A 72,089-nucleotide genomic window follows, 5' to 3' on the forward strand; every position below is an offset into this window, starting at 1 on the left:
CGGCTACTACGTTTGCCTTCCCGGGATGGTAACGAAGCTCGCAATCGTAATCGTTCAAAGTTTCAATCCACCGTCGTTGTCTCATGTTTAGTTGCTTTTGATCGAAGATGTGTTGAAGGCTATTGTGATCGGTGAAGATAGTACTCTTGGTTCCATAAAGATAGTGTCTCCACATTTTAAGTGCAAAGACAACGGCTCCGAGTTCGAGATCATGAGTCGTGTAATTCCGTTCATGAATTTTTAGTTGTCGAGAGGCATAAGCAATGACATTCTTCCGTTGCATCAATACACACCCAAAACCATGTTTCGAGGCATCGCAATATACAACAAAATCATCATTGCCTTCGGGAAGTGACAAGATAGGAGCGGTGGTTAGCTTTGTCTTCAAGATTTGAAACGCGGATTCTTGCTCGGTCGCCCAAATGAATTTCTTTCCCTTGTGAGTTAAAGCGGTTAGAGGACGAGCAACCAAAGAAAAATCCTTGATGAATCTACAGTAGTATCCGGCGAGACCCAAGAATTGACGGATGTGAGTAGGAGTAGTAGGAGTCTCCCATTTACTAATGGCTTCGATTTTTGTTGGATCGACTTTAATACCTTGGTCACTTACAACATGACCAAGAAATTGAACTTCCTTTAACCAAAATTCACACTTGGAGAATTTGGCATAGAGTTGTTCTTGTCTTAAAATTCAAGCACAAGTCGAAGGTGTTCCTCGTGTTCTTCTTCGCTTTTCGAATAGACTAAAATATCATAGATGAAAACGATAACGAATTTGTCAAGATACGGTTTGCACACGCGGTTCATAAGATCCATGAACACCGCCGGTGCGTTAGTGAGACCAAATGGCATTACAAGAAATTCATAACTACCATAACGAGTTCGGAAAGCAGTTTTGGAGACATCTTCCCCCTTAACCCTCAATTGATGATAACCCGAGCGGAGATCGATTTTTGAATATACACAAGACCCTTGTAATTGATCAAAGAGGTCATCGATGCGAGGAAGAGGATATCGATTCTTTACCGTTAATTTGTTTAGTTCACGATAGTCAATGCACATTCGTAGGGATCCATCTTTCTTTTTAACAAACAAAATCGGAGCGCCCCAAGGTGAATGGCTAGGTTGGATAAAACCACGATCAAGTAGTTCTTGGATTTGACTTTGCAATTCTTGCATTTCGGATGGAGCGAGTCTATATGGTGCACGTGCTACGGGTGCGGCTCCCGGAATAAGATCGATTTGGAATTCAACCGGTCGATGAGGTGGAAGACCCGGCAATTCATCGGGAAATACATCGGAATAGTCACTAACAATTGGCACATCATCGATGTGCTTCTCATCGGACTCGACTTTCTTAATGTGAGCAAGGATCGCAAAACAACCCTTACGGAGTAGTTTTCTAACTTTAATACACGAAACGAGGTTGAGTCCGGTGCAACTCTTATCGCCATAGACGATCAAAGGTTCACCATTCTCGATAGGGATTCGGATTGCGTTAAGATCACAAAGGTTGTGAGATTTCGTTTTAGCTTGCCAATTCATACCGATTATTACATCGAAGCTCCCTAGTTCCATGGGTATCAAGTCAATTCCAAACTCATTACCCAAAATGTTTAACGTACAACCCCGGTAATATGTGTCGGCACTCAATAGTTTTCCGTTGGCCACTTCAATGGTATAAGTGGTATCTAGTGGACGTGGTGGAGTATTAAAAGAATGAGTCAAAGTCTTGGATACAAAACTCTTATCGGCACCCGAATCGAATAAACAAGTAACATAAGTGTTGTTGAGAAGAAACGTACCCGTGACCAATTCATTATCATCTCGGGCTTCCTCGGTGTTGATGTTGAAAGCTCGGCCGCGCGTATTGGTGTTATCTTTCCTCTTCGGGCATGCATTTCTATAATGGCCCGTTTGGCCACATTCATAACAAGTGCCCGTTTTTGGTGCATTGGGCCCCTTTCGAGCGATGGGGGCAACACTTTTACACTCATTGGCCTTATGACCAACTCCTTGGCACCGGTGGCAAATTAACTTGCCACATTCACCAAAGTGATGTTTGTTGCATTTGTTGCAAAGAGGTAGGTTCCCGGCATAACCCTTCTTGCCGTCGGAGGTGTAAGGCTTCTTTGCAAAGTTGTTGTTGCTTGATTGGGAGGGTTCCCACTTTTTTTTGTTGCCGCTCGATTTATCCTCGGCCTTAGGTGCCGGAACTACAATTTCGTCAACCGTTTCTATCAATTTGCGGGCCATGTTCAAAGCTTCTTGATGATTAGTGGGTTTGGATGACATTACTCCGTGTTTGATACTCTTTGGAAGGCCATCCATGTAAAGTTCAACCCTTAAAGCTTCGGGGTTCACAAGATTTGGGCACATCAAGGCTAGTTCGGAAAATCGTTGATTATAAGCCTTGAGATCGTTTCCGATCGCCTTTAAAGTTCTTAGCTCTTGTTCGAGCCTTCGGGTTTCTTCACGAGGGAAATATTCGACAATCATCTTTTCCCTCAAGTCGGCCCAAGAGAGGGCGTGAGCTTCATCAGTACCCACCGATTGTACATAAGTATTCCACCATGTAAGAGCGACACCGGCGAAGGTGTGAGTGGAGTATTTGACCTTGTCTTGGTCCCGACAACCGCTTATGCTAAAGACGGCTTTCGTTTGCTCAAACCATCGAGTGAGCACGACCGGTCCCCCGGTTCCATCAAAAGTGTGAGGTTTGCACCCCATGAAGGATTTGTAGGAGCACCCTTCGTTTGAGTTACCGGCTCCATTGTTGTTGTTGTTGTTGTTGTTGTTGTTGTGATTGTTGTTATTGTTATTGTTGTTGGAAGAGTGATCGGCCATGGCCGCATCCACGGCGGTGGCTATCATTCGTTGTAGAGCTTGTTCGGGAGTTTCGGGAGGAGCGCGTCGACGAGCCATTGTTCCTTCAAGACACAAGAATATCGTTGGTTAGTATTCTCAATAATACCAACCGTGATATGGAATAAGGATAAAGATAAAATTTCCTTAACCCGCCTTAAATTCTTTATGTCATAATGTCGGAACGTCCATGTGAACCACCGTAATATAATCCCGGAAATTATATTACCCTGATTCACATGTGCATTTAACATTACTTCATAAAGTCAAGGTGGCGTGTCAATCAAATTTAACAACGTGATATCAAGATCGGGTAAGAGTTAGATATGATAGGAGAGTTCGAGTATAATGCACAAATAGTCAAGTAGTTCCTACTTCAGTCTATATGCCGGTTGTAGTCTAGATTCACTAATGTACCCTATGACTCGGGGTCGACACCACTGAACTCTAAATCCCTACAACCAACGCTCTGATACCATCTGTAGCGACCCGACCAAATCATGTTTGACGGCGCCGACTACTTAGGTCCCGTTACGTGGTCATAAGTCTTTATCATGACGTTTGACCAAAATATGTCGCATCCATTTCATAAGTAAAAGGATGTTTCAAGTTTACAAATGTAGTTCAAAGACTAGTTACATTACAATGTTTAACGTACGAATGAAACCTATGCGACACAATTTAAAGTAGTCAAAAGATGCTCCAACTATGCATGTATACTCGACATCCAAGCAAGTATCAAAAAGAGTGCGGAAGCATGTATCAAGTAGCTTTCAAGGACCTGAGAAAAACATAGAAATCCGTCAACGAAAACGTTGGTGAAATCATAGGTTTGAGTAAGTAAGTACAAGTGAACCACAAGATTTGCAACAATGATATAATAGTAATACATTCCAAAAGTTTGTTTCACGAGCACCCAATTATCAATGCTTAACATTCCTTCCATAGAACCCCATCACAATAGTGTTAGAACATACACTGTTTCTCGAAAATACATTTCATTCGTAAACGGTAGCGAACCGTTTGAATGAGGGTTTGTCAAACCCATATGGCCATATAACATAAGTTCTCGCTTACACCCGGCAAGTGTAACTAATGATAATCGAATTGAGGATTTTTGTTCAAACTCGTATGTAGAATGTTTGTTTTCCTGTACTTGTGTTTACTTAATAAAAAGAAACGTTTATGTTTTCTCATCCCAAATGTAAGTGCAAAAGAGTAAAAGTGGGACTATGATCTCACCTTGAGTGCACGTATGAAAAGTACTTCACAAAGTAACGTGTGCGAAGGATAGTGCTAGTCTTGACCTAAACAAATGGGTCGTATCAATAACGGTAAACACGATAGGTCAAAGATGTTCAATTAGTCCTACGGCTCGTTACGACTCGATTATGTAGCATGTGAAATCAAATTGTCAAGTTTCATGCAAGATACAAGTATATAAACAAGTTAGGAAGGTTGCATAATCATTTGGTTAAGTTTGACAAAAAGTCAAACTTTGGTCGGTCAAAGTCAACGAAAAAGTCAACATGTTCGGGTCGGGTCCCGAACTACTTTTCTGAGGTTTTTAATCATGTATGAGCATGTTAGAACAAGTTACGTGTGAATCGGAGGTGCGTAGCATAGCAGACATTATTCAAAAATTGACAAAGTTGGACAGACCACTTTGGCGCGCCGCGCGGGTATATGGCGCGCCGCGCCATTACCTGTATAGAGAAATCTGGCAGTTTTAAGTTTTATGCACGAACCTAACTTCAAACAATCACCATTTATGACCCGCAAACAACTAAAACATGTATCTTATATCATCGGAAAGGTATTTTGACAAGGAAAACAACTAAACACATTTCAACAATCACATTTACTTTTACAACAACCAAAATCACATTCAAAGCTCCTCATTAAATGCATTCAAGTTCGTAAATGAAATTTGATGATTCGGCAACCAATTTACATGAATGATATGCCGTTTCGAAGGTGATCAAGCATACAATACAACCTAACACTTACAAATAACATTTCATGTCATTCAAAGCATTAAATGTTCACATTAAATTTCATCAAACCCTAACCAACAACATTAAAATCACTAATCATGTTCATGAAGTTTTCTAAAACAACCTACACATCAAATTGGAGCTAGTGATACTAGGAACACATTTAATACATGCATTTATCACTTTTAACAACATTCAAACAACCAAATCACCAAATCAAACACACCATAGTTCATATTCAAACTAGTTACTTCAAATAACGAAATCGAACATATAAATCATATATTCATGTTAGACTTGAGCCATAGACACTAATTAACAACTTTATAAGTTAAAAACATCAAGAACACAAAATCTAGTGATTTTAGAAAGTTACCCAAACTTGATGAAATCGGTATGGAATCGAAGAGGAAGATGAGAGGATTCCGAATATGCAATTTGTTTAGATGGATGCTTGCTCGATTTGATTTGGATGATGAATCCTTGAAGTGGTGTTTGAGAGATTTGGTGAAAGTGTTAGAGAAAAAGGAAAAAAGAAAAAGAATTAATGGATGGATGAGAGTGAAGGGTTGACTAGTTGACCTAGTCACTTCTTTGCTCTCTTGGCAACAATGGTCCCTCTAGTTCGGTTGCGGGTGCGTGAATTACCTAAACGAGATATTTTAAAACGCGTATTAACGAGGGATGTCATACTCATATAACGGACTTTAAATAGTTAAACGGAAAAGTAAACGGAAAAAGGCGGGATGTTACACCTTTACCTCCTAAAATATTATACACTTGTTCAAATGTGTTTAATGTTCAAAGTAAATGCACCACAGTTTTTATAGTGGGTGAGGTTGTCAACCTAACAGATCCGTCCATCTAAATTGTGCTTACACCGATGGTATTAAAAGTATTCAAGCTAGAGGCTTTTTGAACAAACTCAATATACATATATATAGTTCTCATGTCAATACAAAAGTATTTGAAAATGTAAGTATAACAGCGTGTATTCTCATCCCTGAAAACATGTAAAAAGCGGGACTGTAGACTCACCTTTGAATAAAGCTCGGATTGAAAAGTGAACAATTAACTTGTACAATTTATAGCCGAGTAATGCAACCTAAGTATACGTATTTAGGTTGGTCAATACATATATCTTAAATAAGTGTGGTTTCATAGTGTACGTTGTCTTATTGCTCGACTCGACGCGTTTCAAAGTAAAAGTCAACTATATCATGCAAGTCAAACAAAGTCAACCGAAGTCAAACAGAAAGTCAAACTTGGTCAATGTGGTCAACTAAAGTCAACATCAGTAGGTTCATGTCAAATATTGGTCAACATGTCAAACCTAAGTCAAACAATACGTTTTAGGTCATGAATGATCATTTTCACAATTTCAGTTTATCGTTATGCACAAAGTCCATGAACATGTAGCATACTTAGCACATTATCTCATAGTACAAAATTCAAGTAAAAATAAAAAACTCCAGATCATAAATATACTTAAAATAGATTCCAAAAAGTCCAGCCAGGGACTCATACGAAAATTAAAGTTCAGGAATCAGAAGGGATACATTTGGGGTTTGCCAAGTCAGTTTCTGACCGCACACTAATTTCATTTTGGCTATAACCGGAGTTAGGAACATGCAATTGATACAAGACCAGTGTCCATAGTTCAAAGACAAATCAAAGTAACACATATAAAAAATCTAGCAACTTTTGTTTAGCCAATTTGTACAGTTTATTCGTGCAAGTTGAACATTCAGTTTTCAGCTCAAATCAGAATTCACATAAAGTATGGCTCTATTGTGCCCAATGCATAAGGTTTCAAAGATTGACATAAACTAACAATAAGTCACATATCATGTTAAGTTTCATTTTTCAGAAGAATACATGCTCATGAAGTATGCACAATCCACAGAGTACAAAACCGTGAGCAAGTTACAGATTCGATTCTCATTTAGTTAGTCACATTCGCACGCGATTATCCTAAGATCTAGATACAATTAGCCTATGATATCCACACGAAAGATGAAGTAATTTTTGTCTACTTTTCAAATACGCAAAGATTTAATCATAGAAGTTAACACATTTTATCATACAAGGTTATTTTCATGCAAGTGCTGTATAAAACTACTTTTACACTAATTCAAGCATATCTCGGGCTATACATAAGCACACGACATGATATCCTAGTCTAAATTGAGTGTTTTTAAATTATGTCTAAATTGAGTGTTTTTAAATTATCTTTCCAGTGGTATAAGTTTCACATGCCAATTCGTTGCCTAACAATTCCAGATTTCTGATCAAGCAACAAAAACACAACGATAATTCAAATTGACATAACTTAATCATACGGAAACGAAATCAAGCGAATCCAAAGTCTAAACTCAATAGTTTTTCGCAAGGAATCTGATTATAACATAATAATTAACATTTTAAAAACTTATTTTTCTGGTCAAGCAAATACAAATTCGTTTTTAAACCCTAACGCATCAAACAATCAATATAACGATTACAATTAACACGTACGCGTATAGACTTGAGCAATTGACAACATAACTATGGAACTTTAATAAAAATCCAATTTTTAAGATTAGGGTTCATGTGATTATACCTTAGATCAAGAAATTAAATATACCAACGCGTAGAGGACGATGTGAATTGCACTTTTCGTGTTGAAGGTTTGATCCAAAAATCAATTTTTGATGGTGATAGTATAGTAGTGATGGCGACGGTTGTGAGAGAGGAGGAGGGAAAGAAAAGTCGACTGGATTAGCTAGGTTTAGGTTTATGGCAGTGTTTTATTAACTAGCAATTTAAATTAGGGCCCTAACACACTACACTAATGCCAAATAAGCCCAAAATAGAAATTAAAGGGGTGTGATGGGAGTGGTGAGCCGAATGGGCCCATGGGGTGTCTCCCGGCCTCGTGTTTTGCAATTCCGTGTATTCGTGGTCCGTTTTAAGTGTCGTTTAGTCGTACCGAAGGCCCGGAACGCTAAACCGATCGTTAAACGCAACCAATCGTTTAATTTATTAAAAACCTAATAAATTAAATATTTTAAAAAGTTAATAATTAATAAAATTAATTATTAAAATAAACTCGAGCGTTTCATTGCTCAAAAAGTAGTTATCAAAATCGTATCGTTTTAATCGTATTTCATTATCCGAAATATTTATTTGAATTAATATCAACCCATATTAATTATTGTAACCCTCCAAAGATCAAGTATGCATTTATTACACATAAACGTAAAGTAATCGTCGTTAAATAAACTAACGGGAGGTTTAACGGAAGTAACGGAAAAATCAGGGTTGTTACATTACCCACCTGTTATTGAAAATTTCGTCCCAAAATTTTAGTAATCGTCCGTTGAAGCAGTTTCCTCGGGAAACAATTGCGGATACTTCAGCCTCATCTGATCTTCACGCTCCCACATGAACTCTGGTCCTCTTCTCGCGTTCCACCGAACTTTAACGATAGGAATTCTGCTTTGCTTCAACTGTTTGACCTCACGACCCAAGATTTCAACATGTTCCTCAATGAAATGAAGTTTGTCGTCGATACGTAGTTCCTCTAAAGGAATAATCAAATTATCATCGGCTGGGCACTTCTTTAGATTGGATACATGGAAAACGTCATGAATACCGCTGAGTGCTTGTGGTAGTTCCAATCTGTAAGCCTCCGGTCCAACTCCTTCAGTTATCTCGAATGGTCCAACATATCTAGGACTCAGTTTACCTCATTTTCCAAATCGTACGACACCCTTCCAAGGTGATACCTTAAGCATGACTTTGTCACCAACTTGGAACTCTATATCCTTCCGTCTAACATTGACGTAACTCTTTTGACGACTCTGAGATGTTCTCAATCATTCCTAAATCCGTAGGACTTTCTCAGTTGTCTCCTGAATAATCTCAGGGCCTGTCAACTGACTATCCCCCACTCGCTCCAACATACGGGAGATCTACACTTCCTTCCGTACAATGCTTCAAAGGGTGCAACCTTAATGCTCGCATGGTAGCTGTTGTTGTATGAGAACTCAGCTAGTGGTAAGTACTTATCCCATCCATTTCTGAAATCAATGACACATGTTCGCAACATGTCCTCAAAAGTTTGGATAGTTCGTTCGCTCTGGCCATCTGTCTGGGGATGATATGCTGTACTCATATCTAAACGGGTCCCCATTGCTTTCTGTAATGATTGCCAAAACCTGGAAGTGAATCTTCTATCTCGATCGGATATAATAGATATAGACACTCCATGCCTAGAGACGACTTCCTTAATGTAGATCTGAGCCAACCTCTCCATTTTATCAGTTTCCCTTATCGGTAAGAAGTGTGCAGACTTAGTGAGACGATCCACGATAACCCAAGTAGTATCATAACCTCCCGCCGTTCTTGGTAGTTTCGTAATGAAGTCCATGGAAATACCTTCCCACTTCCACTGGGGAATCTCTGGTTGAGTTAATAATCCTGATGACTTCTAATGTTCAGCCTTGACCTTAGTGCAAGTCAAGCACTTTTTGACATAGGTAGCAATGTCAGCTTTCAAATTTGGCCACCAATAAAATGCCTTCAAATCTTGGTACATTTTATCTGATCCCAGATGAATTGAGTACCTTGACTTGTGTGCTTCCTCCAACACTAGTTCTCTCAATCCACCAAACTTTGGTACCCAAATTCGGTTAGCAAGGTACCGTGTTCCGTCCTCTTTGATGTCAAATTTCTTATCCATTCCTCTGAGAAATTCAACATCGACACTTTCTTGTTTCATGGCTTCTTGTTGTGCTTCACGGATTTGTGATGTGAGATTCGTACGGGCAACTATGTTAAGAGCTTTAACCCTAAGAGGTTTCTCTCGCTCCTTTCTGCTTAAGGAATCGGCCACAACATTCGCCTTGCCCGGATGGTATTGAAGTTCGAAGTTATAATCGTTAAGTAATTCCATCCAACGTTGTTGTCTCATGTTGAGCTGTTTCTGATCGAATATGTGCTGTAAACTCTTATGATCAGTGAAGATAGTGAACTTGGTTCCAAACATGTAGTGTCTCCACATTTTAAGTGCAAAGACAATAGCTCCTAACTCAAGGTCGTGCGCAGTGTAGTTCTGCTCGTGAATCTTTAACTGACGCGATCCATAAGCAATGACCTTGTTTCGTTGCATAAGCACGCAACCCATTCCTTGAAGTGAGGCATCACAATAAACAACAAAATCTTCATTTCCCTCGGGTAGAGACAATACTGGTGCAGTTGTTAACTTCTCCTTTAACAACTGAAATGCAGTCTCTTGCGGTTCTGACCACTCAAACTTCTTACCCTTATGAGTCAACGCGGTCAATGGTCGGGCAATCTTAGAGAATCCTTCAATGAATCTTCGGTAGTAACCGGCTAGACCCAAAAATTGCCTAATCTGCGTTGGCGTCTTTAGAGTTTCCCAATTCTTAACCAACTCAATTCTTGTTGGATCGACCTGTATTCCATTGGCCCCTACAACATGGCCAAGAAATTGTACTTCTGGTAACCAAAAGTCATACTTGGAGAACTTTGCATACAACTGCTCTTCTCTAAGCATAGTCAATATCGAACGTAGATGCCGCTCGTGCTCTTCTCTATTTTTGGAGTACACCAATATATCATCAATAAACATAATGACGAATTTATCTAGGTATGGCTTACACACACGGTTCATGAGATCCATAAACACTACTGGTGCATTCGTCAAACCAAACGGCATCATTGTAAACTCCTAATGTCCATAACGTGTTCTAAACGCTGTCTTCAGGACATTAGCTTCCTTGACTCTCAATTGGTGATACCCGAATCTCAAATCAATCTTCGAATAACAACTAGATCCCTGTAGCTGATCAAATAAGTCATCAATCCTCGGTAGCGGATACCGATTCTTGATTGTCAACTTGTTCAATTCTCTATAGTCGATTCACAATCTCATCGACCCATCCTTCTTCTTAACAAACAAGACTGGAGCTCCAGCTCGGAAATTCATGGCTATGTGACCTACCTTCTAGTACCTGTCACAAATTAGGGCATTACAACTCCGATGTTCTTCACCATGGGAAGCTCTTGTAGTTCTAAAAGTGCAAGTCCGTATATTGTACGCGTAACGGGTGCAGCTGCTGGCACCAAATCAATCCGAAATTCGACTTCACGGTGGGGTGAACGTGTTACCTCAGGGCAATCCCTAATATTTGGAAAATATTCGGGTCTCTTAAATGTCGGCTCATCTTTACTCACATGTGCCAGAATTGCGAGACATTCTCATCTCATGTACTTCTGGACCTTCGAGTAATTAGTGTAACATGACGGTGTACTGATCTCTTCTCCGTACACTATTATCGTCGGTGAAAGGAATTCGAATAGCCTTCTGGTCGTAGCTGCCTTGGTTATATCGCCAGATAACCAGTTTGTTTCAACCACGAGGTTAAAACTTCTCAGTTTAATAGTTCTATAGAGTACACGTTGTCTAAGAAAGGTACAGGGTTATAAACATTGGACCAAACTTCTCTAGCGTAAGGCTTTTCTTAGCACATGTGTTGACAGCATATATAATCATTATGGTTGATGAGTGAGAACGTGACGAATTTCATGGAAAACGAAAATGATCAAGGTGTAATGGTGACTCAAACAAAATCTGGTATTCAATCGGAAAGGGTTGGTACAAACTTCCAAATGTATGTGTCTCGCGGGAGAATAGATGAAGTGTAGTTCGCGTTGATGTGTTCAAAATTGGTTGGTAATGTTTATAGGTATAACGAAAATGATTGCCGCTTACAAAAAGTACGTTGGAAAAGAATGAGAAGGAATACGGTAAAAGTAGTATTACTAGTAGTAATGAGTGATGGTGTTAGCGATAAATAGCGATGGGTTGTGATAAGCAGTGATGATAGTAGTGACGTATAAGTTGTTAGGTAGCATGCTCGCATCATAAGTATATACAAATGTATTCTAATGCACCCAATAAGACATAATAGTCATTAGTCGGTAGACTCATGTTTGGAAACAAAATCATGAACGGAGGGTGGCTGAATGATTAGTAAGTTGGATGTCGGGTAGAAAACATCTACTACGTATTGTGTGGGCGGTTATCAGGAATTCCTCCTCTAAAGGCGTATCAGAAATGAGTTGTGATGTACATTAGCGAGTAGTAAAACGCGGAGGTATTGGTAGTGTCGAGTATTACTTAGTAGTGGTAAGCATTAATGAGTAATATTGAGTAGTAGCAAGTAGCAAGGGGTAGCAGTAAGTAGTATTTAGCAACGACAAACAGTGAGAAGTAGTGATCAGTTGTGACTAGCAGTGAGAGGCGGCATTGAGTAGTAGTTAGTAGCGTTAAACAGTACTGAGTAGTGGTATGAGATGACGAGTGTGTTCAATTAGTGTCCTTGTAGTGACAAGTAGTGATCGGTGGTGGCAGACAGTGTCGAGCAGTGATGAGTTGTGTCAAGATTACAAGTTATAATACAATTAATTTGCACAGTGTAAGTTTCTACTCACATTTAAGATTACACGGTTTGTTTTCTAAACTTTGTTTACCCAAGTAACCTACTTGACTCGGCCCCAATTCCTTATTTTGCGATGTCGGAACTTCCATATGAGTTACCGTAATGTAATCCCGGTCATTACATTACGTTATCTCACATTTCCATTCGACATCACTCCATAAGTTCAAGATGGCGTAGTCAACTTAATTTAGTTAAACCCCGCGTCGCGGGTACGTATGTGATTCGTAGTATAGCGTTTAGTTCATGTCCATATCATATGGGTATAGGGTGTATATGTACGTGATACAATGTGTAGTCCTATATGTCGCATGGTGTCACAAACAGTGCAAGTATGATGCATAAAAGTCGTCCAAAACACACGGCTATAGACTAGACTTCACTAATGCGCCCTACAGCTAGACACACTAATGTATCCTAGTTACCTATAGCTAAAGCTCTGATACCAACTTTAACACCCCGTCAAAATCCCTTTGACGGAACGTTAACTCTGGTCCCAGTGCTTGGCTTGACTTCTACGTAACGGCAACAATTTACAGCGGAAGCAATTAATACCTGAGAATAAAACACGCAAAACGGATCAACAATAATGTTGAGTGAATCTACAAGTTTTAGGTAAACAATGCAGTATGTTTAATATTCAATATTGAGAAAACGTTTATTAGTGAAAGTCCACCAAGGTTTAATGTTATAGTTGTAGACAACATCGTTTCCTGTTTCAAAAGTTTGTTGACACTAACATGTCAAGTTTTATCTCATTTGTACGTAGACCACAGTTTTAAATAACGTTGTATAGTATCTGAAAAGCAGTTATCAGAAAAATAGTTTAGTTTCCTTGACCACGAGATTTTAACGTTTGCATAATCTGAGCACCTGAATACTAGCAATGACCCAAGTATAGAAGCCACTATACCCGCCTTTACCTCCTAAAATATTATACACTTGTTCAAATGTGTTTAATGTTCAAAGTAAATGCACCACAGTTTTTATAGTGGGTGAGGTTGTCAACCTAACGGATCCGTCCATCTAAATTGTGCTTACACCGATGGTATTAAAAGTATTCAAGCTAGAGGCTTTTTGAACAAACTCAATATACATATATATAGTTCTCATGTCAATATAAAAGTATTTTAAAATGTAAGTATAACAGCGTGTATTCTCATCCCTGAAAACATGTAAAAAGCGGGACTGTAGACTCACCTTTGAATAAAGCTCGGATTGAAAAGTGAACAATTAACTTGTACAATTTATAGCCGAGTAATGCAACCTAAGTATACGTATTTAGGTTGGTCAATACATATATCTTAAATAAGTGTGGTTTCATAGTGTACGTTGTCTTATTGCTCGACTCGACGCGTTTCAAAGTAAAAGTCAACTATATCATGCAAGTCAAACAAAGTCAACCGAAGTCAAACAGAAAGTCAAACTTGGTCAATGTGGTCAACTAAAGTCAACATCAGTAGGTTCATGTCAAATATTGGTCAAAATGTCAAACCTAAGTCAAACAATACGTTTTAGGTCATGAATGATCATTTTCACAATTTCAGTTTATCGTTATGCACAAAGTTCATGAACACGTAGCATACTTAGCACATTATATCATAGTACAAAATTCAAGTAAATATAAAAAACTCCAGATCATAAATATACTTAAAATAGATTCCAAAAAGTCTGGTCAGGGACTCATACGACAATTAAAAGTCAGGAATCAGAAGGGATACATTTGGGGTTTGCCAAGTCAGTTTCTGACCGCACACTGATTTCATTTTGGCTATAACCGGAGTTAGGAACATGTAATTGATACAAGACCAGTGGCCATAGTTCAAAGACAAATCAAAGTAACACATATCAAAAATCTAGCAACTTTTGTTTAGCCAATTTGTACAGTTTATTCGTGCAAGTTGAACATTCAGTTTTCAGCTCAAATCAGAATTCACATAAAGTATGGCTCTATTGTGCCCAATGCATAAGGTTTCAGAGATTGACATAAACTAACAATAAGTCACATATCATGTTAAGTTTCATTTTTTAGAAGCATACACGCTCATGCAATATACACAATCCACAGAGTACAAAACCGTGAGCAAGTTACAGATTCGATTCTCATTTAGTTAGTTACATTCGCACGCGATTATCCGAAGATCTAGATACAATTAGCCTATGATATCCAACATGAAAGATGAAGTACTTTTTGTCTACTTTTTAAATGTGCAAAGATTTAATCACAGAAGTTAACACATTTTATAATACAAGGTTATTTTCATGCAAGTGCTGTATAAAACTACTTTTACACTAATTCAAGCATATCTCGGGCTATACATAAGCAAACGACATGATATCCTAGTCTAAATTGAGTGTTTTTAAATTATCTTTCCAGTGGTATAAGTTTTTAAATATTTAAAAAGTTAATAATTAATAAAATTAATTATTAAAATAAACCCGAGCGTTTCGTTGCTCAAAAAGCAGTTATCAAAATCGTATCATTTTTATCGTATTTCATTATCCGAAATATTTATTTGAATTAATATCAACCCATATTAATTATTGTAACCCTTCAAAGATCAAGTATGCATTTATTACACATAAACACATAAACGTCAAGTAATCGTCGTTAAATAAACTAACGGGAGGTTTAACGGAAGTAACGGAAAAATCAGGGTTGTTACATTAAGCGCCGTTGTTGGTGTTGTCGTCTTTACTGTTTTTTTAAAATCTGTCCGGTTCGAACGTAGTTAGTTTCGTTTTGTTGATAAATTTATTTCGAGTCTAACGGTGCTGGCGAAAAAATATAACTCGCGACGAGCAGGAAGATACGGGCTGTCGTTGTTTTTAGCCTTTTTTAAAAAGTGTCTGTTTCAAACGTACTTTTTATCGTTTTGTTTATAAAATTATTTCGAGTATGACGCTCATGTCGAAAAAATTTAACTCGCGGCGAGCGGAAAGATACAGGCTGTCGTTTTGTTTAGCATTTTTTGAGAAGTGTCCGTTTCGCATATAGTTAGTCCCGTTGGGTTCGTAAGATTTTTTCGAGTTGAACGGTGGTCTCGGAAAAATTTAACTCGCACCGAGCGAGAAGATATGACCCGTTATAAATTTGGGTGTAATAATTTCCTTTTATTTTAATAAAATTATATATTTACACTTTTACCCATGAGAAAGTGTAAACTTGAGGACTGTTGTGTAAATATAGCCGAAGTTGAGGGACCGGTTGTAATGTGAACGTAAACTCAAAACTACAATCGGTTGTAACTAAAGCTACAAATGTTCCCACCACAATCAGTATGTAAGGGTTAATAATATAATAATTATAAAAAGAAACCCTAATTTCCACAAAAATAACATTAACAAAAAATAAGTTTCAATCTACCATTTTCCTAAAAAATATAACATTAACAAAAAAAACACCAGTTATATACATTTCAGAAGTACTTTTAGAAGAATGGCATTGTTATTCTCATTAATGGCTTTCTCTATAAGAAACCTAAAACAAATACAATAGGAGTTAAAATTGAGAGCTATATACATTTATTTGATAGGTAAATATAAAAATACCTTTCCTGTGTATCCAGCTTTTGCTTTGCAGTTTTTAAAAGCTCAAGACCTTCTATATTTTCCTGTATAACAAACACCGTACTGTAACGAATATATAAGAATAAGATAAGACATACATTCTATCACGATATACTATACTAATTTCAGTTGATTTTGAAATCAAAAGTCAAGTAGCAACAATTTGATGTGTTTATATTTAGAGAGTAAACTAACCTGAATGTTAGAACCAAAGCATTAATTATTATCAGCTATGGCAACACAATCAACGTAGAGTGCATAAATTTTAAGGAAAAAAAAGGTCAACATTTGTTGTAAAGCCCGTATCACCTACGATGCTACCGAATGCACATCAAATGAATCGGATGATCATAATCTCATTGAGAATAATGTCCCTAAAAACCATAAAACCATATATAATAGAAATTAGTAAAAAATCCTAATTTATGTATATACAAACAATAACATATTAGTTTGTGTTTATTAAGATTAGTAAAAATAGGGTCAAAACTTTATGGTGAAATACATTTTCCAAATTCAAATCTAAGCATTATCAGACCAAGGTAACTTTTCATCTCTTATTGATTATTCAATATTTGACTCGAGAAAGATTCATTTAAAGCTAATGAAAAATCACTATCAACAACAGAGTTAAATATGTAAAATCCATACCATAACGGAATAATAAACATACACAAAACTCAAACAATTGAAAGGATGTTATACAAAACCTAAACATTTTTTTTAAATCATAAGTGTATCACGGAGACAAATCTATGAAATTGATCCCTAAACTATAAACAAAACCTTAAACTTACAAATTAGAAATCCATAGGCCTTCAATCCATGTATAAAACCTTCAAACCTGATTCTTAGAGCTCGATTAACATGCATATACATCAATCAGTTCAAACGAATGTGAATAATTGAAAAGGATACATCGTTTTGCATCGTTTTGTAACTGACGAATTTTTTAGTTTCAATTTTAGGGATTTGGGTATCAAATTTTTGAAATCAGCGATTGAAATTGATGTATTTCAGGATTAATAATTAGATTTGATCATTTAACGATCGGTGTTATTTTTATCATTGAAATTGTGAATTAAAGGATTAATCAGTGACGAAGTAATATGGGTCGTATGAAACTGCGAATGAAAATCCTTCTATCTATTAGAGTTGTAATTTAGTAGTGTACACGTGACTTAATTAGAAAATTAGTAAGTTAATCCAGGATTAAGGAGAAAAAAAATAAATAGTGAGGCTTAATGGCTGAATGTCACGTGGATTTAGTTTACTGTTTTGTTTTAGTAAGGGCCTGTTTACTTATCTTTTTATTAAGTCATTTATGGATATAGATGACTATATGGATATATCTAGCAATATGGAGTAAGATAGAGATAATATATTAGCGTTTACTTTTTGTGTTGAATAAACGACTGAATAATAATAAATGACTATTTTACCCTTTCATAAACAATTATTTATTTATTTCCAACTACTTTATCTTCATACTAAATAAATAAATGTTTTGCCATTTGACCCATTAATAAAATATCTTTTTGACCATTGTTTACTCCATTCATATGGAGTATATTTATAAGCTAAACAATAAAGTAAAATTAAAACACTCCACCAACATTTTATTCGTTGCCCAGAAAACTTTATTACTTTGCAACCCATCGTCAACAGCGTCTTCAATTTCATTATATGGAAGGTTTCAGTTTCAACCAACTAATCCATCAAAGGTATGTTTTGCACCAAATAATCACACTACAATTAAAAAAATCGTTAACAAACTATCATCGAACATCAAATTTGATTTTCAAACATCGATGGAGATCTGTGGTTATGGGCGTCATCGCCAGAGTGGTTGGAGGTGACTTTCGAGATCTATAATTTTCGAACATATATGGAGTTTTGTGGTTGTTTAGATCTACGATGAGAGTTTGAATAAGATTAAATTGTTATTTTCTTTCTTGAGGATATAGATGCAGCTATCTGTTAGTTTAGAAAGGAGATAAAAAAGGGTAGAAAATGATGAGGGTATGGAAGGAAATAATATGCTGTATCTGGAGGACATCACTTTTGTGAATGAGCCATACTACTCTCCAGGCAGTTAGAATTAATGAAAAAGGTGCAAGTAAACACTCATCTATTTGACCGAATAAGTTCCTTTGGTCACCTAAGCCCATTAAGTCACAAGTAAACAGGCCCTAAGATAGATAGAATAGATAGAAGATAGATTGAAGATTGATTGGCCCGGCTAAAATATGGCACTTGATCAAACAACCCCCTAAACTATGCAAGTTATACCAGATATACCCTACTATCATTACCCTTATTTTCCACCCGCAATTGCCCTACAATTCAACCACCACCATGAACAATATCAGCACCGGAATACTATCGCCATCACATTCCTCATTATTGTTACATTCATCAACCCTATTTTACTTTAATCGCTACCGACAATTTCTAATTTCATCCTTTACCTCATCTTCTGGAACCAAAAAAATTTCATCTAATTGGAATACAATCTTCTGTAGAAATAATTCAATGCGTGCGTCACCCGCTTCCTCCGCTCCAAGTTCCGGTGTATCGCCGACGGTTGTCGGAGAATCGTCGGAGAATAAAAAGCCGCCGAAGCAATATCCGTGGCTGATTGTTGGTCTTGGAAACCCTGGGAAGTTGTATAATCGCACAAGGCACAATGTTCGTTCTCTCTTTTATATACATAAATATAATTTTAGTTACTCACTCTATTATTTTGGATTGAATTAGGGTTAGGTTTTTATTGCATCAGTTTCATGTTAATCAGTTGATCCAAAAGAGAGTGTATGGTTAAGCTTATTGAATTAGGTGTTTATTGACTTTTTGAATAAGGTGTTTATTGCATTAGGTATTTTATTGCTGGCTAATGGACTTATTGAATCTTAGAATGCCGTTTAGCTTAGTTTTATCGGGTTTGTGAGCTTTTAAGCTTCAGAAGACTCATTAGATCAAGTTGATGAGCTCATAAGCCGTTATAAAGGAGCTTAATGTTCATAAGCTAGAATGCTAGATTAGGTAATATGGAGTTTATATGCATATACTTATTGAATGACAGCATGTTACAACTTAGATGTTAGAGTATTTTGTATGTAAAGTAAGAGTGCATATGGAAGTAATCGTAAAATATTCTTTTCGTAACGCTTGGTTGGGCCAGCATATGAGCAGGCCGCTAGGTGAGCTTAATTTACTACTCACTTGTGGCTAGATATGGTTGTAGGAAAATGATAATTAACCTTTTTGGAAACTTAAATGCGGAATTGTTATTACTAACCGAGTTGTAATCGTATGAAAGGTGTGAACCACTGTGACTATGTATACTTGGCTACTTGCAGGTGGGGTTTGAGATGTTGGATGCATTAGCAGAAGCCGAGGGTATCTCCATGAGCAGTGTCTCGTTCAAAGCTTTTTTAGGGAAAGGTTTGTTGGTTATCATATAGATTTTTAATCATATGGTGTACGTTGTTTTCATCAAACTTATTTATGGGTTATAAAAGTTTCTGCGTTGAAATGGCTCAAAGTTTGCGCATCGATATTATTCATTTTAATATCAGATTTAACTAATCTGGCGGAGTTGGTTTTTCTTTATCATTAGGGTCTATTGGAAACACACCATTGTTGCTTGCTAAGCCACAAACTTTCATGAATGTTAGCGGTGAGTCTGTAAGTAAGCTATTGGGATAGTACAGTTATTCCTTTTTTTGCTATGTTAGTGTTATATGCAATAACTTGACCTTTTGATTTCTTGTAAGGTTGGAGCGATTGTTTCTTTCTATAAGATTCCACCAAAGCAAGTACTTGTGGTAAAGTCTGTCTTTAATTTTATTTTTAAGTTTATCCTCTTTTTAATGTCTAAATACTTTTGATTCGTGATGTCGCTGCAGATTTATGATGACCTGGATTTGCCTTTCGGAAAGTTGCGGTTATTGCCGAAAGGTGGACATGGTGGACACAACGGGTAACTGCCACACCACTATCAATCGCTCTTTTCAACTGTTTTATTTTTATGTATTGTTTCTTGAGTTTAGGACCTGTTTCATGGTTAGATATATTTTAAATTTTGTTCTATGGACCAAGGTTGTAAAAGACGTGAGTCGGGGACGCACCGGTCATGCCTAAAAAACGACGCGTTGGACGCAACGGGCGTTGACTAACGTTGACTTTTTAAAATAGCTTTATTAAATATATATATATTTATTTATTAAATATATATTTATATATAATATTATATAGATCGAATCTTAAAATATAAATTATATTTACAATAAACATGGACAATTAACAATTATTAACAATATTACAAAAAAATAAAAAAAATTGACCGACTTTGACCGACTTTTCCGAATTTGACCGAATTTTTCCGACTTTGACCGACTTTTTACATTTGACCGACTTTTTAGCAACGACGCATCGGCCATGCCTTAAAAACGAAGCGTCGGCCGACGCGTCGGTCAAGTCGGCCGACTTTTGCAACACTGCTATGGACCCATTCACATAACTATTGAACCAAAGTTGACCCATTTAGTAATTGATTCTGATTGTTTTAATGCTCTTGAAGGATGAAGAGTGTGATTAATCACCTTAAAGGGTCCCGTGACTTCCCTCGTTTAAGAATAGGTTGGTTAACCACCTCTTAAATACACTAACTATTTCGTAAGTTTTATGTAGTAATGAGTTGCCCCACCTATGTAGGCATTGGGAGGCCTCCAGGCAAGATGGAAGCTGCTAGCTACGTTCTTAAACGATTTAGCAAACAGGAAAGTGAAGAGGTATGTCGCATAACACTTGCTTCTAGCAAACGAATGAGCTAGAGGTGACAATTTTAACCCATTTGCTTATGAATGGGTCGGTTTGGGTGTGTTTTATCTCTTATGGCCCAAATGCGTAAAAAAATTAGCTTAACGTGATTCAGGTCAAATTATTTGAATACCGAAGTGTAATGCAAATGCCTAACTCCTTAAGTTATTATATTTAGAAAACCCATACCCTGCCTATGGCGGGATTGAGTATTGTTATTATTATTGTATTAAAAGAAAAAAAAGTTAAATTGTTATAGATTCATAGCTACAATTAAATTTTTTAGACAAAATAGTGCTTTGTGTAGACCAATTTAACAAAAATTTAACAAAAATTTACTTATTTAGACAGGACCCGTTACCTAACCCACCCATATTGCCACCTAATATTAAGGGAATGAGTGAATGATGGATCTTGTCATTCTGTATTTTGTAGCTGGATTTCACGTTTCAAACTGGCGTCGAAGCGGTTCGAATGCTTTTACTTCAAGGTTTTGATAAGACTGCTACATTTGTGAATAGTAAGAAACCCTTGAAAGTATAACCGTAGAATATCATTGGGTCATGAACTTCTTTTCCAAGAGATATGTGACATAAATAAGCAAAGGTTAACTATTCTTCTAGCAATTGTCAGCCGTCGATTTTGAGGTGACTATGATTCGTTTTTGAGATGCAGTACATGAGTACGTGGAAAATATTCGTTAAAAGCTATAGACTAGCCACTTGTTTATTGTTTAAAGTAATTTAACTGAAGTATTATTATTATGTAATAGATATGGTACTAACACATGAAATATTGAATTCTTATTAGATGGGTTTAATATTGATATGATCCATTTTAACAATGTGGTATTGTGGTGTGTTTATAAGTGTATTGGGCATGTGCGTTTACGTTTTAGTGAGAAAAAGGTAAAACTCCGTGATTATTAATGTGTTGTGATTGGAATAGTTTATACTTGACATTGAATTCCTAATTTTGCAGATTATGAAAGATGATTATGCTTGCAGACTTGAACAGACATAACTAATAAGTTTTAGCTTTATTACTTTGATAGTTTGATGGTCTGTTAAGGTAACATTTGTTGAGAATAATGTATACAACTGAGACGCACAATGTCACAAAACTAGAAAAATACCGGCCCGCGCGATGTGGCGAGACCTTTCGTATTGCATATTCATATTTAACGTAGCGTTATGTATTTACAGAATAAAAAACGCGTTGTTACGGGTATGTTTGAAAACACGTGGTTAGTACTTAGTATACCTAATAGACTCCGTGTTTTTAACGCCGAAAAAATCGCATTAAAAGGGAAAAGAACCATCGATATGATGTGGTCAGTTTAGGTTGTTTATTATACGTGTACATATATGTATGAAAAATATCCTGAAATATTTAGCTTTTTTAAAAAATAGTCCGTTTCAAGCGTAGCTAGTCGCGTTGTGTTCGTAAAATTATTTCGAGTTGAACAGTGCAGTCGGAAAAATTTAACTCGTGGCGAGATGGAAGATACGACCCGTTGAAATTTCAGGTGGATTTTGGTTAATTGTTTTTTGTAAAATAGTGATTTTACACTTTTTACCCCTGAATAGTTTAGACATTTAACATATTTGGGGGGCTGTTTTCTAAATTTGTTGTATGGTGTCGTTTTTTAAAACGACCAATATGTGTTGAGACGACCAATATGTGAGTGTGGTTTAGTATATATAGAAATAACCTAGGCGCATGATAATTGCATGTTAGGAAGCGACAACGTTGACAAGTTTAGGCCACTTGCAATGGGTCCGTTACCCGACCCGTTAACAGCCCAGGTCATGACCACCATCAGCAAACCTTTAAAGGCTCCGCCAGTAGGACCTGCAACGAGGCTAGCGGGTGGGAATGTGGGCCCCACGTGATTTTTTTTCCAACGGCTAGTTCCAACTTTAATTTTCTTTTAATACATTTATTTATTCTATATATATTAACCACTTTACACAAACAAAATCACACACTTAATATCAAACACTCAATATCATACACTCTCAATCTTCCATTCAATCAATTCAAACAAATGTCACAGCCAAACAACAACGATTTCTTCAGCCATATGTTAAACAATCAAATCCCATCACCGAATCATTCATCATCGAACCAAGCTAGCAATTCGTCTCCAAGCCAAACTAGTTTTTTTCAACAACAACAATTTGTTCCATCACAACCACTACCATTTCAACAACAATTACAATTTGTTCAACCACCCACCACTACCATTTCAACAACAATTACAATAACAAAACATGAATACATATTATTCACAATAACAATTTTCTATTAACCAACAACAATTCTTTTCACAATCACAACAACAACAACTTCCATACATACAACAACATTTAACACAACTGACTTTTGAAAGCATACCCGAAACACAACCCGAGACCGAAAAACAAAAAGCTAAAAGAAAGGGAAAAGGTAAATTAGCCGAAGGAAGTGAAAAGCCGAAAAGTCACATTATGCATTGGACTCCCGAAGAAGAAGAAATTTTGGCTGAACGTTGGCTCGATGTGACGGAAAATCCGAAAATAGGAACCTCACAATCGGCCGATTCTTTTTGGAATACGGTTGTAGCCAGCTATAATCAACTCGCTGATCGCAAAAGGAACAACGATCAAATAACCGGGAAATGGGCGAAAATGTCAAGAGATATCAAAGTTTTTTATTGGTATTTACAATCAATTATAAAGAAATTGGCAAAGTGGAACTAATGACTCGGATGTCATTGAAGCGGCACGTGAAGAATATCGGAGGCGTCAAGCTGTTCCTTTTACGCATTACAAAGCATGGCAAGTAGTTCGTAATTGTCCGAAGTTTTGTGCCCCAGAAGGCGTAATGACATCTTGGAGGTATCCACAACCGGAGCCACCGATCACTTTGGTGGACGATGAACCTTTAAGGGTTGATCCAAACCCCGATCACGCTTCTTTATTCGGGGACGACCCAGTCCGGCGTCCAAATGGTCGACTAGCTGGTAGAAAAAGCCGAGAGAATTCGGGTTCGTCCGACGCTGCCTCATCTTGTTCATCTTAAGAAGTTTGTTCTCAAATCATGCTCGCCCAACAAGAAATTGTTTAACTCAAAAACAAAAACGTGAGTCGTCTTTAATGAAAGTAATGAATCGCGCCTTTCGAATTTTCAACACAACTATCAACCCGAGTTTGGCAAAGAAAGACCAAAAAAATCTTCAAAAGTATCGACAAAAAATGAAGACGATCTTGTTATCCGACGAAGACGAACAACACAACGAAGACGAAGACGACGACTCGACACCTCTCGATTAGTTTCATTTTTATAATAATAGGTTTGATTTTTTTTATTTAATTATGTAACGTTTATATTTAATTATGTAATGTCTTTTATTTTTAATTATGTAATGTTTTTATTTTTAATAATGTAATGTTTTTATTTTATTTAATAAAATGTTATTTGTATTTATTTTAATTTTTAAATTGTTTAAAGTTTGGAATGGAGTGTAAGATAGTGAGGGTTTAGTGAAAGGAATGTGAAAGTAATGTTAAAGTGTTTGTGCTGATTTGGCGCTGATGTGGAAGAGAGAAGTTCAGTGAAAATGGAGAAGGACAGTAAGTGGCCTTACACTATCTTGTTGAAGTTTTAGTGTTTTACTTGAGGCTGATTGTACTTTGGGTGGCTCTTAAACTGTCCACGTTTAGCTAAATCTCGTGATTATACCCATTTTAGAAAGAAAAAAGCACACGGCCATATTTGAAGTAAATGGGTCGAAGTAAATGGGTCGAAATTGTCACCTATGATCTAAATGATCTAAATGATGCAAAAATTCATTACATTATTTATTCTACCCTCTTTAAGCTCAATCACTAATCTACCATAATTCATGAAATGAAAATTTTGCATCACCAGAGAATTTAAGGATGACGACTAGACAGACTTTTAAGGCAACATCTTGGGCGAATGGCAGCTCAAAATCAGAGGGTTACTAACCTCATTTACCAAAAAGATGCATGAATATCTTTGTTTCTTCCATTTTCGCATGAAAAGAAAAAAAAATACAATGTTTTCCTTTTCCCTATAAACAACACCAATAGATTTTTGTAAATTTTCTTACCTTGTTCCATTCTTGTTAGCTAATAGTTAGTGTTCATTCATTTTTCCTTTATGTGTACAACCAGTGGCGGATCTTGACGACGATTATTGGAAGGCACAATAATATACTGTATTGTAGAAAATGTTATTTACAGCACTATTGTTTAATTATAGATAAAAATTCACAATTAACATATAATATTAATTTTTAATCATTAATAAAGATTCATAATTGACATATGATATGTATCAAAAAAATTAGATTATTGTAAGATAGATCGTCTATATAAACAATAAACTAAAAGTATTTAAAGTTACGAGGCCAAAGATTAAGAATCAATTTATATTTGATTCTATATTACTTCAAAAATATCTATATATATCTAAAAATTGACTTCTATTGTCATAAATTAGGGTATTTAATCAACATAGTTACCCCAAATTTTTTACCCATTTGCTGCAATTAACCACATGGTAAATGAGAGTTAATTAAAAAAAAGTTAAATTTGTTAGGTTTCAAATTTTTGGGTCAGCAGCCACATATGTACGTAGTCAAAGCACCCAATATCTGTTTAAAGTCAATGTGTTGTGGTAATTTATTTAACATATTTAAAACCGAAAAGGCAACCGCTTCCTTCCCTATTTTGAAAACGCACGTCGTTCAGGCTCTCACCCATAAATTTGCCAGGCTCATGTATAACCGCCACAATCAACCTTCAACCACAATGACATGATCGGACGCCGGAAGGTTACCCCATACCTTCATCGGTATCGGCGAATCCTTTTCTTCCGGCATGCATGCAATTGAAGGTAAGCTTCCGGCCAAATCCATAGCTTCCGGCCAAATCGGTTAGTGTCTGTTCAGATTCATGAAAGATGTGATCATACATTATTTAATTCGTTAATTAATTGGGTTTTATATGTTTAATTAAATCTCAGATCTGTAACTCCCTATAATTGATTTCGGAATTTGCTCAAAATGCCCTTTCGTTTTCGTAATTAAATAACAATTTTCAGTTTAGGTCATGGTTTCATGTTTCATGTATGTGTATAAATGAGTAGCCTCTACAGTAGTATGATTACAGAAAGCAAGAACAATCCATCTTGGATTATTATACATTATACAAAAACAACTGACATTGCAATGGCACTACCTATTGAAAACAACATGGCACAGGGTGGTCAACGAACGTATGTTTATCTTCATGAATTGCAGCTAGGTGAAGATGCCGTTGTTAAGGTCATGATCTGCAGGACATGGGATACGCATTCGGCGTACGGCAAATACCTCAGCACGGATTTTATAGCTTCAGATGAGAAGGTGCAAAATTCCCCTTACATTTGGTTTTTGAATTTCTGTGTAATTTAAGTTACGTATATGTATATGATGTTTAATACTGAAGTTGTGTATGGGATGTACATACATACATTGTGGTTGAGTGCATTTGGTATTGTATAATCTTCTACTCCTTTAAAATAGATACATATATCATAATTGAGATACCTTTTTGTGTGTGGGGTTTTTTTGAATGAATGCATCCTTCTTTAGACATAAAGGTCAATTGTGACGCCCCGTACTAAATCATCATGTACGGATCATCATCAACAGGATCATTACAAGGTTAAGTACTATATGCGTTTTCAAAACAGAGTTTACATTCATAAATAAAAGTGACGTCATAACATACGTCAATTGTTTTACAAATCGAAAGTATGCTTCGCTAAGTAGAAGCATTAAATAAGTGTACGTGACCATAATGGTCGTTACATAACATAAGTTCATAAGTAAAAAGTTTGAATGCAACATAAGTAGTCATGCGATAACAACTCTAGGCAGCGGGTTCTACAGCACGACTAGTAAGATAGCGGAAGCGACTTCAAACACCTGAGAAAATACATGCTTAAAAAGGTCAACACAAAGGTTGGTGAGCTATAGTTTAAGTATAACAGTAATGTAAGTAGGCCACGAGATTTCAGTGCTACAACGAGCGTTTCAAAAGTATGTAAAGGTATATGCTTAACCGTGGGCACCCGGTAACTAACTTAACGTTTAATGTACCCCCTTAAAGTGCACTTGGCAAGTGCGTATAACCTCGAAGTATTAAACACTCGTTAAATGCTAGCGCTACTAGCCCGAGTGGGGATGTCAAACCCTATGGATCCATATCTAAGATTCGCGTTCACGGTTCAAAAACCAATGATTAAACGTTACCGAGCTAAAGGGAATGTTTCTGCCGTTATATAACCCACACATATATAAAGTTTAAGTACTCGTGCCTAGTATGTAAAACATAAAATCCGCATGTATTCTCAGTTCCCAAAATAAGTTAAAGTAAAAAGGGAATGCTATAACTCACAATGATTAGTAGTAATGGTAAGGTAGTAGTCGGAAAGTGGTGTGCAAGTAACGGTCCAAACGTCCTCAACCTAAGTCAAATAGCACTAAGTCAATAAGTCGTCTCAAAAGGTTTACAAGTACGTAATTAAGGTCATAAGGGTCATCATCAATCATCATTAAACAAAAGGTAACAAGTAAGACTCGTTTATGAAAATCGTTTAAAACAAAGGCTGACTTCGGTCAGTCACCACGGCCTCTACCCTTACTGAATTAAGGTGAGACCAGTGGTCATGGCTCCGTCTATGAGTCCCTTAAGTGTGGTAAAATTTACAGAAGCAAACTCGTCTTGGTTTGACCGTGGCGACGGTCTAAGTGCGAGTAGGTCAGAAATTTCTGCACAACGTTAAAGGACATGGTAACGATCGGAGGGCCGTAAATCCTAAACCGTAACTCGGATTAAGACGAGTCCTATATGAAAAGTTATCTACTCGAAAAGTTCTATCTGAAAATCAAGGTTAGAACAGCCCAGGTCTACTGGTCTGTTCCAGAAGCAGTAGGTCAGAAACATTTGGACAGAAACAGTGGGTTTTGGAGAGTTCCGGTTGTCTCGGTGCTTGATGTTCATCACGGTTCTCGTCCTTGATGCGTATAGCTTCAAGTGTACAACTCGTTGATGTGTTAACATCATTTTGACCAAGGTTTGTCCATCATAACTCAAGTGCAAATGTTGTAAGTGTTTGATGAACCAAGGTTACATGTAAGTTTATGAACAAGTTCATGAACACTAAGAAAGATCACAACCAAGTGTTGGATCCATGATACTTGCACCAAAGTGTAAGCTCTTGTTGGTTTCATGTCCTTGTTCAAATGTGTAGTAAGCAACTAACAATAAGAAATAAAGAAAATGAAAGATAAGCCTAAACCAACCATGAAGGTGGTATTCTAGTAACATACAACAAACAAGAACACAAGTAACAATTATAAAGATTATAAACTTTGAATCTTTTGAAACAAAATATGTAGAACATAACTAGATAGATTATGTTCTTGGATGTTCTTGATGAATACAAGATATTATGAAGAATCAAAACTAAGAAGTTTGATCTTGTAACATGAAAGTAAGTAAGTAAACAACTTAGTAATCTACAAGTAATTAACTTTAAAGAAGAACAAGTAACAAAATTTTTAACAACAAAGATTGATGATGATTATGTTCATGTAGAAATCAGTTTTTACCAACAAAGAAAAGAAGAAAAGAAGTTGTTACTTACAAGAAAGAAAGAAGAACTTGAGAGAAAAAGAGAGAAGAAAATTGCAAGTAATGTGTGTGTGTGTTTGAATGAGAGATACAAGGAATGAAGTAATGAATAAATGAAATCAAAACACCACTAATGGCCATAAGAATCTCGGCATTCAGCTGAATTGGGAGGGGGAATGGTTAAGTTCATTGGTTACTAGGGTGTTAAAGCTTCAAAAGTTGGTTAAAGAGTGGTTATACATGGGGATAGCAAGTAACAAGATTCCTAAAGCCTTTAACTATCTAGTTAACCTTCCAACTAACACTTACAAGGGTCATGTGGGCTAGTTAACTCATAAATAGAAGTAGGGTGGGCTTACACTAGTCCATTAACTAATAAAGCCCAAGTTGCAAGTAGTTTAACAATTAATCCACTAAAAGTCCAAGTTAAGCCCAAGTAACTAACTAATAGCCTTAGTTAATTAAAATGATTAATAAAATTAATCATGAATGTAAATAATATCTTAAAATATTATTCGTGCAAGTTCCGGGTGTCACAAAGACGTTTCGGGCATTTAAAGTTCAAGTACGGGCAATTAAAGCAACATGTAAATGTAATAACATACACTCGTTTAATCAAGCGTATTAATAATAATAATTATTAATAAATAACGTTGGAAAAACCAGGGTCGTTACATTACCCACCTGTTAAAGAAAATTTCGTCCCGAAATTTTAAGCTGAAGTAGATGGAGGAGTCGGGAAAAGATGAGGATATTTCCGCATCATTTGATCCTCTCGTTCCCAAGTAAACTCAGGTCCTCGTTTGGCATTCCATCGTACTCGTACAATCGGAATCTTGTTGCGTTTCAAAGTTTTGATCTCACGATCCATAATCTCAACAGGTTCCTCCACAAAGTGGAGTTTGTCATCAATAGTAAGTTCTTCCAATGGTATGATGAGTTCGGGTGCAGCAAGACACTTCTTCAAGTTCGACACATGGAAGGTAGGATGAACTGAGCTCAATTGTGCTGGTAGATCCAAACGGTAAGCAACTGGTCCAACACGTTCCAAGATTTCGAAAGGACCAATGTATCGTGGGTTCAACTTTCCACGTTTTCCAAAACGGATCACACCTTTCCAAGGTGCAACCTTCAACATTACACGATCACCAACATTAAATTCAAAGTCTTTCCTTTTAAGATCGGCATAGCTCTTTTGGCGATCACGGGCAGTCTTAAGTCTAGCTTGGATCTGAGCAATCTTCTCCGTGGTTTCGTGAACTACCTCGGGTCCGGTGATTTGCTTTTCGCCTACTTCGGCCCAACAAATAGGAGATCGGCACTTACGACCATACAATGCTTCAAAAGGTGCAGCATTAATGCTTGAGTGATAACTGTTATTGTATGAGAATTCGGCGAGTGGCAAATGCCTTTCCCAGGCCTTTCCAAAATCAATGACACATGCACGCAGCATGTCCTCCAAGGTCTGAATCGTTCGTTCACTTTGCCCGTCAGTCTGAGGATGATAAGCAGTACTCATGTCAAGACGAGTTCCCATGGCTTCTTGCAAAGAACGCCAAAATCTGGAAGCAAAACGGGGATCGCGATCGGAGATGATTGATAAAGGTACACCATGACGAGATACAACCTCTTTGATGTACAGCTGAGCAAGTCTTTCCATTGTATCAGTTTCCTTCATCGCTAGGAAGTGTGCAGATTTGGTGAGGCGGTCAACAATAACCCAAATAGTATCGCATCCGCCCACCGTCTTCGGCAGCTTAGTAATGAAATCCATTGTGATCCTTTCCCACTTCCATTGTGGGATTTCCGGCTGTTGAAGTAACCCAGAAGGTCTCTGATGTTCGGCTTTAACCTTTGAGCAAGTCAAACACTTACCAACATAAGTCGCAACGTCCTTCTTAAGATTTGGCCACCAATACTGTTCCTTAAGGTCGTGGTACATCTTACCTGCACCGGGGTGAATCGAATATCTCGATTTGTGTGCTTCATCAAGTATCAGGCTTCGTAGATCTCCATAGTAAGGTACCCAAATTCTTCCGGCATAACATCGGAGTCCAGACTCTCTAACCTCGAATCGAGAGACCAGTATGTTCAAATGCTCGTGAGATATGTTCTCCTCCTTGAGAGCCTCAACTTGGGCTACTCTGATCTGGTTGTTGAGGTTCGAATGGATGGTGATGTTCAGAGCCCTAACACGGAGAGGTGCCGTCCTCTCCTTTCGGCTTAAAGCGTCAGCTACAACATTGGCCTTGCCAGGGTGATAACGGAGTTCACAATCGTAGTCGTTGAGCGTCTCGATCCATCGACGCTGTCTCATATTCAATTGCTTCTGATCGAAGATGTGCTGGAGACTCTTGTGATCGGTGAAGATAGTGCTCTTAGTTCCATACAAATAATGTCTCCACAATTTGAGTGCAAAAACAACGGCTCCAAGTTCAAGATCATGTGTAGTGTAGTTCCGCTCGTGAATCTTCAATTGGCGGGAGGCATAGGCAATAACCTTTGATCGTTGCATCAGTACACAACCAAAACCACTCTTCGATGCATCGCAATAAACAACAAAGTCGTCACTGCCTTCAGGAAGTGATAGGATAGGTGCGGAGGTTAACTTCTTCTTCAAAGTTTGGAATGCTGATTCGTGTGTGGGTTCCCAAATGAACTTCTTGCCCTTGTGAGTCAGTGCGGTCAAAGGACGCGCAATCAGAGAAAATCCTTCGATAAACCTTCGATAATAACCGGCGAGACCTAGAAATTGGCGAATATGCGTTGGAGTAGTGGGGGTCTCCCACTTGCTGATGGCTTCAATCTTGGCGGGATCAACTTTGATACCCTGGTCGCTCACAACATGACCCAAAAACTGTACTTCCTTCAACCAAAATTCGCACTTGGAGAATTTGGCGTAAAGTTGCTCTTGTCTTAAGAGTTCAAGCACAAGCCGAAGGTGTTGCTCATGTTCTTCTTCGCTCTTAGAGTAGATGAGGATATCATCTATGAAGACGATAACAAACTTATCCAAGTAAGGCTTGCAGACACGATTCATGAGATCCATGAACACGGCAGGTGCATTTGTCAAACCGAATGGCATCACGAGGAACTCATAATGACCATAACGGGTCCTGAATGCAGTTTTCATCACGTCACTTTCCTTCACCCTCAGCTGGTGATATCCGGATCGCAAATCGATCTTTGAATAAACGCTCGATCCTTGTAGTTGATCAAAAAGATCATCAATTCGTGGAAGAGGATATCGATTCTTGATAGTCAATTTGTTGAGTTCACGGTAGTCGATACACATACGGAAGGATCCATCCTTCTTCTTTACAAACAACACAGGTGCGCCCCAAGGCGAGAAGCTTGGTTGGATAAACCCTCGATCTAATAGCTCTTGTAGTTGACTCTGTAATTCTTGCATCTCGGAAGGTGCGAGTCTATAAGGTGCGCGAGCTACAGGTGCAGCTCCTGGCACTAAGTCAATCTGAAACTCTACTGCCCTCGGTGGCGGTAATCCAGGCAGTTCTTCGGGAAAGACATCGGAAAACTCGTTCACAATACGCACATCGTTCACGTTCTTCACCTTAGTTTCTACCGCTTTCACATGTGCTAGGACAGCAAAGCGTCCCTTCTTCATAATCTTTTGCGCTTTCACGCAACTAATGAGATTCAACTTCGAGGTACATCTCTCTCCATAGATAACCAGTGGTTCGCCATCTCCTTGTGGTATGCGAAGTGCTTTATCTCCACAGATAACATCGGCCTTTATCTTGCTCAACCAATCCATACCGACGATCGCGTCAAAACTTCCCAGTTTGATAGGTATCAAATCAATTTCGAAATCTGCACCAGCTATGTTGATAATAGCTCCACGACTAATATGGTCAACCTTTTCAAGTTTTCCATTGGCGACCTCGACAAGCATACTTTCCTTCAAAGGAACTAACGACCAATCTAACTTATCACAAAAATGTCTACACACATAGCTCCTATCGGCACCAGTATCAAATAGGACAGAAGCTAAAAGATTGTTGATCTTGAATATACCTGTCACCAAGTCGGGGTTGTCGCGAGCGTCCCTTGCATTAACATTGAAGGCTCTAGCACGTGGTGGTCCGCCATCCTTACGCTTGTTAGGACACTCGTTTCTGAAATGGCCCGTCTTTCCACATTCATAACACTTCTTAGGCCCATTGTTGTTGTGGTTTGGCTTCACATTCAAAGTGGTAACCTTGCAATCCTTACCAACATGTCCAGATCGTTGGCACTTCTCACAGATAACATTGCAATACCCAGTGTGGTGCTTGTAGCACCTATTGCATTGTGGTAAGGTTCCTTTGTAGTTCGGATTGGTGCGGTTGTTGTTGTTGGGGTTGGTGTTGTTGTTGTTGTGCATGTTGTTGTTTTGCCTGAACCCTTCATGTCGTTTTGCCGGGTTTTGATCATAGTTCCTACCCCTGTTGTTGTTGTGGTTGTTGTCCCATTTCCTCTTTTCACCACTAACAGTTTCAAACTTAGCCTTCTCCGGCTCGTCAAGGATGATTTGATTCAGGAGAGTATGCGCCATGCGCATTGCTTCGGGAACACTTGGTGGCTTGGATGAGGTAACATTACCCTTGATGGACTTAGGAAGTCCCGAGAAGTATTTCTCCAAACGCTTAAATTCGGGGGTGACCATGGTTGGACACATAAGAGCCAATTCCAAAAACCTACGGTTGTAGCTGTTAAGGTCGTTCCCTACGGTCTTCAATTGCATAAATTCGATTTCCATCTTTTGAATCTCGGTTCTCGGACAGTATTCCTCGATCATAGCACATTTAAATTCTTCCCAAGGCGTAGCATACGCCTCATCAATTCCTTTCGCTTGGGCCATGGTATTCCACCATGTGAGCGCGCCATCAGACAGCGTGCAAGATGCAAATTTCGTTTTGTTAGCCTCAGAACAATTGCTAACCCTGAATACCGATTCCAACTTTTCGAACCATCTGGTGAGACCGACGGGTCCCTCAGTGCCACTGAAGTAGTGTGGCTTGCAGTTTTGGAATTCCTTGTAAGTACACCCATCTCGGACGACAGGTGGATTGACAGGCGGTGGTGGTGGAACTTGGGGTTGTCTTTCAGCTAGTGCAGCAGCGACACGTTCGTTAATCATGTCCTCAATCTGGGCGGCGGTAGGTGTGGTTCTTCCGTTGGCCATGATGTTCTATACAAACATTTTGACTCAAGTCAAAATCCATTATGCAAATAATAATAATATAGTATATAACAACCAACATGAAAACAGCACAACACATGTTGATTAAGTAATGCAAGCATATATAAGTACCACAAAACCATGATATGATAATGTAAATAGAACACTTGCGCACAAAGTAACAACACAAATTCCATTCATTAATGATAATAAGTTCATACATTACAATAAGTTCGTACATTACATAAGTGAAATATGAAATTACAAAAGAAATTACAATACAGAATCTAGTACAAAGTCCTACGGCGATGGTGGGTACAAGATGTCCAAAACATGAGTCATCTGCTCCTCGAGCTCAGTAACTCGAGTATGGAGAATCTCAATCTCCCGCCTCATTTCCTCATTAGAGGAAGATGGTGGGGCAGGTGGTGCTGGCGGTGCAGGTGGAGCCGGTGGTGCTGAAGTGGATGGTCCAGCTCTGGGGGGAGACGGTAATATCAGTGGATCGGCGGGGTACGGCACCAGCCGTTTACGAGCAGTGATCCTACGACGCCGACCATAAGCGTCAGTGACAGTACGACCAGGAATTATGCCAGCGAAGCGATACCGCTTCTTCGGCGGGGTAGAAGGTGCCTGAATCGGTCGGTCAGCGGGATCCTCCTCATCACTGGAGTCGTCAGATGAGGTGTCGTCTGAAGAAGCATCGGTGGAAGAACCGTCGTCTGAATCATGCGGTGGTGGCGCGGGTGGCTCAACATATCCGAAAGCGGCCAACATCTGTCGGTGTCGGCCTGGCGTAATCACGGCTAAGCGGCCGTCGGCAGTGCGTCGGCAAGGTGTGCCCCAGTGATTGCGGAAGGGACCTTCCCCGAACTCCGCGGGGATCTCCATGCCACCAATGCGAGCCAGTTGCCTCAGGGGTCTGGAAGAAGACGCCGGGATAGGCACACTAGAGCTAGCTCCAGAACTAGAGGCGCCGGGGTCGCCAGTGGGTGTCGGGGCCGGAATGTCAGCAGCAGCAGCAGCAGCAACAGGTGCAGCAGTGGGTGGAACAACGGGGCCTGAGCCGCTCGGGATGTCAGTAGGTGGAACGTCCGACATCTGAACAAGGAAAAATAAATTTTCCATGTCAGTATGTCATAAAGCAAGCAAATAATAGGCCAACAGTTTAAATCATGTATAACAATAAGTAGCATGGCAATATCAGTAATCGTACGAAACTAGCATGCAATCGAAAGCAAGTAATAGCATGCAGTAGTGAAATCACGTAGTAGCATACGGCATATAGCAGTAACAGTAAGCAGCAGCATGCAGTAAGTTCAGCGAAAACAAGTAAACTAACAAGTTGTAGATTAGCCCTATTAGTGAATCCTACTCGGGTCGGTCTTAGACTCACTAATGCATCCTAATTCCCTACAACCAATGCTCTGATACCAAATGTGACGCCCCGTACTAAATCATCATGTACGGATCATCATCAACAGGATCATTACAAGGTTAAGTACTATATGCGTTTTCAAAACAGAGTTTACATTCATAAATAAAAGTGACGTCATAACATACGTCAATTGTTTTACAAATCGAAAGTATGCTTCGCTAAGTAGAAGCATTAAATAAGTGTACGTGACCATAATGGTCGTTACATAACATAAGTTCATAAGTAAAAAGTTTGAATGCAACATAAGTAGTCATGCGATAACAACTCTAGGCAGCGGGTTCTACAGCACGACTAGTAAGATAGCGGAAGCGACTTCAAACACCTGAGAAAATACATGCTTAAAAAGGTCAACACAAAGGTTGGTGAGCTATAGTTTAAGTATAACAGTAATGTAAGTAGGCCACGAGATTTCAGTGCTACAACGAGCGTTTCAAAAGTATGTAAAGGTATATGCTTAACCGTGGGCACCCGGTAACTAACTTAACGTTTAATGTACCCCCTTAAAGTGCACTTGGCAAGTGCGTATAACCTCGAAGTATTAAACACTCGTTAAATGCTAGCGCTACTAGCCCGAGTGGGGATGTCAAACCCTATGGATCCATATCTAAGATTCGCGTTCACGGTTCAAAAACCAATGATTAAACGTTACCGAGCTAAAGGGAATGTTTCTGCCGTTATATAACCCACACATATATAAAGTTTAAGTACTCGTGCCTAGTATGTAAAACATAAAATCCGCATGTATTCTCAGTTCCCAAAATAAGTTAAAGTAAAAAGGGAATGCTATAACTCACAATGATTAGTAGTAATGGTAAGGTAGTAGTCGGAAAGTGGTGTGCAAGTAACGGTCCAAACGTCCTCAACCTAAGTCAAATAGCACTAAGTCAATAAGTCGTCTCAAAAGGTTTACAAGTACGTAATTAAGGTCATAAGGGTCATCATCAATCATCATTAAACAAAAGGTAACAAGTAAGACTCGTTTATGAAAATCGTTTAAAACAAAGGCTGACTTCGGTCAGTCACCACGGCCTCTACCCTTACTGAATTAAGGTGAGACCAGTGGTCATGGCTCCGTCTATGAGTCCCTTAAGTGTGGTAAAATTTACAGAAGCAAACTCGTCTTGGTTTGACCGTGGCGACGGTCTAAGTGCGAGTAGGTCAGAAATTTCTGCACAACGTTAAAGGACATGGTAACGATCGGAGGGCCGTAAATCCTAAACCGTAACTCGGATTAAGACGAGTCCTATATGAAAAGTTATCTACTCGAAAAGTTCTATCTGAAAATCAAGGTTAGAACAGCCCAGGTCTACTGGTCTGTTCCAGAAGCAGTAGGTCAGAAACATTTGGACAGAAACAGTGGGTTTTGGAGAGTTCCGGTTGTCTCGGTGCTTGATGTTCATCACGGTTCTCGTCCTTGATGCGTATAGCTTCAAGTGTACAACTCGTTGATGTGTTAACATCATTTTGACCAAGGTTTGTCCATCATAACTCAAGTGCAAATGTTGTAAGTGTTTGATGAACCAAGGTTACATGTAAGTTTATGAACAAGTTCATGAACACTAAGAAAGATCACAACCAAGTGTTGGATCCATGATACTTGCACCAAAGTGTAAGCTCTTGTTGGTTTCATGTCCTTGTTCAAATGTGTAGTAAGCAACTAACAATAAGAAATAAAGAAAATGAAAGATAAGCCTAAACCAACCATGAAGGTGGTATTCTAGTAACATACAACAAACAAGAACACAAGTAACAATTATAAAGATTATAAACTTTGAATCTTTTGAAACAAAATATGTAGAACATAACTAGATAGATTATGTTCTTGGATGTTCTTGATGAATACAAGATATTATGAAGAATCAAAACTAAGAAGTTTGATCTTGTAACATGAAAGTAAGTAAGTAAACAACTTAGTAATCTACAAGTAATTAACTTTAAAGAAGAACAAGTAACAAAAGTTTTAACAACAAAGATTGATGATGATTATGTTCATGTAGAAATCAGTTTTTACCAACAAAGAAAAGAAGAAAAGAAGTTGTTACTTACAAGAAAGAAAGAAGAACTTGAGAGAAAAAGAGAGAAGAAAATTGCAAGTAATGTGTGTGTGTGTTTGAATGAGAGATACAAGGAATGAAGTAATGAATAAATGAAATCAAAACACCACTAATGGCCATAAGAATCTCGGCATTCAGCTGAATTGGGAGGGGGAATGGTTAAGTTCATTGGTTACTAGGGTGTTAAAGCTTCAAAAGTTGGTTAAAGAGTGGTTATACATGGGGATAGCAAGTAACAAGATTCCTAAAGCCTTTAACTATCTAGTTAACCTTCCAACTAACACTTACAAGGGTCATGTGGGCTAGTTAACTCATAAATAGAAGTAGGGTGGGCTTACACTAGTCCATTAACTAATAAAGCCCAAGTTGCAAGTAGTTTAACAATTAATCCACTAAAAGTCCAAGTTAAGCCCAAGTAACTAACTAATAGCCTTAGTTAATTAAAATGATTAATAAAATTAATCATGAATGTAAATAATATCTTAAAATATTATTCGTGCAAGTTCCGGGTGTCACAAAGACGTTTCGGGCATTTAAAGTTCAAGTACGGGCAATTAAAGCAACATGTAAATGTAATAACATACACTCGTTTAATCAAGCGTATTAATAATAATAATTATTAATAAATAACGTTGGAAAAACCAGGGTCGTTACATCAATAGTGTGTGCATCTTTCTCTTTCTGAATGTAGTTGACCACTATATAGTGGATGCAAGCACAATGAATCCCTTTGTTTGTAATTGAAAAGTTTGTAAAAAACTGTGTAATATATATGCATATTATGAATTAGACCCATGTTTTCTAAATTTGTCCCTTTGTATATTTTATGCTGATGTGGTTTTTTTTAAATGAATCCAACCTCCTTTACACATATATATCAAAAGTGGCTGCATCTTTTTCTTTCTAAATTTAATTCACCCCTGTATAGTACATGCATACACAATGAACCTCTTTATTTGTAGTCGATAAGTTTGTAAAAACTGTATGACATCTATAGATATTAGGAATTGGACCCATGTTTTGTAAATTTGGTCCTCCGTATATTTTATACAAGTCTTTGTATGACTTCAGCCTTCTTTACACATATATATCAAAACTTTCAGCATCTTTTCCTTCCTAAATTTAATTCTCCCCTGTATAGAGCCTGCATACACAATGAATATCTTTATTTGTAGTTGATAAGTGTGTCAACACTGTATAACATATCTATATATTAGGAATTGGACCCATGTTTTGTGAATTGGCTCCTTTGTATATTTTATCCAATTCTTTGTACACTTACACCTCTATATATGTATGCATATACATATTTAGAGTTGATGCCCACAAATGAAGCCTCTGCATTCGTAGATGTTGATTTTTTGGTCACCGTATAATCATATATACACCTTCGTATATTTTATGCTGGTGTGGTTTATTAAAATGAATTCATCATTCTTTTGACATAGATGATAATACTTTATGCACCTTTTGGCTTCTGAATTTAGTACACCCTCCTATAGTTCATGCATATTTTCTACAATTCTTTGTTGACTTGCACCTCTCTATATGTATGCATATAAATATTTAGAATTCCTGGCCACACATACATGCTCTTCATTTGTAGTTGTTGATGCATATTAGTAATTAGAATGCTCACATATTGACCCCCAGTTTCCTGCTAATGATTTAATTTCTTGGATGTTGTACAGGGAGGCGTGATTCAGTTGACCGCCAAAAGCACTGTTGCACATTGCTTTATACCTAGGCTCAAGGAAGGTTCAGTGTATTTGCTCAAGAATTTCGAGGTCGTTCCCAATAGAGACAGTTACCGTATATTGAGGGACAACAAGTTCTTGATTCAGTTGCAGGGGTCTACCTTTTTGAGGAGGCAGCAGTCGGCCGGTACAGCGGGCTACATCCGACACCCTTTCGCCTGCATTCCATTTGAATCCTTGGAAGCAACTGACGGGAAATATTTGATTGGTAGGGTTTCTTAAAAATTTACATTTCATTTCTGTTTATGTCAAAGTGCTTATACAAGATACCCCTACTAACTTCTGAATTTTAGATGTCGTTGGATGCGTGTTGAATGTGGGAACGCCACAGAACCCAAAAAAGGGAACGCCCACTCTAGAATTTGAACTAGCGAACGAACGGTACACGGCCCATGTGACTGCCTATTTGGCTTCTGCGAACTTAATTCTTAGGTATCATCTAAAAACTTTTATGTTGAGCCTCCCTCTTTGTTAACAGGGATCAGCGGATCAGGGTGACATTGTGGGGAAACTTGGGCTCTTATTTCCTAGGCCGGAAACCTGCGACAAACACATGCTACTGCATCATTTTAAGCTCAGTCTCTGTGAAACAAAACTACTATGGTATGCTTTATCACTTCCGTCAATGGCCCCCCGACTAATATCATGTTCATTAACAACTACTATTACCCTCCCTTTACAGGTACAAAGGCTTTGTCAAGCACATCATCGACCATGATTATGGATGACACGCAAATACCCGATCTCAGTGATTTCATCAACAAAATCAGGTATATGTGGTTTCATTTGTTACCAAAAAATGTGCATAGTTGACCTAAAACTGGTATTAAAGAGCAAGGGAAATTTCGACAGCGGCGTTGAGTTTTCGGACACTCAGGAAGATTTATATTCCGGGCGCCATTTTCCACCACCCAAAGAAGGGACACTCGCTGATCTCCTGGCGCTGGTCCGTAAAGGGAAAAACAGTGCGGTAAGTACACTCCAATAGAAAATGTGTTTTCATGTTATCACCAACAGGGGTTTCCCATCACATAATACCACTAACTGCTGCGGTTAAATTTTAGGGTGACGTTTTCAAGTGTAAAATTGAACTGGTTAACATCCGCATGAACAAGGGGTGGCATTACACAACCTGCAGTATCTGCAAAGCGAAAAAAGGGATCACGAGGAAGTTTTGTGGCTACTATTGTGAATCTTGCGCCAAAATTGTGCCTGAGCCGATTACCAGGTATTTATTGTCTATACTTATATGTGGGTTCCAAACTCCAACCATCTATCTCATTTGTTTGACCTTTCACTGAGGCCTGTCTGATACATGCCCGCTATACATTCCCAGGTTCCGAGTACAATGCGATGTCCGAGACGCGACTGCTGAGACCATGGTTGTTTTCTTTGATGAAACCGCGGAACAGCTGACTCAGACAACCGCGCCCGTTCTGTTGGCTGAACAAGATGAGGTATGTTTAACAAGTTTTGTCGCGTACGTTTGTTTGCGCATGCTAACAGTTCATGCTTATATCCATCTAGGAAACCTGCACAACCGTTTTGCCGAATGCGCTTGCAAACCTCTTGGGAACCACACAGGTCGTGTTGATAAAGACTAGCTCTTACTATGAACACGGAACGTTTGAAAGCTTCAATTGTATAAAGGTGTACTTGGATGACCCGGTTCCCGAAACCCCACCCTCTGGATGTGACGAGGACGTCACCGTACCTACAGTTGCTGAACCAGTTACTCACACTAATATTTCCCCATCGTCCGCCTCAAAAGGGCTGAAACGCGAGATTGATGTCCCTACACCAGCAAAGGACTTGGAACGTCTGAACCGCCGGAGGTAACCTATTACCCAGCCTACTTATATAGAAATATGGAATCATATATACAAGGGCAGACACCCGTTATATAATGCTCCCATTATTATCAATTGTGAAGCCCACGCTTAAACACATCGTTGTCATGAAATACAGGTTCATAGTTACTACGTCTGATTCGGATGATGACCAGCCCCCTGCAGCAACAAATGTTGAAGAGAAGGAAATGAAGAAGAATGCATAAAAAGGAGCCGCATAATTAAAATAAAGAGCTCAACTTAATGAGTTATAATTTCAGTCTTTTATCTTTGTAAGCACATTTTTCGATCTCCTACCGCTGTTGGCGTGTTTAGCCAACATGAATAAACTTTGTCCCCCATGTTTTTGGGCATTTATAATAAAGTCTATGTTTCCGTTATTCGTCATGCTTTAAAGGTATTATAACCATGTCGGTTTTTATGGGTTTACATTATATGGTTGTGTTGCCGTTATTACCCGATTCCCATTTAGTGGAGAATGCAGTTACCATACAACCCTCCAAATTTAGGATGTGAGTACCTTTGTATGCATTCTGACCCGATTGAATTCACCGTATGCACTATTCTTAAATTGCATGCCACTATAATCTGGGCTTGGTATAAGGGCCTGCTGCAATATTTTTTAAGTTATGGTAACTGGTAACTTACATAAACGAAAATAGGCTTGAATTAGAGGCAGTTGATTTATGTACTTGCATGAATGTTTACTATGCATGATTCGTTTACACTATATACAATCGTATTTAGGTGTACCATGTTTACTTCACTTTTGTACAACGCCGACTCGAGCTCCTAGCATACAATACCTGCCCAAATAGTATTTTGCCTTATGTTTCCCAGGTGACCGGTCCTCATAAATGCCAGGAATACAAACATGGAAAGGGTGACTCATAAATGGCAGGATGAGTATCATTAAAATAGTACATCGGAATCCTTTGCCTAAATTAGGCATCCAAGGAGGTAGAATTGTCAAGTATGCATTGTAGTCCATACATATATGAAGTGTAATCATGCCTATTTTCCTACTTAACTATCCATGGCCATTATAGTAATTAAATTATCGACTGTTAGAGGATGTATTGCATCAGGAGTCATGATAAATTTAAGCGCATACCCATAGTTACATTTAGTGTGAATCTATGGATTAGATAACATAAATATAATCCCCTCATGTTCCCCTTCTACAACCCTTGGCTTTCTGTAAACCCCCTGCATTACTTAGCCACATCATATTAAATGTTTAGGGATAAGTGAAAAGCCACAAGGAAAGGAAAAGCCTGTAAACTGTCTACTCACATTTATTTGTTGCTATACATAAATACTACTTTCTCTCATTATAACCCAATATCTCGAATGACCTGCACTTAGGTTTGGCTCCCCTATGCACAGATGTCTCCAAGTATGTTTTACATTCATAGCACGTTATATCAAATTTTAGCACATCCCATACATACCAATGCTTATCCTCCTCCCTTTTTGTGATCACCAGATTCCATCCTTCATCTCACACATTCAGGATTTCCCAATTGTGGGCTGTCAATATACACATCAACAAAGACAGGAGCTGTTGGAAAACCACAGCCGTGTTGTGTTCTAAAGTTAACTCAAGGATGTAGCAGCAGTTCAGGTTTTCACTAAATCCTGTAAAAAACCCTGATTTGCACCTAATTTTGTTACACATATTAACCTCACGATACATTTGCTTATGATCATACTTTAAATCATAAAAAAACATTTTTATGCGTTCGTGCCTCTGCATTTTCCTGTAGGGAATAAGAGTATATCCGTGTAATGTTAAGAAACATTTGTATAATATATCGGGTAATATATGCTTTATATTATTCATAGTACAAATTTGTGGTTGTATTTACATAGACACAGGCTGGTACGTATACCCAAGCCCAGGAGTTTGCCTAGCTTACATTCTTTAATTAACACAATATGATTTAACATTACTACGTTAACACAAACTTTACCAGATATATAAGTTGTTGCTTTTTCCAGGTAAAGCCACTGCCGGCGAAGCAACACTGACCTTCTCTACTATACTGCACCATTCATTTATTTTAGAAACCATAAAGACCCAGCTACATGGCCAAAGTCAGACTTTTGTTGGCCTTAAGTACATTGAACCGACTAACCATGTCAAATCTGGTAAGTATTTGTCCATTTCATCAATGCACTCATTGTTTGTCCATGGTATTAAAGTCTCTCATCAGACAATCATGGCTGTGACACACTGGCCCATTACTTTTGATACATTTATTTTCAATGTAGCGAACCAAACAGACGACAGCGCAACCCTATCGTTCTCCAGGATCCTACAGCATTCACTCATTATAGAATCGATGGAGACAAACATGCATGGTCGGGTGCAGACGTTTGTGGGTTTGAAAATTATGCCGCCCCCTGCGTTGCCGAAACCTGGTAAACTTACAATTAACTCTCACCTAAAGGTGTTTGCTAAGCGAAAGTGTAAGGACATAACTTTTATATTGTGTTCTCATGCAAGAATTGATAAGAAAAGTATTCTGATTTTATATATTTTTTTAAACCATGTTTCCTAGGATGCCCATAGTGTCATGAATTTTATTTTGTCTAGCGGTGTTGATGGTCAAGATTTGTCATATTTGAAGTAGCTCCCTAACTAACTGTTTATCCAACGTTCTCATACATGGTGAACCAGAACAACTAAGATTTGTTTTTGGATATTCAACCCGCTTAGGCTTTCCCAGCTGACCGTTTAAATTGTTTCGAGTTGTTAAACGTTGTTTTACTGCTTTCACTAAATTTATCATCGAACACGTACACTTTATTTTACTCAGGCAAACTCGGCAAAGAACATACAAGTTATAAAAAGCGCAACCCGCATATTGCCTACACGTCTTCAGGTAACTTCTATGCCCAACAGGAACTCCACCAATAACCAATTATTTTAAACATAAACTAAAGTGGTTAAATTATTTATGGTAACCACCCATACAGGTCAAAGTGCATTTGTCATTAAACCATCATGGCCAACTAATTACTCTATTTGCAGGTACACATGTGTCTTACCATAACCAAGGCGTACCAACCTTTAAGTGTATCTATTGCAATGCAAGTATGTGGTATGAAGAGCGTAGTAACAAACCCAATACCACAAAGACACCAACGTTCTCACTATGCTGTCAAAATGGAAAACTCCTCCTCCCAAAGCTACAGGAAGCCCCAACATTGCTGAAATCGTTATTAGACTACACAACTACTTCGACGGCTAAATTTCGCGAGCAAATTCGGGTGTATAACAGCATGTTTTCCTTCACATCATTTGGCGCAAAAATTGATCACTCAGTCAACCGTGGCCGAGGCCCTTATACATTTAGAATAAGCGACCAAACATACCATAAAATTGGTTCACTTTTGCCAGAGGAGGGAAGCCAGCCCAGATACGCACAACTGTATTTTTTTGACACAGAAAATGAAACAAGGAACCGCATGTCTGCCTTTGTTAGTCCCGAAACACGACAACCGTTAGATGAACACTTAACCACGAGTCTGATCAACATGTTGAATGACCACAGTGCCGTTGCACAAGCGTTTCGGATGGCACGAGATTGGGAAACTAATAACATATCGTCAAATTTTGAACTCAGGTTGCTTGCTAGGGTAACACATACCCGACAATATAACACACCCACTGTAGCGGAAGTAGCAGCATTGATAACAAGCGATTTTGGGCAATGTACAACCTCACGTGATATCATTGTCCAAAAAAAAAATTTCTCCCCCGAAAAGGATATCAGAACTACACCAACTGTATATGTCATTACAATACCCTTTATTATTTCCCTATGGGGAAACAGGGTATCACAAAGAAATCCCGTACCGTAATAATAACGGAAGACGGAAAACTATTAGAGGGTTTGTCACCATGCGTGAGTTCTATTGTTATATGATTCAACAACGTGAAAATGAGGGCACCACCTTGCTAAGAGGTGGACGATTATTTCAGCAATATTTAGTCGACGCATTCACAGCCATCGAAGAACAACAGCTTAAATGGCTAAGGAATCATCAAAACGAGTTACGCCTTGATCTATACAATAACATTTGTGATGCTGTGACACGAGGAGACACGAAAGCCACCTCAATAGGAAAACGTATCATCCTCCCATCTTCACACACAGGGAGCCCACGGTATATGGTCCAGAACTACCAAGATGCGATGGCTCTTTGCCGAGAATTTGATAACCCCGACTTATTCATTACCTTCACCTCCAACCCTAAATGGCCAGAAATCAACGCCATGCTATCCTATATAGAAGGTCAACGCGCACCAGATCGACCCGACATTGTTGCACGCGTCTTCAAACTAAAGCTTGATTGCATAATGACTGACATAATGAAGAAACACATTTTTGTTACAACGGAAGCAGGTATCTTTTAGACACTTTTAAACTTCCCATTATAGGGCCATTTCCTTCTTATCGTGGACACTATTGTCAAAGTGGCGTCAAAATAACTGTTTCTGTTACCCTACCTCTATGTTATCATTTAAATACCTGTTAAAACATAAAAAAATTAAACAAATATCTGTAAATACAAAGACCCATATTAAAATACATAGCAGCAACCTACTAATAATTATAGGTATTACCCTGTTGACCAATTTAAGTATTAAGTTCTTAGTCAATAACCCTGTAGATAATTAAACTACTTGCAGACCCTATGACATGTTTCACTCAAACACTATATAGGCTCATTTTGCAATTAACCACGGTTTCCTGATAAAAACCTATTGTTTCCTTCAGGTATACATATAATCGAGTTTCAAAAACGCGGGCTTCCTCATGTACATATACTGATTTGGTTAACTCGCGACTGCAAATGCAAGAGTCCATCAGACATCGATGACCTCATATCCGCTGAGATCCCATCTAAGACTGACGACCCAGAAGGGTACAAAGCCGTTAGTGAATACATGTTACATGGACCATGTGGTGGAAACAACATGGATGCACCCTGTATTATTGAAAGAAAATGTTCAAAACATTTCCCTAAACCGTATTACGCAGAGACAACAATAGATGAGGATGGATACGCAAACTACCGCCGAAGGAAAAATGGCGAAACGGTTACTAAAGCCAAAACTACACTTGACAACAGCTTTGTTGTCCCTTACAACAGATACCTCCTACTAAAATATAACGCACACATAAATGTAGAATGGTGCAATAGATCTCGGGCTATCAAGTATTTATTTAAATACTTAAACAAAGGCCCTGACCGAGCAACAATTGTTATACAGGAAAATTTAACTCAGATAGAAAACTCCTCAGTAGAAAAGATTGTTGAAGTAGACGAAATAAAAAAATATTTGGATTGTCGTTACCTGTCTCCATGTGAGGCTGTTTGGAGAATGTTTTCGTTCGACATCCACTTTTCTCAGCCATCCGTGATAAAGCTGTCATATCATTTACCAAGTCAACAAGCCATTACCGTACATGATTCAGCTAACCTCCCCGCGCTTCTACATAGAGAAAGCATAAAGGAGACAATGTTCACTCAATGGTTTGAACTGAACAAGCGAGACGAGAATGCCCGACAGTTTACATACACTAAAATCCCTATTCACTATGTATGGAACCAGGACGCAAAAGAGTGGACCCCTCGAAAACAACGGCGATGCATTGGACGGATTGTGTACTCAAACCCTGCATCGGGCGAGCGTTATTATCTCCGTATGTTGTTAAATATAGTGAAAGGTCCCCAATCATTTGAAGATATCCGTTCAGTCAATGGCATATTACATCCCACGTTCAAAGATGCTTGCTTTGCATACGGTCTCATAAATGATGATAAGGAGTGGACGGAAGCGATAGACGAGGCAACATTATGGGCTTCTGGTTCACAGCTTGGCGATTTGTTCGTCACAATTTTGCTTTTTTGCAACGTCAGTAAACCTCTCAAACTTTGGGAACAACATTGGGAGGCCTTATCTGATGACATTCTTCGCAAGAGGCGAAAACTGTACACCTACCCGGACTTAATCCTGACTGAGACTCAGATTAAAAACTATTGCTTGGTCGAAATATAAGCTATCTTGAATAAAAATGGTAAAAGTCTAGCAGATTACCCGGATTTGCCCCAACCTGACCAATCTCTACTAACGCATATGGACAATCGACTAATTCGAGAGGAATTAAACTACAACCTGCAGGAAATGAGAACCCTACACACCACGCTTCACAACTCTCTCACCCCAGAACAACTAGCCATTTATGAGAAGGTTATTGTAGCAGTCACACAAAAGAAGGGCGGGCTTTTTTTCCTATATGGCCCTGGTGGTACAGGAAAAACGTTTGTGTACAACACCATATTGACCAAGCTGAGATCAGAAAAGATGATCGTCCTTGCGGTAGCATCATCAGGTACGCCCATTTTTTAAAAAAAAAGCAGCTGTGCAGGATATGTACCTCAATATTTACTACAATTAATAATTAAAAAACAGTCATTCATTATACATAAATGTCTAGCGCCTACTATTTTGGTACTGTTTACCCCCGGTTTATAATTATAAGGTTTTACCCATAACTAATCTTTCTCCCTGTTTGTGTTTACACTTAACCGTTTATTTACTATCACATTAGACATTTGTTACCCCCTTATGTACTATATTAGCCATGTATAATTATACAGATAACGTTAAACCATGCAGTTACCATTGTATTGTCGAATACATGTTTACCCGTTTATATGAAAACACATACTTTAACAATTTACATTCGCAGGAATCGCATCGTTGCTTTTACCAGGAGGCAGGACTGCTCACAGTAGATTTGTCATCCCATTAGAACTCATGGAGAATAACACTTGCGGTATAAAACAAAAAACACACCTGGCTGATCTCATTCAGCAAACACGGTTAATAATTTGGGATGAAGCTCCCATGACACAAAAATATGCATTTGAAGCATTGGATAAAACCTTGTGGGATATTTTAGGCGCTCAAGATGAAACAAACAGAACCAGGCTCTTTGGCGGGATGCCGATTCTATTGGGAGGTGATTTTAGACAGATCTTACCGGTCATCCCCAAGGGCAAAAGACAAGAGGTGGTGCATGCGTGCATTAACCGTTCTAACCTGTAGAATCATTGTCAGCTACATACACTAACACAAATTATGAGGGTCAACGAATACGCTCCCGACGGTGCCATTGATACAAGAAAAAGGTTATTCAATAAGTGGGTGCTCGATATTGGAGATGGCAACGTCCCAGCGTCTACCCGAGACGGGGAAGATGAGGCTAGATGGATAAAAATTCCCGACGAATATATTGTTGAATCAGATACCTCCCCAATTGACACTATTGTGGACACCATATTCCCAGATTTCATAGCAAACCATCAAGATGAAGACTACTTACGCGAAAGGGCAATTTTAACTCCACGAAACGACGATGCAGACCAGATTAATAAACGCATGTTCAAGAAACTACAATCTCAAAGTATGACATACCAAAGCTCAGATGAAATATGCAAGGGATCAACAGATGCACTGGAGCAAAACCAGGCATATCCGGTCGAGTTTTTAAATAAACTGAATTTCCCCGACGTCCCACCGCACAAGCTAAAACTGAAGATCGGTCAACCTATAATGTTGTTACGAAATTTGTACCCCAGCGCAGGCATGTGTAACGGAACCCGGCTTATAATTACCGACTTTCAGAAATTCGTGATTCATGCCCGCATAATTACTGGCTCGCATATAGGGAATACGGTCATAATACCTAGAATAGTCTTAACCGCTACACAGTCCAAATGGCCATTTGTTCTGCAGCGCATCCAGTTTCCCGTTAAACCATGCTATGCGATGACGATTAACAAGAGCCAGGGACAATCCCTAGAATTAGTGGGCCTATACTTACCAAAACCGGTCTTCAGCCATGGGCAGCTATACGTGGCAATGTCACGAGTCACTCACCCCGATGGCCTGAAAATAGTGATGGTCAATGAACTATACGACGGGTTACAGAACCATACACGAAATGTCGTCTACAAGGAAACATTCACAAACCTACATCCTACTACTTAAAGGTTCATCATCACTCTCTCTAACCAATTAATTATATACTGTCCTTCATTTGCTTATAAGTTATAACATATTTATGCTATTAATTAAAAATATACAATTAATTGAAACAAGAGCGATATTCGCAATAACAGCCACGGTTACTTCCTACTTTAACAATATGTACCCCTACAATTAACTGGTTCAGGTGAACTTTTGTTTCAGGCATCCCCTGCAAATGGGAACATTATAAAATAGCATACACGCATTAATCTGGTACATTACTACTCCTCACTTTTAATTTTACAAATTATACTTTTACTATTTTGGCAGTCATGGACTTCGTTGTGTTATTTGAAACTTAATTCAAAGATATAGGATATACTCTGCTACATTCATTCAGCTCACTTTTACTTTTACAGAATATAAGGTTTCTAATTTAACAAACATGTTCTTAGTTGTCTTATTTGGCATTTGCTTCAAGTTACGCTCGCAATAAGGCTATTTGCAGCCTATATCGCTAATAAACTGTTGGTTTTAAACAGGCATACTACACACCCATAGTTCTGCGCACCTATTCTGTAACTCAATTTCATTTACCTCCCAGAAAACAGCGGCTAACCTGCCTTTAGACTCAGGTATACAATGTAGATAGGCATTACCTTTGAAAGAGATATATAAATACTAAGTTTAAGAATATAGCATACAAATTGGACTCTACTAGGTGATAACATCAAACGATCGTAATAGTTCATAGTTATTATACCAACACATGATTTACTTCAGATTTGCTATAAATGGCAGCAGCTACAGGATGTCGATATTCAACTGAAATAAAAAAGCCATTATACCCAAGCTTCCACGCGCACAGGCAACCAGTTTGGCAACCAAATATCGGAGTCGACTCCGCAGCTATATTCAATTGTTTAACCCTATGTGGAAAATGTGTCCACCAGTCTACATTTATAATGTCGTCTGATCCGAAATGTAATAGCTAGCACCGATATTTTTAATTCGTTTTCCTGGATTCATATGCACTATAAATTTATGCTACAATACCCTCAATTCTGGAAATAGCACAGGTAAAAACCATCGATTTCGTATACATTTTGAAGCCCTCTGTTTACAAAGCCACTTTAAATAGATCCTCATAACCTTGGATATTGAATTAGCAAACACATTAGACATACAAAACAAGCCACCGTTCACGTGCAACGCACGGGCATTGGCTACTAGTTTAGATTAAATTTTAGTTTTCACATACATTATTATGCATGATGCATGGTAATTAACAATATAGATGTATGAAAAACAGTTGAAAAGAAAAAAGGTTGGAAAAGAGAAAATGGAAAGAGAAAAGGTTGAAAAAAATAGAATCGAACTTTGGCACCCTTGAACATAAGGTTGGTGAAGAAACCAGCCAACCAAGCTAGAATGTATGGGAATATATCAAATATATAACACTATAACTCGACCTTTTGGGGGACCTTGGCCCACCCATACCCCCTGATGATCCGCCTATGATGAACCGCAACAAGCTGTTCACCATAAGTTCTGCATTATCGCTATTCACTAGGTGTGTAGTTGAGCCAACATATCACTTCACCTCATGCAGGGGCAGGGCGGGCCTATGAAGGGGCAACCATGGTCGACGATGACCCAATTTTGTGTAATGTATTTATATGTTAAAGTTCGATACTTAGTGTATTTTTATGTTAAAAGTCGACGTTTTGCCCCTATTTTTGTTTTGTTTTTTTTTTTAATTTTTATCATATTTCATCCGTAAATAAATCTTGAATGTCACTGGACCTCATGGATTGATGATTGAGTCGGATAGAAAAACACAAAAAGAAAATTACCTATTAGTCAAACAACAATATCAATGATGTCCAATTATTATTATTATTATTTTTTTCGCTTAGTGGTCTTTAGCTTGGATATCCGTGTCTTGGTAATAACTTTTCATCCCCTTTATCTAATTAGAAGACAAATAATGTTTTGACTGAAATTCTAATCAATTGTTTAAATTTAATATTAATGGTTGAATTAAATGAGATACAAATATGGCATTATCACCTAACTTAATGGTCAGAATATGCTTTAAAGTAATATATAACGGTTGTAACTGAATACGCTTATTTAATAACCAATCTCTCACTGTCTCTCCTATATACATATACATATATATATATATATATATATATATATATATATATATATATATATATATATATATATATATATATATATATATATATATATATATATATATATATATAAGATTAGAAGTTACTCTGTAAATCAGATTATATTGTAGGATCAAGAGGGAAAAACATGTTGGGAAAAGTGAGGGGAGCATTTTGAGCCACAAATTTAGGGAGGTGAATGTAGTTGACCCAATATATCACTTCATCTCATGCAGGGCAGGGCGGACCTATGAAGGGGCAACCGGGGTCGACGACGACCCAATTTTATGTAATGTATTTATATGTTAAAGTTCGATACTTAGTATATTTATATTGTTAAAATTTGACGTTTTGCCCTGTTTTTTGGGGTTTTTTTTTTCAAATTATTATCATTTTGCATCCGTAAAAAAAATTCTTGAATGTCACTGGACCTTATGGATTGATGATTGAGTGGGATAAAAAAAAAACACAAAGAGAAAATTACCTATTAGTCAAACAACAAAATCAACGATGTCCAATTTTATTTTATTTTCGTTTAATGATCTTTAGCTTGGACATCCGTGTCTTGGTAATAACTTTTAGTCGCCTTTATCTAATTAGGAGACAAATAATGTTTTGATTGAAATTCTAATCAATGGTTTAAATTCAATATCAATAGTTGAAATAAACGAGATACAAATATGGCATTATCACCTAAATTAATGGTCAGAATATGCTTTAAAGTAATATATAACAGTTGTATCTGAATACACTTATTTAATAACCAATCTCTCTCTCTCTCTCTCTCTCTCTCTCTATATATATATATATATATATATATATATATATATATATATATATATATATATATACAATTAGAAGTTACTCTGTAAATCAGATTAGATTGTAGGATCAAGAGGGAAGCACATGTTGGGAAAAGTGGAGGAGCATTTTGAGCCACAAATTTAGGGAGGTGAATGTAGTTGACCCAACATATCACTTCATCTCATGCAGGGTAGGGCGGACCTATGAAGGGGCAATCGAGGTCGACGACGACCCAATTTTGTGTAATGTATTTATATGTTAAAGTTCGATACTTAGTGTATTTATATGTTAAAATAAAAGTCGACGTTTTGCCCCTGTTTTTTGTTTTTTTTCAAATTTTAATCATTTTGCATCAGTAAAAAAAAAAGAAAAAATTCTTGAATGTCACTGGACCTCATGGATTGATGATTGAGTGGGATAAAAAAAACACAAAAAAGAAATTACCTATTAGTTAAATAACAAAATCAAAGATGTCCAATTTTTTTTTCTTCGTTTAGTGGTCTTTAGCTTGGATATCCTTGTCTTGGTAATAACTTTTCGTCGCCTTTATCTAATTAAGAGACAAATAATGTTTTGATTGAAATTCTAATCAATGGTTTTAATTCAATATTAATGGTTGAAATAAATGAGATACAAATATGACATTATCACCTAAATTAATGGTCAGAGTATGTTTAAAGTAATATATAACAGTTGTAACTGAATACGCTTATTTAATAACCAATCTCTCTCTCTCTCTCTCTCTCTCTCTATATATATATATATATATATATATATATATATATATATATATATATATGTATATATATATATGTATATGTATATGTATATGTATATGTATGTATGTATGTATGTATGTATGTATGTATGTATGTATGTATGTATGTATGTATGTATGTATGTAACTAGAGGGGGATGAATTTGACTTTGCAATTTTTACATTTCGGATAGAGCAAGTCTATACGGTGCACGTGCTACAGGTGCGGCTCCCGGGATAAGATCGATTTGGAATTCTACCGGTCGATGAGGTGGAAGACCCGGAAATTCGTCGGGAAATACATCGGAAAAGTCACGAACAATTGGCACATCATCGATATGCTTCTCATCGGTCTCGACTTTCTTAACGTGGGCTAGGATCGTGAAACAACCTTTACGAAGTAATTTTTTGACTTTAATGCACGAAATGAGGTTGAGTCCGGTGCAACTCTTATCGACATAAACAATAAAGGGTTCACCATTCTCGATAGGAATTCGGATTGCGTTAAGATCACAAATGATGTGAGATTTTGTTCTTGCTAACCAATTAATACCAATTATTAATTGAAGCTCCCTAGTTCCATAGGTATCAAGTCAATTTCAAACTCTTTACCCAATAAGTTTAACATACACCCCCGATAATATTTTTCGGCGCTTAATAGTTTCCCGTTGGCCATTTCAATAGTATAAGTAGTATCTAGGGGGAGTGGTGGAGCGCGAAAAGCGTGAGTCAAAGTCTTGGATACAAAACTCTTATCGGCACCCGAATCGAATAAACACGAAACATAAGTGTTGTTGAGAAGAAACGTACCCGTGACTAGTTCATTGTCATCTCGGGCCTCCGCGGCGTTAATGTTGAAAGATCGGCCGCGTGCATTGGGGTTGGCTTTCTTCTTTGGGCATGCATTTCTAAAATGACCCGGCAGGCCACATTCAAAACAAACACCCGTCTTTGGTGCATTGGGCCCCTTTTGAGCGACGGGGGCAGCACTTCTGCAATCATTGGCCAAATGACCACTTCTTTGACACCGGTGGTAAAATGACTTGCCACATTCACCATAGTGATGCTTGTGGCATTTATTGCAAAAAGGTTGAGTTCCGGCATAACTTTTCTTGCCGTCGGAAGTGAAAGGCTTTTTGGTGAAGGTGTTGTTGTTATAGTTTCTAGATGGGTCACCCGACTTATCCTCGGCCTTAGGTGCCTGTACTTTGATTTCATCCACCGTTTCTATCAATTGGCGGGCCATCTTCAAAGCTTCTTGTAGATTAGCGGGTTTGGATGACATTACCCCGTGTTTGATGCTCTTAGGGAGGCTATCCATGTAAAGTTCAACCCTTAGGGGCTCGGGAGTCACGAGGGCCGGACACATTAGGGCTAGCTCGGCAAATCGTTGATTATAAGTCTTGAGGTCGTTTCCGATCGCTTTCAAACTTCATCGGTACCCACCCATTGTACATATGTATTCCACCACGTGAGAGCAATACCAGCAAAAGTGTGAGTGGAAAACTTGACCTTATCTTGGTCCCGGCAACCGCTTATGCTAAAGACGGCTTCTGTTTATTCGAACCATCGGGTGAGAGTAACCGGTCTCCCGGTTCCATCGAAAGTATGAGGTTTGCACCTGATATCGCATATTTAATACACGTTTTCCTTAGCGATATCGATCACATTTTGGTCCTTTTGGATACGATTTGGTGTTATTTCATTAAGTGTTATGAAAGTTCGAGTTCTAAGACCAAGGAGATGAAATTTGAAGTTATTTGATGGTTTTAGTGATTTTCTATGGAAACGAGTGAAAGAGATTGGTTCGATGCGAGTTTGGATGAATTTAATGAGTTTTCAGCTCGGAATCAGCAAAAAGGGGCCTGGAGCGCCGCTCAGAAAGGTGGAGCGCCGCTCCAGTAGGCAGGAAATTGAGTTCGAGAGTTTTCAGAATGCCAGAGATTAGGTTTCAGTGATATGGAGCGTCGCTCCACCTTCTGTCGGCTTCAGAATTTTACTATTTAAAGGCCGAATGTTTACCCTAATTATTCATTCTTGCATCCAGACGAATTCCAGCAGCTTTTTGACCAAAAAGGGTGATTTTTGGGGAATCCCAAGATCATTCTAACACCTCAATCATTCCGGAAATGCATCTCGATCCGTTCATCATTCAAGAACACAATTTTCATTAGGTTTAGTTCTTATCATCATAATGAATACTTTTAATTGTTTATTTGTGATTTTGGCTTTAGCTATGATTGTTGGTTAAGCACTTTAATGTTTGTCTAGATTGAATATTCGTATGTGTTTGGATGATATTTTAATGTTTATTTTGATTAATGCATGATAATTATGAGTTTTGATTAAGAACCATTCTTATGGGATTTGATTATTGTTACTAGGCTTGATTAGTGATCTTGTTTGAATAAAGGGAACCCTGTTTCAATTTAATGAACTAATTTCCAATTAATTTGTCTTAACCAATTGAGTGCTTACTGGACCAAGGGGGTAAACCGGGTAACATAGATTGAACAAAATATGGGTGAATTGTGTGGAGCGAACGCGTAACCAATTGAATCTTAATCTTATAATTAGTTAATTACTAAGTCACAAACGAAAGAGGTCTTTGGTGAAAGGGAACCCTAAGCCGATAAATCCTAGTTTGACGTGTTTGCTAAAAGAGAACTCTGGGTAAACCGACTATGTAGTTGCATGTATTGATAAATTGAACTAGTGCTTAATAACAAATCATCCGACACTGCGAATAGGAGATCTAGGCGAACATTCTTTTATCTATTGAATTCAAATATCTTTACTTTTCGTTGAGTCTGCATTTATTTTCTATAAACTTAAAAACACAAAAATATTGTCTTTTACTTTTAATCTATCCTTGATTTGGCTAATCGTTCAATAGCCGCAAAACAAATTATCTCGTACTTTCGATTTTCATAGATTAACTTAGTTTATTTTTATTAGTTGCAATCTTAATTCTCACGTTTAAACTGTCCTTGGAACGATTTCGGAATTACCAACTTTATACTATTGCACGGTCGGGTACACTGCCCGTTAGTGTGTAGTAATCTTTAAACCGGCATTTTCCAGAGATAAATTATATACTAGATTTTACACATCAAGTTTTTGGCTCCGCTGCCGGGGACAGTTGTGTCGGAAATTAAGATTGTTATCTAATTGTTCTTAGTTTAGTTTTAATTATAGTTTATTTTTACTTTTCGTTTATTCTCAGTGGAATCGGTGCGTTTAATCAGTTGTTAGTTGTGATTTTGCAGATAACAGGTAGTGCATGCCACATACGCGTTCTTCAGATTCTCCTATTCTTCAACCATTTGACGAACCTAAAAGAGAGTTATTTAGAGCGTTAAGTCAAGAGAAACAGTCTACAGTGGATTCATCAGCTTCTTCAAGTGATAATATAATTAATTTGGGTAGTAGTGCTGAGACTGTGGTGCCCGATACACCACCTGAAATCCACGAAGCAGAAGACTCTTACATTTCATTTGATACTTTTGATACTGAAGAGACGGTTGATCAACCACCTCGTCCTCAGACTATGGCAGAAAAGTTGAAGGCCACCCGAGCTGGCCAAGGCAATTCGATTACTCAACCAAACATCACTCAGCCTTTTCAAATCACAGGGCCAATTTTGAGTTTGATAGCTACGGATTGCCAATTCCATGGCAAGGATAGTGAGGATGCTAACGAGCATCTTCGTGTTTTCAATGATGTTTGCAACTTGTTCAAGCTGAATCAGGTTGCCGATACTTCGATCAAGACAAGGCTTTTTTCCTGGACTCTTAAGGGAGAAGCTAAGAGATGGTTAGATAAGCAACCAGAGGGAGCGATTACCTCTTAGGAAGTTTTGGTAGATAAGTTCTTATCAAAGTTTTTCCCTGCGTCTCGAGCTGCTAGACTTCAAGCAGATATTTCGCAATTCAGGCAAAAGAGCAGTGAGACATTATTTGATGCTTGGGACCGTTATTCTAATATGTTACGCTCGTGTCCGTAACACGGGTTGAATGATTTACAAAAGGTCCAGATTTTCTACAAAGGTTGTGACATACCAACTCGTCAGAGTATTGATCAAGCAGCAGGTGGAACTTTAATGGATAAGACCGAAGAAGGGGCGTTAGAGATAATTGAAAAGCAAGCTGCCTACACTCACGAATGGCATCAAGATCACGAGTCAACCCGTTAAGCGTCAGTTAAGAGAACCGAAACCACTGGTGCGTATGATGATTATGGGTCTATTAATGCTAAGTTAGACAAACTTGGTAGACACTTGAAGAAGTTGGAAAAGGACATGCATGGTATTAAGGTTGGTTGTGAGTTTTCCGGGGGATTACATTTAGGAAAAGATTGTGATGCAGGTTTGACTATGAACCAGAAAGAAGAGATCACTTATATTAGTCAATAGAACAACAATCAGTTTCAGGGACGTGCGCAGTTTAATAGGAATTTCAACAATCCCTATAATCCTCAAGGTAATCAAGGTTCGAGGTTCCATCCAGGATCTAGTGGAGGATATCAACAACAAGCTCCCGGGTATTTTCAGAAACCCCAAGCCGAAGAGAAAAAGTCCAACCTTGAAGCTATGATCGAAAAGCTTGTGATGTCTTAAACTCAGCTTGTTACTACTGTTACTCAAAACAATGAGAAGAATGATCAAATATTTCGAAATCAACAAGCAGCTATTCAGAATTTAGAGAAACAAATTGGTCAACTTACTAATCGGAGTAATGAGAGGAAACCGGGGGAGTTACTGAGCAAAACAGATACTAACCCAAAGAATGGGCACGTTTATGCTATCACCACCCAAAGTGGTTTAGCATATGATTCACCGCGGAAGCCCGATGAGCATGATTTGCGAGTGCCGTTAGCTAAGGATAGTGAACCGGTTGTTGTTAGTGAACCGGAGGGGGAAAAGGAGCCGGAACAGGTGATTGAGAAGGTTGTAAGGGTATCGGAAACCGTTGCTGCTAAACCGGTCGTTAAAGAGTATCAACCACCATTCCCATTCTCGAGGAAGCAGAGATTGGAGAAGCTTGAGGCGGAAAAGTCCAAGTTCATGGACTTGATTAAAAAAGTTAACATAAATGTGTCTTTTATTGATGTGATTGCAAGTATGCCAAAATATGCAAGGTTTCTGAAGGATTTGCTAACTAACAGGAAGAAGCTGGAGAACGTGTCTTTAGTTAGGTTGAATGCCGCATGCTCAGCAGTAGTTGCAAAGAAGCTTCCCGAGAAGCTTGAGGATCCTGAGAGTTTTACCATTCCTTGTTTACTTGGTAATTTGGATTGTGTGATGGCGTTGGCGGATTTGGGGGCTAGCATAAATTTAATGTCTTATTCTATTTATTTACAGCTAGACCCCGGGGAGTTAAAACCCACGCGTATGGCTATTCAGCTAGCTGACTGCTCTATTAAATTCCCTCGTGGAATTATAGAGAATATGCTAGTTAAGATTGGGTCGTTGGTTTTCCCGGCTGATTTCGTGGTTTTGGATATGGAAGTGGATGAAAGGATTCCACTTATTTTGGGTCGGCCATTTTTGAATACTGCTAGGTGTATCATCGATGTTTATGGCCAAAAGTTGACCCTTAGGATAGATGACTTGAGTGCAACATTCTCAATCGACCATGCTTTAAAGTACCCTGCCTACACTGATGATACATGTTATTTTCTTAACATTGTGGATGTCCAGTCTGAGTTTTTGCAGGAATTCCCAGAGTTACAGGGTTAAGGAGAATGCTCCTTGGTTGAAATTGATGAGGAGTTGCAGGTTGAGGAGGTGGATATTTTAACCGCCTTGATGGAGAACGGCTATGAGCCGACTGAGGAGGAGTTCAAAGAACTCGAACGTGAGGTGGATTACCGGAGCAAGTCTTTAATTGAAGAACCTCCCGAGTTAGAATTGAAGCCACTTCCAGATCATTTGGAATATGCTTATTTGCAGGAGAAATCTAAGCTCCCGGTAATTATTTCTTCTTCTCTTACTACAGGTCAGAAAAATGAACTTGTGACCATACTAAAGGCCTATAAACCGGCCATTGCGTGGAAAATTCATGACATCAAGGGTATTAGTCCCTCCTTTTGCACCCATAAAATTATAATGGAGGATAACTCCAAACCTGTGGTGCAACGTCAAAGGAGCTTGAACCCGCACATGCAAGATGTCGTGAAGAAAGAGATCATTAAGCTCCTTGATGCAGGTTTGATTTACCTGATTTCTGACAGTCCGTGGATTAGCCCGGGACACTGTATGCCTAAGAAAGGTGGTATGAGTGTTACCACCAATGCTAAAAACGAGTTAATTTCCACTCGGACTGTCACGGGGTGGCGTGTTTGTATTGACTATCGTAAGTTGAATGACGCCACACGCAAAGACCACTTCCCGTTACCTTTCATGGATCAAATGCTAGAGAGGTTAGCGGGAAATAGCTTTTATTGTTTTCTTGATGGTTTTTCTAGCTATTTTCAAATTCCTATCTCGCCCGAGGACTAAGAGAAAACCACTTTCACGAGCCCGTATGGCACATTCTCATACCGTCGCATGCCCTTTGGCCTTTGTAACGCTCCGGCCACTTTTCAAAGGTGCATGATGGCCATATTCCATGATATCATAGAAGATTTCATGGAGCTGTTCATGGATGACTTTTCGGTTTTCGGTGACACTTTTGATTCATGCCTTCTTAATTTAGAGCGGATGTTGGTAAGGTGTGAGAAATCTAATCTTGTGCTCAACTGGGAAAAGTGCCATTTCATGGTACAAGGGGGCATAGTTCTCGGGCACAAGATTTCTAGGAACGGTATTGAGGTGGATCCCGCAAAGGTAACGGCTATTAAGAACCTTCCACCTCCCACTGATGTTAAGGGTGTTCGGAGTTTTCTCGGGCACGCCGGTTTTTACCGGCGGTTCATTAAGGATTTTTCCAAAATCGCTAACCAGATGAACAAACTCCTCGAAAAGGACACACCTTGGAATTTCTCCGAAGAGTGCCAAAAGGCATTCGAACTTCTTAAGGAGAAACTCATCAATGCACCTACCATAATTGCTTCGAATTGGTCTCTTCCGTTCGAGCTTATGTGTGATGCATCCGATTTTGCCGTTGGCTCTGTTTTGGGCCAAAGGGTTGAGAAACATTTCTGACTCATTTATTATGCAAGCAAGACCTTGTAAGGAGCACAATTGAATTATACTACCACTGAAAAAGAGCTCATTGCGGTGGTCTTTTTGTTTGACAAGTTCCGGTCCTACTTAGTCTTATCTAAGACTATTGTTTTTACGGACCATTCTGCTCTAAAGTACCTTTTCGCCAAACCGGATGCCAAACCTCGACTGCTTAGATGGATCTTGCTTTTGCAAGAATTCGATATCGAGATCCGGGATAAGAAGGGTGCCGAGAATCTTGCGGCCAACCACTTGTCTAGACTCGAGAATCCAAATCTAGAAGTTCTTCATGAGTCGAGTATCCATGATGATTTTCCCGATGAATATCTCATGAAGATGGACAAAGTGGACGAGCCATGGTATGTGGACATTGCTAATTATCTCGCTGGGAAATTCACATCAAAAGAGGAAGAAATTCTTTAGTGACCTTAAGTACTATTTCTGGAAGGATCCCTATCTTTTTCGTTGTTGTCCCGATGGGGTTATCCGCTGGTGTGTTTCCGGTGAAGAGTGTATACGAATTTTAACCGAGTGCCATAGTGGGCCTACCGGTGGGAATTTTGGACCCCAAATCACGGGGCATAAGGTCTATGATGCCGGCTTCTTTTGGCCGACAATCTTCAAAGATGCCCACCTGATTTGTAAATCGTGCGATTCTTGTCAAAGAGCCGGTAAAGTCACCAAACGGGATGAGATGCCTCAACAAAGCATCCAAGTATGCGAGATATTTGACGTTTGGGGAATTGACTTTATGGGGCCATTTCCGAAATCTCGTAATTATAGTTACATACTCGTTGCCATTGACTATGTGTCTAAATGGGCCGAAGCGCAAGCTTTAGCCACAAACGATGCACGAGTTGTAATTTCTTTCCTTCAGCGTTTATTCTCTCGATTTGGAACTCCTAAAGCATTAATTAGCGATAGGGGTACTCATTTTTGTAACGCCCAAATGGAGAAGGTATTGAAGCGATATGGAGTTCTCCATAAAGTTTCTACTTCATACCATCCCCAAACGAGCGGACAAGTTGAGAATACCAATCGAGCTCTTAAAGGAATTCTTGAGAAAACTGTGGGGTCGAATCCAAAGGAGTGGGCGAATAAGCTCGATGAAGCTTTGTGGGCGTTTCGAACCGCCTACAAAACACCGATTGGTACCACTCCTTATCAGTTGGTTTATGGAAAAGCGTGCCATCTTCCGTTGGAGATTGAGCATAAGGCGATGTGGGCACTTAAAAAGTGCAATTTGGATTTGAAGGAAGCTGGACGCCTAAGGGCGGGGCAATTGAATGAGCTTGGTGAATTACGCCTTGATGCGTACGAAAATTCGTTGATTTATAAGGAGAAAACCAAGCAATGGCATGATAGAAGGTTAAAGGGTCCGAAAGAGTTTAATGAGGGCGATCGAGTGCTTTTGTTTAACTCTAGATTGAAGCTTTTACCGGGAAAACTTAAGTCCCGGTGGACGGGACCATTTGAGGTTGTTAAGGTGTACCCATACGGTGCGATTGAGTTAAAAAATGAGAGTGGTACTACCTTTAAGGTTAACGGACATCGAGTGGATAAATATTTCGATGGTCCGTTGAAATTGATGACGAGGTTCACGTTGAACCCGATCCTAACATCACTTGAAGTTGGTAACGAGTCTTGTGAATGACTCGGTAATAAACTTCACATTGTTGTGGAGTTGTATGTTTTTGTGCTTGTTTGATGATATGTGCAATGTGATTGTGCTCGACTTTTTGTTTGGGTTGTTTGTTGGTTTTTAGGATGAGAAATTGGGTTAAAATGGCTTAAAATTGCGAAATACTGGGTTATCAGAACTTGCAGCGCCGCTCCAAACCTTTGAGCGCCGCTCAAGGTGCACGTACCTGATGTGCCAGATTGTTAAAAGCCCTCGACATGATTTTTACGCCTAATGGAGCGCCGCGCGAGTGTTTGGAGCACCGCGCGCCATTTTGAGCGCCGCGCCATACCTGGAGCGCCGCTCCATTTGACAGACGGGCGGGCTGATTTGCTTTTTAATATAAAAAAACCCGATTCTTTCAACCACACAAATAGGCGACGGGCACAGCTGTATTTTACACTAAACCCTCTTATTCCATCTATTCTCACTATCTTTTCTACACCTACAAACACCTAGATCTAAAAACCCTAAATTCCTAAACTTCAATTTCTTGTTAAATTACTTCCAAATCTTGCAAGAATGGCTCCCCTTAAGGTCCGAATTTGTTTTCTATCTTACTAATTTCTTCTAATTATGTGTATTTACATGCTTAATCTTTGATTTACATGATGAATTAGTGTGGGGTTTGTCTAATTGGGGTTTTGTGTTCTAATTAGTGATGGGTTTTGTTAGATTATGATTGTATGCTTTGATTTCATGATTAATTTTGTGTTTTTAGAAGTTATACTTGAACCTAGGGTTAGTGTGTTTGAGAATCCGAATTTGTAAGTGATAGAAGAGTGCTTGCTTGAAATTGTTCTTGTTCTTGAATTGTTGATATGCTTTTGAGCTAGTGTGGGGTTGTGTTCATATGGGCGGGTCATATTGATTTGAATGACTTGTGCTATATTTGGTATATTTATTTATAATGCCATGCTAGAGGGAACATAACATGTGTTTTATGATGTGATGAGTATTTTGTTAGTGGTAATTTGAATTGGTGAAAGTTAGCAAACATGATGGATTTTATTAGATTTGTGGAATTTAAAAGAGTGATATGTAATCATGTTTGCCATGTTTTGGTTGTGTTGTTATGTGCGTATGGTTGATATATTGCTAGGTTTTAAGAGATAATGCGATACGCGTTAGTTTTGAGGTTTTGGCATGATTTACATGTGTTACTTGTTTAACTTGGTGATTGTCTTTAAGGTGGATTAACATGAAACATGGTTTGGTTGTGATGGGTATTTGGTGCTTATTATTTTGATTAACACTAACTTTTGAGTTTGGTGTTTTGTTTTCTTTATTTGTTTCATGTGTGTAGAGATCGAGAAGAAACACAGAGCAACCACGACAACCACCAAATAACCCGGAACTTTGGTTGTCCCAAATCGCTAATGATGAGGAATTAGAAGAACATTTTACAATAGTTAGCGCCCGTCCGATCGAACGAACTTATTATTTGGATTAGATGCAACTTACAGCGTTGGGTAATAATATTGTTAGAACATTCCATGAGTATTTGTGGGTAACATATGCGGGTCAAGAGTTGAGGCCATACGAAAGGTTATTTGAAATTCGTGAAGATATTTTTGAACAGTTGACTATCGAGTTCTTTTCAACGGTGAATTGTCGATCGCGAGCCTCTCCGACTGAGGAGAATTTCATGATATTTTGGTTAGGCGGGTTAGAGCGTAACATGAGTAAGATCGGGTTAGCTCGGGCTTTAGATTTGTATCCCGAGTTGAATGACAATGATTTAAAGTGGTTTTTGATTCAATGCAAAGTGTTTGGGCAGGAGGCTTTTAGTGAGAGTGATTATTGACCAACAGTGGCGAAGGAAACTGCGGGTCCTTTTAGTTCCAGTAGAAGTGTTCAGTCAATGTTACGACTTCCGGAGGACCGAATGATTTTCAAGATGATTGCTCATATGTTCATGGCTAGAGGAAATACGAATAAGATTCAGCGACGGGACCTTTGGATTCTACAGCAGATTAAATTGAGAGAGCGAATTGATGTCCCTTGTATGTTAGGAGTGTGGTTACAAGAGATTGGAACGGATAAACGTACAGAACGCCCGTTGTTAGGTGGGCATTTGGTCACTAGGTTTGCTCGGGCATTTTCAGTCCCGACTAATAGGTGTGATATGTTGGGGGTTGAGGCGATGCCCACTAATATTCTATTTTTCTCAAAAGCCGAATTTATCAGAAGAGGTCCAACAGGTTGGGTTTTTTGGGAGGATGAACAACAACAACCAGGTGACGGTGCTGGACGTGGTCGCGGGCATGGTGGTGGTCGATCCACTTATGAAGCAGGCAGTTCGAGTGCAAACGTACCGGGTACGTGGTCCCTCAGTGAAGAAAGTTGGGATTCTCTGGTTAACAGTGTAGATGGGATGCATATAGAGTATCGGGAGAGTCGGTCAACGTATAATGCTCAGGTTAAGCATAACCAGAGGATGTTGGAGGAGCAATGCAGACATAATGAGGATATGAGGGTTTGGCATGAGAATAGTTATGCATCGATTAACACAGCGCTTGGGCGGTTTGGAACAGAGGTTGGTAACTTGGGTGAGTGTTAATAGGGTTGAATATGATGTGAGGGGGATTCAGGCTCACAATCAGTGGGAGATGCATCAGAGACATATTCAGAGACAGATGCTGATAATGCTAAAAACGAACATATATTTCATAGCATTATCCCTCAAGAAAGACAAGCTTTTAGTTGCAATTGTTCTATCTACAAGTGATATTCGTTTAAATATTAATGGGTGAAGACAAAAGACAGATTCGACGATTTGAAGACTCGAACGACCAAAAAGCTAAAAAGTACAAAGTACAATCAAAGTGGTTAAAATTATTGATGAGAAACGTCTAAAAGTTACAAGAGTACGAGCCGCGAAACGCAAAGTACAAGATATTAAATAGTACGAAAGGACGTTTGAAAATCCGAAACCGGGACATGAACCAACTATCAACGCGCGACACAACGGAGCTAAAATGACAAGTCAACTATGCACATGAATATAATATAATATATAAAAAATTCTTAAAATTATATATATATTATATTATATATTAAAAACCGTCGGCAAACTAGCAAACAAGTGAATGTGGTGTGATCCAGCTGGCCATACGATCGCATGGCCTGGAAGAACAAAAACCATGCGGTCGCATGGTGTACTGTAGCAGGCCACATTCTTTAAAAGGCAACGTTTTCTGGCCGAAATATCACACATTATTCAATCTCTCACTCTCTACGATATATTTATATTTATATTTTATAATTTTAATTTTAATTTAAGTTTAATAATAATAAGGTTATAGTGGCGAATGTTGTAAGTGTGTAAGTCGAAATTCTGTCCGTGTAACGCTACGCTATTGTTAATCATTGTAAGTTATGTTCAACCTTTTTAAATTAATGTCTCGTAGCTAATTTATTATTATCTTATTTAAGCCGAAATAATCGTGATGTTGGGCTAAATATTAAAGACGGGGTAATTGGGCTTTGTACCATAATTGGGGTTTGGACAAAAGAACGACACTTGTGGAAATTGGACTATGGGTTATTAATAGGCTTTATATTAACTAAATGATACCTCGTTAATTTAATATAAAGATTACAATTTGACGTATCTATATATAACCACATACGCTTAATCGGGTACGGTGGGCGGGATATCTATAAATACGAATTATCGTTCATTTTACCGGACACGGGGATGGATTAATAGTTAATGGACTCATTAAAACAGGGGTGGATTGCATTCAAGGGTAATTAGTGTAATTGTTAACAAAGTAGTAAAACCTTGGATTACACGCAGTCGATAACTTGGTGTATTCATTGAACAAAGTATTAAGACCTTGTTATAGTTCGAATCCCCAATTAGTTGGAATATTTGACTTCGGGTATAAGGATAATTTGACGAAGACACTCGCACTTTATATTTATGACTGATGGACTGTTATGGACAAAAACCGTATGGACATATTGAATAATCCAGGACAAAGGACAATTAACCCATGGTAATAAATTAAAATCAACACGTCAAACATCATGATTACGGAAGTTTAAATAAGCATAATTCCTTTATTTTATATCTCATCGCATTTTTATTTACTGTCATTTTATTTATCGCACTTTTTAATTATCGTACTTTTTATCGCAATTTTATTTACCGTCATTTTATTTATCGCACTTTAAATTATTGTACTTTAATTATCGTCATTTACTTTACGCTTTAAATTAAGTTATATTTATTTTTAATATTTTACATTAGGTTTTAATTGTGACTTAAGACATAAAATCGACAAACCGGTCATTAAACGGTAAAAACCCCCCTTTTATAATAATAATATTAATACAAATATAGTTTTAAAAATATAGCGTTAAACTTGGCTAGCTCCCTGCGGAACGAACCGGACTTACTAAAAACTACACTACTGTACGATTAGGTTGTGACGATCCGGAAATTTCCGACCAAATTTAAACTTAATCTTTATTTGATTCCGACATGATAAGCAAAGTCTGTAATGTGAGTCTCAAAATTTATGAACTGTTTATATGAAAATCATTTGCCCTTTAACCAATTCCGACGATTCACGAACAATCGATTATATATATATATATATATATATATATATATATATATATATATATATATATATATATATATATATATATATATATATATATATACTTATATATAAAATAAAGATGGGTATTGGAAATAATATAATATAAATAAATCATTAGGATTAAAATGTAAAATAATAATTAGAATAATTACGTTACTGTTAATAATATATATATGTTTTTATAAAGCATATATAAAATATGTAAATATTAACTATTCAGTAAAAGTCGTCACTTAGTATAATATTACATAAATAATAAATGATATTATATTAAATTACAAGTTTGATTATAATTGATGTATTAATATTATTATCATTAATTTCATTATCATTATCATTGTTAATATTAATATTAATATTTGTAATAGTAAAATTATTACTTCTAAAATAAAATATATACATATATAAAATTTGAGTTGTATTAATTTTTAATGTTATTATTATCATTAATAATATTAACATTATTATTAGTATCATTAATAAGATTAATATTATATTTTTATTGTCAACATTATTATTAGTTATTATTAAATTTATTAATATTACCATATATGTATTATTACTGTTATTTATTTTGATTACTAATATAATTATTAGTATTATTAGTAGTATTTTGATATTATTTTTAATAAATTATTTTTTTACTATTATTATTAGTATTAACATTTATTATTAAAAACATTATCAATATTAAAATTTATGAATTATATATATATATATATATATATATATATATATATATATAATCAAATATATATAAACATATATATAGATACATATCTACATATATATATACATATCTACATATATATATATATATATACATATCTACATATATATATATATATATACACATATATATACATATATATATATATATACATATATATATACATATATATATATATATATATAATACAGATATATAGAATATAGTATATACATAAAAACGTAAATACGATTCATTATATATATGAAAACTGTGCTATACAAATAATGATACAAATAAAAATTCACATTCTGTTCTCAATCGTTTTCTTTGCTGTAGGGAATTTGCTTTATGCCTTTAAAGTCGTACAAATTAGGAACTCAATCATCAGAACCAAACAAATTCATCGACTTTATTTATTTAATTAAATTTAGACAGAAATCGAGTAAAAAGATAAAATTCAATTTCAATTTTTTAAAGAAACAGGTCGACTGCCCTGTTTTTACTTCCACTTTCCAAAGGCTTGATTTCTTAACAAAATTTAAAATCCTTAAATGCAGTTCTGTTAGAAATCATGTGATTAAACTATCTGGAAGGTTTCAAGGTCCAATTTTTCCTATCGAGTTTCAATTTTGGGGTCAAAGTTTCGATTTTAAAAGTCAACAAATCTGTTCTTGATAAAATTCGAAATCAATTTGATGTTTGGAGTTAATCTAAGGATCCAGATAATTTGTAGGAGTGATTTAGGATGTAATTCATGAAGAAATCATAAGCTAAAATCGTTTTAAATTTAAAATCAGTGTAAGAGTTCATCGAGCAGATAACAGGTGCTGTATCTGTTTATTTTTTTTATTTTTTTCATTGCTGTTAAATTAAAATTATGTTTTATAAGTTGTTTCCATTTTAATAATAAATATTAAAACAAATGTTTACGACAAAGGAATTTATCCTTCTGGATCTCTGATCGAACGGCTTTATGAAGGAGAAGAAATGGAGAGTTAAATATTACGGGTTATAATTATATGGAGCCAGATTAAATCAGAAAATTAAGAACAGAGTAATGGTTAAGTGTTGGAACGGGTGAGCGAGAGGTCTCGGGTTCGAGACCCAGCTGAGGAGTTTCTTTTTATTCCTAATATTGGAGGTAGTTTTCAATTTTCAATTTGATTATTATTATTGTTGTTATTATTATTATTAGTTATGATTATTGTTGTGTTAATTGTTATAATTATTATTATAAACTCAAATTATTATTATTAATAGAGTTAATATCATTTTATAATTATTAATATCTTTATTATTAATATTATTATAAATATTATTATAATTAGTATTAATGTGATTAATAAGATTATTGTTATTATTATCATTTTAGTTATTATTATGTAATATCATTAAGTATTAATAGTATTATTATTATCATTGATATAAGCGTGATTATTATGAATATGATTGTTATGAATATTGTTATTACGAAAATAACACAAAATATTATTATTATCATTAATATTTGTATTATTATCAAGTTATTATTATTATTATTATTATTATTATTATTATTATTATTATTATTATTATTATTATTATTATTATTATTATTATTATTATTATTATTATTATTATTATTATTAATAACATAAGTATTATTTAATGAACTACCACTAAAATTATTATCTTTAGTAACAAAATGGTTATTTTTTAGTTATTATTAATATCAGTATTATTACCATTATCATTAATATTAGAAGTAATCACTATTATTAACATTATAAGTATCATTATTATAATTTTATTAAAAACTAAGTAGTATCATTATCGTTAACATTATAAATATGATTAAACTTGTCATATTATATAAAATTTGCATTATTATTATTATTATTTAATCTAATAGTATTATTACCCATATCTTAATATTTTCATTAAATTAACTAACAAATGATATTTATATAACAATATATTTAATAAACAAAAGAAAACTATATTAAGATCTTATTTATTAGAATAAATAAAATAAATATAATGAAACATATAAGTTATGGATATTAAAACTTATATTACTAATAATATACATAGTTGTTCGACTACAAGTATATGTATTAATATATATATATGAATGATATTGGTTCGTGAATCCGATGCTAACCCTGCATTGTTCAATATCGTTATATGTTTTACTACAAAATACAATATGTGAGTTCATTTGATTCCCTTTTACTCTTTACATGTTTGGGACTGAGAATACATGCGCTACTTTTACAACTGCTTTATTAAATGCTTTTGAAATACATTTTTTGAACTGCGAATACATGAAATGCTTTTATAAATGTTTGACGAGATAGACACAAGCAAAACATTCCTCGAATGAATTATGTGGACGTGATAATTACCACCATTGAATTATGTGGACGTGATAATTGCCACAATTGATATGAATATTTTTCCCCTGCTTATTATTGCATGGTAACCTAAGAATTAGGGAACATCACTAATTTTGAGAATTAGTGCACGCCTAATTCATGCGAATCCTAAAGGTAGCTACCAGGTTTAACACCCCCACCCAGAATGTTCACTAGACGGAAGGGCTAGTGGGCGTGGTGTTTAGTACTTCGAGGTTTATATATTATATAGACGAGATGTTCTGTCTTGGGGATATTATTGATGCGCAATATATGTTAAGGTCGGTTACCAAGCCAAGCTATGAAAGCAAAGTGAATGTTATGTATCGAGAGAATGATTTTATACACAGGTTATGTGTATGTTATTTTGTGCACGAGATATGTGTATGGTTACTAAGATTTATGAAAGATGATTTCGTACATGAGAAAGGTGTACTGTATTTAAAAGATATCGCATGTACATTACAGGTGGGTATAGGATTCGGGCCCATTTGTACCATGCAGGATTTAAATCTTGTGGTCTATCAAAATGATGAATTTTATTGTTTTATGATAAACCTATGAACTCACCAACCTTTTGGTTGACACTTGAAAGCATGTTTATCCTCAGGTATGAAAGAAATCTTCCGCTGTGCATTAGCTCATTTTAAGGATATTACTGGGAGTCATTCATGACATATTTCAAAAGACGTTGCATTCGAGTCGTTGAGTTCATCAAGATTATTATTTAGTCGTTGATAGTTTGATATATTATGAAATGGAATGCATGCCTGTCAACTTTCGATGTAATGAAAGTTTGTCTTTTAAAAACGAATGCAATGTTTGTAAAATGTATCATATAGAGGTCAAGTACCTCGCGATGTAATCAACTATTGTGAATCGTTTATAATCGATATGGACTTCGTTCAGATGGATTAGGATGGGTCATGAAAGTTGGTATCAGAGCGGTGGTCTTAGCAAACTAGGTCTTGCATTAGTGTGTCTAGCTGATAGTTGTTTAGATGCATTAGTGGGTCTGGACTTCGACCGTGTCTGCATGTCAAAAGTTTTGCTTATTATTTCTAGTCGGAAATCATCTGCTTATCATCCTTAGAAAATTACCTAATTATCATTTTTGGTCTAGACACGTCTTACTGCAGTTAATGCATCGATAGTGTATAGACAAAATTCATATCTTAGCGTAGTTGTTACTATAGACTTTACCTAACAGCTTCCGTAGATTCATCCGTAACTTATGGGAATTTAGTATTATATATGCATATGTAAATTATGTATTGCAGGGTACTAATCTACATCCTATAATCTATTTCTTATCGAAAATCCTTCATCCGATCGTACGAGATGAATCCCTTAACCAGTTCGAATTCCTCGAATTCCAACAGCTATTCTGATATGGAGTTTCACCTAAGCTTCGAAAGCAGTGTCACCAGAACGAATCAACCAATCATCTATCCCCAATCCATATGATGGGTTCGTAGTCTACTTAATCATTGGAGACAAGAAGAAGCGATCCCTTTCATCCACCATATTGTCCTCTGGGCGAAGAACCTGAAGCATACACCGGCGAACCAATCCGAAACACCATTTTCACTCTCATTTTCCGAATATCTCGCCATGATTATATTCTATCAAAAATTCTAAACCTTATTCATCCGTTCGTTCCGACCGACAATCATCCCAGAATAATGGAAGAAGTCAACGAGTTTCGCGCTCAAGTAATCAATTTAGAAAACATGGTGCAAAACTTACCAGCTTCAGCAATATCACCGACACCAATAGTACCATCAACAACCTAAGTTTCAACATCACATGTCTCAACATCTCATTCTGTACCTCGAGTATAATCATCATTCTACATGACGTCCTACATCATTTATCTTCGTTCGACATGGCAATTATGTAATCTCTAATGTTTTAGAGATTATATATTCTTATTCTAACGGTAAACCAAATGAGATTAATATCATATTAACTCATTAAATCTATATTATATCTGAAGAAAATATATATATGAAAGTATATTTTCATAAAGATTGTAATTAAAAATTCTTTTGTACAAACTGTTAATGTGAAAATATTCTAACGGGTAGGTACTGTAGTGACCCGAACTTTTCCATGTTTATATATATTAAATGAAATTGGTATTTACATGATTAAGTGTTTCCAAAATGTTAAGCAATCAAACTTGTTAAGACTTGATTAATTGAAATAGGTTTCATATAGACAATTGACCACCCAAGTTGACCGGTGATTCACGAACGTTAAAATTTGTAAAAACTATATGATGACATATATATGATTATATATATAGTTAACATGATATTATGATAAGTAAGTATCTCATTAGGTATTTTAACAATGAGTTATATACATAAAATTGAGTTTATTGAATTAAGAAACTCGAAACGATATATATAACGATTATCGTTATAACAACGTCTTACTAAATACATATGAATCATATTAAGATATTAATACACTATGTTTAATCATGATAAATGATAATTAAACATGTCATTATGTATATTAACAATGAACTACATATGTAAAAACAAGACTACTAACTTAAGGATTTCGAAACGAGACATATATGTAACGATTATCGTTGTAACGACATTTAATTGTATATATATCATATTAAGATATAGTAATATATCATAATATCATGATAATATAATAATTTAACATCTCATTAGATATAATAAATATTGGGTTAACAACATTTAACAAGATCGTTAACTTAAAGGTTTCAAATCAACATTTACATGTAACGACTAACGATGACTTAACGATTCAGTTAAAATGTATATACATGTAGTGTTTTAATATGTATTCATACACTTTTGAAAGACTTTAATACACTTATCAAAATACTTCTACTTAACAAAAATGCTTACAATTACATCCTCGTTCAGTTTCATCAACAATTCTACTCGTATGCACCCGTATTCGTACTCGTACAATACACAGC

The 72,089-nt window shown here is 37.2% G+C and overlaps 5 protein-coding genes across 5 annotated transcripts; all 5 read left to right on the plus strand.

Annotated features, from left to right (window-relative positions):
* Positions 1-18,354: 18,354 nt before the first annotated feature.
* LOC139892792 (peptidyl-tRNA hydrolase, chloroplastic-like) lies at positions 18,355-21,574 on the plus strand. The gene is made up of 8 exons (XM_071875918.1): positions 18,355-18,631; positions 19,303-19,387; positions 19,563-19,630; positions 19,720-19,770; positions 19,852-19,925; positions 20,526-20,584; positions 20,660-20,736; positions 21,200-21,574. Exons 1-8 carry the CDS (start codon positions 18,476-18,478, stop codon positions 21,305-21,307), a joined length of 678 nt encoding a protein of 225 aa, XP_071732019.1. The 5' UTR covers positions 18,355-18,475; the 3' UTR covers positions 21,308-21,574.
* Positions 21,575-25,916: 4,342 nt separating this feature from the next.
* LOC139889520 (replication protein A 70 kDa DNA-binding subunit B-like) lies at positions 25,917-40,948 on the plus strand. Its single transcript, XM_071872466.1, has 10 exons — positions 25,917-26,222; positions 38,827-39,100; positions 39,186-39,273; positions 39,371-39,495; positions 39,575-39,662; positions 39,745-39,862; positions 39,957-40,120; positions 40,229-40,349; positions 40,420-40,727; positions 40,861-40,948. The coding sequence occupies exons 1-10, from the start codon at positions 25,917-25,919 to the stop codon at positions 40,946-40,948; spliced, it is 1,680 nt and encodes a 559-aa protein (XP_071728567.1).
* A 2,019-nt stretch (positions 40,949-42,967) lies between these two features.
* Positions 42,968-46,821, plus strand: LOC139889521 (uncharacterized). The gene is made up of 5 exons (XM_071872468.1): positions 42,968-43,169; positions 43,568-43,633; positions 43,783-44,466; positions 44,588-45,160; positions 45,536-46,821. The coding sequence occupies exons 1-5, from the start codon at positions 42,968-42,970 to the stop codon at positions 46,819-46,821; spliced, it is 2,811 nt and encodes a 936-aa protein (XP_071728569.1).
* A 78-nt stretch (positions 46,822-46,899) lies between these two features.
* Positions 46,900-47,874, plus strand: LOC139889522 (uncharacterized). The gene is made up of 2 exons (XM_071872469.1): positions 46,900-47,155; positions 47,516-47,874. The coding sequence occupies exons 1-2, from the start codon at positions 46,900-46,902 to the stop codon at positions 47,872-47,874; spliced, it is 615 nt and encodes a 204-aa protein (XP_071728570.1).
* A 33-nt stretch (positions 47,875-47,907) lies between these two features.
* Positions 47,908-48,819, plus strand: LOC139889523 (uncharacterized). Its single transcript, XM_071872470.1, has one exon. It carries the CDS (start codon positions 47,908-47,910, stop codon positions 48,817-48,819), a length of 912 nt encoding a protein of 303 aa, XP_071728571.1.
* Positions 48,820-72,089: the final 23,270 nt, after the last annotated feature.

The sequence above is a fragment of the Rutidosis leptorrhynchoides genome, chromosome 2, assembly GCF_046630445.1.
Source record: "Rutidosis leptorrhynchoides isolate AG116_Rl617_1_P2 chromosome 2, CSIRO_AGI_Rlap_v1, whole genome shotgun sequence".
Lineage (NCBI taxonomy): Eukaryota > Viridiplantae > Streptophyta > Magnoliopsida > Asterales > Asteraceae > Rutidosis > Rutidosis leptorrhynchoides.

Excerpts from the sequence above, each read along its gene's own strand:
- LOC139892792 (XM_071875918.1), top strand. The coding sequence starts at position 18,476 with ATGCGTGCGTCACCCGCTTCCTCCGCTCCAAGTTCCGGTGTATCGCCG. Across the intron at positions 20,585-20,659 it reads CTTCCCTCGTTTAAGAATAG|GCATTGGGAGGCCTCCAGGC; the intron begins GTTGGTTAACCA and ends CCACCTATGTAG. Across the intron at positions 20,737-21,199 it reads GCAAACAGGAAAGTGAAGAG|CTGGATTTCACGTTTCAAAC; the intron begins GTATGTCGCATA and ends TGTATTTTGTAG.
- LOC139889520 (XM_071872466.1), top strand. The coding sequence starts at position 25,917 with ATGAGTAGCCTCTACAGTAGTATGATTACAGAAAGCAAGAACAATCCA. Across the intron at positions 39,863-39,956 it reads GTAAAGGGAAAAACAGTGCG|GGTGACGTTTTCAAGTGTAA; the intron begins GTAAGTACACTC and ends GTTAAATTTTAG. Across the intron at positions 40,728-40,860 it reads GAACGTCTGAACCGCCGGAG|GTTCATAGTTACTACGTCTG; the intron begins GTAACCTATTAC and ends CATGAAATACAG.
- LOC139889521 (XM_071872468.1), top strand. The coding sequence starts at position 42,968 with ATGGCTGTGACACACTGGCCCATTACTTTTGATACATTTATTTTCAAT. Across the intron at positions 43,170-43,567 it reads CCCTGCGTTGCCGAAACCTG|GCAAACTCGGCAAAGAACAT; the intron begins GTAAACTTACAA and ends TATTTTACTCAG. Across the intron at positions 45,161-45,535 it reads TTTTGTTACAACGGAAGCAG|GTATACATATAATCGAGTTT; the intron begins GTATCTTTTAGA and ends TGTTTCCTTCAG.
- LOC139889522 (XM_071872469.1), top strand. The coding sequence starts at position 46,900 with ATGGACAATCGACTAATTCGAGAGGAATTAAACTACAACCTGCAGGAA. Across the intron at positions 47,156-47,515 it reads CCTTGCGGTAGCATCATCAG|GAATCGCATCGTTGCTTTTA; the intron begins GTACGCCCATTT and ends TTACATTCGCAG.
- LOC139889523 (XM_071872470.1), top strand. The coding sequence starts at position 47,908 with ATGAGGGTCAACGAATACGCTCCCGACGGTGCCATTGATACAAGAAAA.